Consider the following 72089-nt stretch of genomic DNA (forward strand, 5'->3'; position numbering starts at 1 on the left):
GACCGCCTCACTACCTATATTTGTGATGCGAGTTTGGGCGATATCAACCATCTTCTCGCAAATGTGAGAGTAGAAACACCAGTAAAAATTGAACCTCTTTCAAAACACTCTGAAACTCACCCGAGCCCAAGGGATCTACACCAAATCAAGTACATAAATATCATACGAACTTTCTCGCGCACTCGGACATCAAAATAACATGTAAATTCATGAATTGAACACCAAAACGCATAGAAATCTCCATGAAACTCAAGAACTTCTAAAAACGCAACCAAGCGTCTCATTCCTATCAAACCAACTTGAAATGGCACCAAACTTTGCAGATGAGTTTCAAATGACAAAACGGATGTGTTTCAAATCCTGAAACAAAAATCCGAACCCGATAGCCACAAAGTCAGCTCATGTCAAACTTAGAAATATTTTAAACCTTCGAATTACCAACTTCCGCCAAAAAATGTCAAATCAACCTATGAACCTCCGAATTCAATTTCGGTCATACGCTTAAGTCCCAAATTATTATCCGGGTCTAATGGAACCATCAAAACTCCGATCCGAGATCAAACACGCAAAAAATCAAACTTGATCAACTATTCCAACTTAAAGCTTCTAAATTGAGATTAATTCTTCCAAATCAATCCTAAATTACTTGAAAACTGAAATCGACCATACACACAAGTCATAATATATCATGTTAAGCAACTTACAGCCTCGAATCACCTAACGGAAATGTAAATGATCAAACGACCGGTCGAATCATTACAAAAAACTTTCTCCAATAAAAATAATATGTGTAGATCTTCAAATATTAGACATTATGCACGATGAAATTTGTTGTGCAATTAAATGAAAATATACAAGCATGTCTTTAATAAAGATAAATAAAAATTTTAATTAAGAAACTATGTACTAGTAGAGTATTTTTTTAATTATAAATGATGTAGTAGCATAATATTTCTTATCATAAGTGGTACATCAAAATTTTAAAATATTTGGTCAAATATTTAGACTTATTATTGGTAATCTTAGAGATTCTACATGGTTATTATAGAGAGGTAATTTTACAAAGAGTGCATTGCTATAAACATGGTTGTTGATGTTATAGGTAAAAGGCCGTTATAGAAAGGTAAAATATGGCACAAAAATCGATTCCAAGAAAACTTGACTTTTATAGTGAAATGCTATTATATAGGAGTAATGTTATAGAGAGGTTTCACTGTACACTAAGATATAGAAAAAAGAAAAATAAATTTTTGAATATATTTTGATATACACAAAGAAGGAAAATAAAATGGTGATATGTATTTTGATATACATATTATTTTATGTGTTATATACTGTGATATACAAACAATACAATTATTTTGTATTACGCTTGGATATAGAGACAATAAATAATAGATAACTATATCCATAAATTTATATTTTAGATATACAAAGTAGGAAAATAAAGTTTTGATATACATTTCAATGTACACAATGAAGGAAAATAAAGTTGTAATATACATTTTGATGTCAACAAATAAAAAATTATTAATTCTAGCCAATTAATAGATTGAGTTAATACACACTGCTAAATTCTCAATAGAGTATGGCATTGAGCATTACTTGATGAAAAGCTACTGGAGGTAATCCATTCAGGTGGCCTTGAGTATTTCAATTGATCCTTACTATTCAACTTTGGCTGCACACCGAATTTCCCCTCGGATCTAGTTTGATTTCTTTTTTCTTTTTTCCTCTGGATTAGTCACTATAAAGTAAAAATAATTGACATTTATGCTATTAAATAAAGACTGTAATGTAAAGACAAGTATAGAGAGAAACTGATATATTATACAAATTTCAAACTTATGTATATAATGAACTGAAAACTCCTCTATTTATAAAAGAACGGAAGTTGTTGTGTAAGCTGCTACTGCAAGCTGCTGTGTAAGCTGCTTGTAAGCTGCTACTGCAAGCTGTTATGTAAGCTGCTTGTAAGTTGCTTGTAAGCTGCTACTGTACCAGATATAGATAATCTTCTACCAGGGGTAATGTTTAACCATAATGGAGTATCAAAATGATAAGCTTCTTCAGGAGGCTTATTTCCAATAGAGTACTAAATAGATAAACATATTTACGGCGGAGTCTCATATGGATAAGCTTCTTCAGGAAGCTTATTTACAACGAAGTACTAAAAGAACATCCATAATATAATATATTTATAACACTCCCCCTTGGATGTTCATTAAAAGATAATGTGCCTCATTAAAACCTTACAAGGAAAAACTCCGTGGGAAAAAAATCCTAGTGAAGGAAAAAGAGTACACATATGTAGTAATACGCATAACTAGTTGTCTCATTAAAAACCTTATAAGAAAAACCTTGTGGGAAAAAACTTTAGTAAGGACAAAAAGAGTACATCGCGTATTTTACTCCCCCTGATGAAAATCTTGTTTCAAATATTTGAGTCTCTGCATTCCAACCTTGTATACCATTTTCTCAAAAGTTGAAGTTGGCAAATATTTAGTGAATAAATCTGTCGGATTGTCACTTGAACGGATCTGTTGCTCATCAATGTTACTATTTTTCTGAAGATTATGTGTGTAGAATAATTTTGGTGAAATGTGCTTCGTTCTATCTCCTTTTATAAATCCTCCCTTTAATTGGGCTATGCATGCAACATTGTCTTCGTATAAAATTGTGGATATTTTATCACATTCCAAACCACATTTTTCTTGAATAAAATGAATCATTGATCTCAACCATACGCATTCCCTACTTGCTTCATGAATAGCTATTATCTCAGCATAATTTGAAGAAGTAGCAACAATAGATTACTTTGTAGAGCGCCATGATATGACAGTACCTCCATATGTAAATACGTACCCGGTTTGAGATCGAGCATTATGTGGATCAGATAAATAACTTGCATCTGTATAACCAACAAGATCTGCACTACCTTTGTTAGAATAAAATAAACTCATATCAAGTGTTCCCTTTAAATACCGTAATATATGCTTAATCCCGTTCCAATGTCTCCGTGTAGGAGAAGAGTTATATCTTGCTAGTAAATTAACAGAAAATACTATGTCAGACCTTGTAGCATTAGCAAGATACATAAGTGCACTAATTGCACTAAGATAAGGTATTTCGGGACCAAGAAATTCATCATCCTCTTCTGAAAGTCGGAACAAATCCTTATTCACTTCAAGTGATCGAACAACCATTGGTGTACTCAATGGGTACGCTTTGTCCATGTAAAAGCGTTTTAAGACTCTTTCTGTATAGGCAGATTGATGGATAAAGATCCCGTCTGCTAAATATTCAATTTACAGACCAAGACAAAGTTTTGTCTTTCCAAGATCTTTCATCTCAAATTCTTTCTTAAGATATGCAGTTGCCTTTTGGAGCTCTTCTGGAGTTCCAACAAGATTTATCTCATCAACATAAATAGCAAGTATAACAAATTTTGATGCCATTTTCTTTATAAAAATATATGGACAAATAACATCATTTATGTAACCCTCTTTCAGCAAATATTCACTAAGGCGATTATACTACATACGCCCAGATTGCTTTAAACTGTACAAAGATCTTTGTAATCTGATTGAATACATTTCCCGAGATTTTGAATTTGCTTCAGGCATTTTAAATCCTTCAGGAATTTTCATACAGATAAGTTGTAACTATATTCATTTGTAATGACCCAACCGGTCGTTTTGAGTATTACAACCATGTTTCCTTATTTACTGCTCAAATTGGGCTTTACAGTTGTTGTGTGACTTGTCGGGGCAATTGGTTCGGGTCCGGTGAGGTTTTGGAATGAATTGGAACACTTAGTTCCAAGGTTTAAAGCTTAAGTTAAAATAGTGACCAGATATCGACTTATATGTAAATGACCTCGAAATTTAATTCTGATGATTTCAATAGCTCCGTATGGTGATTTTGGACTTAGGAGCGTGTCCGGAAAATTATTTAGAGGTCTATAGTGGAATTAGGCTTGAAATGCCAAAAGTTAAAATTTAGGGAAGTTTGACCGGGGGGTTGACCTTTTGATATCGAGGTTGGAATCCGATTCTGGAAATTGGAATAGCTTCGTTATGTCATTTATGGCTTGTGTACAAAATTTGAAGTCATTCCGGATTGATTTGATATATTTCGGCACAAGATATAGAATTTGAAATTTTCAAAGTTTATTAGACTTGAATTGGGGTGTAATTCATGGTTTTAGCATTGTTTGAGGTGATTTGAGGGTTCGAATAAGTCCGTATGATGTTTTAGGACTTGTTGGTATATTTGGTTGAGGTCCCGAGGGGCTCGGGTGAGTTTTGGATAGTTAACGGATCTTTTTGGTCTTGGTGAGATTGCTGATATCTGTTGCTGCATTTTTCGGATTTTCTCTTTCGCGTTGGCGAGTGGGCCCTCGCGTTTGCGAAGAGGAATTTCAGGCAGGCAGGATTTACTCTTCGCATTCGCTAGGGGGTCTCGCGTTCGCGAAGAGAAGCTAGGTTGTGCATCGCGTTCGCGTATGGGGTATCGCGTTCGCAAAGGGAAACATAGTAGGCATGGGTTTTTGCCTTCGCGTTCGCGAAGGGGAGCTCGCGTTCGCGAAGAAAGGCTCCGTAAAGCATCGCATTTGCGAACAGTGTCTCTCGTTCGCAAAGAGAAAATGTTGGAAAGCATATTTTGTGCTTCGCGAACGCGAGGGACCTGTCGCGTTCGCGAAGAAGAGGGGTCTGGACAGAAAGTTTAAGTTCAAAAAATGGGACTTCCATTTTTAACGATTTGGAGCTCGGATTGAGGCGATTTTTGGGAGATATTCAGAGAAAATAATGGGGTAAGTGTTCTTAACTCAATATTGGTTAAATTACCCAAATCCATGGTTGTTTTTAATATTTAATTGGTGAATTAAGTTGGAAAACAAATTGTGAAAACCCTCTTGGTTTATTTTGGAGATTTAAGGGTCGAGTTGATGTCGGATTTGAGTAAAATTTATATGGTTGGACTCGTGGTTGACTGGGCATTAATATTTTGTAACTTTCGTCAGATTTCGAGACGTGGGCCCCTCGGGTATTTTTGGGGCGTAATTTCGAATTTTGTGGAAATATTAGTATTTTTATATGGAATTAATTCCTATAACTTTTGTGGGCTGAATCAAATTAATTGTGACTAGATTCGAGCCGTTTGGAAGTTATACGCGCAGAATGGAATTTCTGGAGCATTGCTTAGCTTTCTCCACATTGGATTTGGCTTGTTCGAGGTAAGTAACTCTTCTAATCTTGGAGTTGAGGGTATGAACCCTGAACATATGTATTTTGTGAATTGTTGGGAGGTGACGCACATGCTAGGTGACGGGCGTATGCGCGTGCACAACAGAAATTATGACATAATTATTTCTGTGAAATTTTATAGTTAAATAACCTTGGTATTTTCCATGCGGTTTTATGTGTTAAAGAAATTGAGTTGAAAAGCATATTAAAAATCATAATTGAGGCTATGTGCCAGTATTATTGGGACCTACAGAGGTCATACTGCTGTGATTATTTATTTTAAATTGAAAATTCATACTCAGTCATATTCATGTCATTGCATATCATAACTCAATTTTATGACTCTATTTTGATGCATATAAATGTTTTGGGCCGAATGCCCTATTTTACTGAAATGCCCGAGTGGCTTGAAAGGTTTATGACTGAGTGAGGCCGAGGGCTTGATTTGTGAGGATATTTATGGGATCGGGCTGCACGCCGCAGCATGTTGCATATTTATGGGATCGGGCTGCACGCCGTAGCATGTTGGATATTTATGGGATCGAGCTGCACACCGCAACATGTTTGATATCGGCCGAGGGCCTGATTGTGAGGATGAGTGTGGATCGGGGCTGCCCGCCTGCAGGATACTTTATTATTATAGCACGTGAGTTATCCATGTAGATTATAGTATTTGGGCTGAAGGAGCCCGAGTCTGTACACACCCCCAGTGAGCGGAGGTACCTACTGAGTGCGAGTTCCGAGTGCCGAGTGACTGGGAGGCATGAGTGATTGTGAGGTATGCTCGAGTGGCAAGAGTGATTGTGAGGTATGCTCGAGTGGCAAGAGTGATTGTGAGGTATGCCCGAGTGGCACGAGTGACTGTGAGGTTTGCCCGAGGGGCTGTATATGAGTGATGTTCTGCCCGAGGGGCTATTTATGATTTTATCACTGAGTTGCATCATATTGGCATGCACACATGACATACAGGCATAGAGATGTATTTTTCCTCATGCTGTACAATATCACATCATTCATTATTTCTCACACATTTTGACAGATGGGCATAGTGATGCATTTGTTTTACACGGGTCATCCGGAAGGAAAATGAAACATATTATTTATTATTGAAAAGCTTTTTGGAGAAATTTATTGTTTTCAAACTATTCATATTATTGACAACTTCGGCAAACGATTTGGGTTTTCACTGATGTATTTGAAAGAAAGAACTACTATTTTTGAAATCATTATTTGGATGAGTATTCTATCCCTGAGTTACTTCTGGTATTATTTACTTTATGTTGTTATGGATTTTTGTGGACTATTGGTTTTGGACCCGACCTTGGTGGAAGCGCGTCATTATTTTCAACCTACGGCTAGGTTTGTTACTTACTCAGTACATGGGGTCGGTTGTACTGATACTACACTTCTTCACATTGCGTGCAGATGTTGGCTAATGCTGTTGCCGTGCTCGCTGGTTGCGGGACTTGAAGATATACCTGTGTTCCTATTGTAACTGCCTTTTGTTCAGGGTAGCCTTAGATTTACAAAAGCTCTGTTTATGTATTATTCAAATAGACTATGTATTTATTTCATTTTCGCTTTGTATACTCTATTCTTAGAAGCTCATAATTTGTACTACCAGTTCTTGGGGGATATATAAGATTAAGATGTTTATTCACTTAAATTACTTTAATAATTGTTATTAGAATTGGATAATAGAAAGTTGGATTACCTAGCGGGTTGGGTTAGGTGCCATCACGATTATTTGAATTTTGGGTCGTGACAAGGTGGTATTAGAGCTCTAGGTTCATAGGTTCTACAAGTCATGAGCAAGTGTCTAGTAGAGTCTTGTGGATCGGTATGATGACGTCCATACTTATCTTCGAGAGGCTACAGGGCATTTAGGATATATACTTCCCATCGTGTTTTCCTTATCGTGGAGATTGATTCAGCTTGAAATATAACTCTTTGAATTCCTTCCATGTATTCGTATGCGCACATGAGCGCTCGGTATCGGCTATGTATCGTCGGCTTGTGATTTCAGGGATGATGTGCGAGATGTGTATTCTATGTTTTGGTGATGGACCAATCTGGAGGACTTGAGGCCAGGCTTAGACCGCAGCTTAGGCTCGGTAGCTTCAGTTGTAACCTGTACATTTGGACTCATATGTCAGGTAATATCCCTATGAGTGGAAGTTGTGGCTCGATGAGCGGCGGAATGGCTATGTGATGAGTATGATTTAAATGCAGGATGTGTTAAGACGATTTGAATATGACAAGAAGTGTTTCCTTGAAATGTAAAGGAAAGGCCATTGGGTGCTTGATTTTCGAATTGATGTGGCGTACAGTCTCCAGTATGAATGTTTTGAAGGATCTTTCACATTGTTAAATTTTGGGGTAAAACTAAATTCTCACGTCTGGTTAATGAGTTTGGACTCAGATAGGCTAAGTGATTTCATTGTAATTGTGACTGCGAAAGGGTATAACAAGATACCAGATTGAGGCTAAGCAGGTAGATTATCTCCTGCGGAGTAATCTACGTAGGAGTATTCCTTATGATGTGAGCAGAGAGTTTCTTTCTGCCGACGGGGTATATGGGTGGAGATTTGAATCTGAATCTGGTGGAGAAAGTTGACTTGTGTGTTAAGAGGATGAATACGAGCTTAGCGGATGATTAAGGTATATTTATGGTTGGCGTTGTATGAACTTGGGAAGAAGTTTCGTTGGACTAACTGTGGCATTATGGCAGTAAGAGAGTATTGGTATTGTGAGTTATGGAATGTTTTAACCTATGGCTTTGAGCCAAGTGGGGGAGTCCGCTATTGACCATTTGATTTCATGGTTAGGTGTTAAATTTTAATTTTGGTCTGAGGCATACTTGTGGGTTAGCTATGACTTGCAGAAGTTGAGATCTAGGATGACTCAAATAAGGAAATTCCTGGTTAAGGATTATATTGCACGTATGATTAAATGAAATTCGCGGGATGAGTGAGTTGTTATTGGTGAATGATGTAGTGCGCATGGAGTATGAATTTGATATGTGTGTTAAAGTAGAGTTACTTCTTTGAATATTGTGGTGCTAATGAGGCACGTGTCTTGGAGCCCATTTGGGCGATGCAATTAGATTTGAGCAAAGTGGGTGACTCCTGAGAAAATTCCAGTGGGTTTGAGAATTACATATAGCAATTGAGAATGTTTTCGGACTTGTGTAGGGATAAAATCCAAGATTTGCGTTTGATGGTGCCTGGACTTACGGAAATTCTATATAACTATGGATTCTACATTTTTGTATAAGGAAGGTAAGAAGAACAATTTCAAATTCACATAAGGTATTCTCAGAGTGAGTGTTATAGTTGTGGTATTTTTGAAGGTGCTTAAGAAGAATACAGTTGCTTATGGGTCGTAGGGCATTGTGGTTCTATGTTAAGGTTTGTAGGGTAAGTTATGGTTAAAGATCGTGGTATTTTAGCAAGAAGAAGTATCAATCTGAAGACAAATTCGGAAGGGACTCGGAGAAAATAGGACAACTGGGTAGTAGGTTGGATCAGTATGGTAATGGATATGATCGGTTCTTTGGGTGCTTATGATGTGGGGGTTTTCTACAGGTGCTTTGTGGCAATACACCTGGACTTGGCGACCTGCGTGGCTTGGTCGAGTTAGAGAAATTTAGTTTTAAGGGCTTGATTATGTGCAAATGGATTCCAAAGCATTCTTGATAGTTTCCACCGGTATGGAGAACGTGTTGTGTATTATGATTTCCTCTTGGAAGGAAGCAAGATAAATGTTTCTAACTAACCGGATATGTAATTTGCTGGTGACCAGAGTTGATAATGAGATTCTTGTGCTTTTCACATGATGGAAAGATAGATGTTATATGTTGTGCGGAAGTTAGATTTACATGTACAAGGTGGCAGTTTAGTCTTGAAGGAAGGTAACAAAGTTTGGGCAGAATGGTCATGAATTCTTAGACAACATGGGCAGTTCCAAATGACTAGATGAATATGATTACTACTTGGTATATGAGAAGGGTGCGTATTTCAGAAGGCGCATTGTATTCTGACTTACAAATATTTAATTAGTATTGCAGTACTCACATGGTCGATAGACTGCTGATATTCAAATTTTGTCAAGTGGTACGGAAGAAATTTCAAAGTATTTCTCGTGGGATGATCGTGTATGAGAGAGGTGTTAGGCATTTGGGCGGTGGAGATAGAATCAAATATGGTTATTCGCATGTTCAATGGATTTGGAGATTGGAATTTCCCAGGAGAAGATTGTTTCATGGTTGTGGACTGTGAAGTTGTGGCCGGAGCTAGCCAGATAATAGAATGTATTATGATTCAGTCATTATGGATTTTCGGAAGAATTTTTATCTATTTGTGGGTAACCCGAGTTGATTTTGGGGTCCATAGGTAGGCACAATTAAGATGTGTATTCTACACCGAGCCGGAATGGTTGGCTCCATACTGCTATTGTTGAGGGATGTGTCATTTGGTTGATGTTGAACTTATTTGTGTTCTCAAATGATCTGTGAGTTACTCCTTTATGCTATGAGGAGTTGTGATTCATTGGTTATGTGCACAAATGGTGCGGTTCTATTTGAGCTTTATAGTGGAAGTTGAGCATGATGAATATTTGGGTATTGCATGATCGATTACGTAATGGTTATGTTCTTTCAGGTTTTTGTGTGGCATTTTTTTTTGTCATTTGCCTCTTCGTGGTTATTGATTCGGAGCAGGGTGGCTCGAAGTATATAATATGAACCTCGTGTTAGAATCGGGTGATGGTTCTACGGTGTATGATGAATTTTAAGCATTTTGTTATGGCGGTACTTGTTAATCTGGCGGGGCAGTTCTCTCATTTGAGTCATTTTCCCTGACTGGGTACATTTGAATAGTTGTGTATTGGTGCACGGATGGCACGGGTTGTGGCTCTGAGTTATATTGGTGCGGTATGTCTGTGTAACAGTTATGTTTAGTAATATAAGGTCATTGGACCTGGAATGGGTACTATCAGGTTTAATTTCGGTATATTCGGGAGTATAATATTGAAAGTCGGTTCAGAAAGTGATTATGGTTCCGGTTGGGGCGAGAGACCTCCATGACTGGTTGGTCTGATAAAGGGTTACGAGATTCTGTGTGTTTCTTTTATTATCAACAGTGTACGAAGGTTCTGGGATGAGGTTTGGTTCGATATGGGTTTAATACTAGTATGCGGTTGGTTTTGGAGTAGTCACTGCGATCAGGAATGGTGCTACGAGCATGTGAGTTGTGTAATATACTGGGTGATTATATCCGTGGTTATAGTTATAGCTCGATGCAGCTTATTCGGACTTATACAATGTGTAAATGTAAGATTCGTGTCTTGAAAGAAATTTTAAAGGTTGGAAATTAAACTCCAAGGTTTATGAGTTAAGGTTAAATTAATGATTTTTAGTTGCATTATGTAGTCAAGCCTATGTGGGATAGGGTGACGTGGGTTCACCCCCGGGTAAGTGTGTGGTAAGATGGAACGGTGATTTGATGGCTTGGAAATAACTCTTGCACGTTCGAGGACGAACGTATGTTTAAGTGGGGGAGAATATAACGACCCGACCGGTCATTTTGAGTATTACAACCTCGTTTCCCAATTTACTGCTCAAATTGGAATTTACAGTTGTTGTGTGACTTGCCGGGATAATTGGTACGGGTCCGGTGAGGTTTTGGAATGAATTGGAACACTTAGTTCCAAGGTTTAAAGCTTAAGTTAAAATAATGACCAGATGTCGACTTATATGTAAACGACCTCGAAATTTAATTTTGATGATTCCAATAGCTCCGTATGGTGATTTTGGACTTAGGAGCGTGTCCGAAAAATTATTTGGAGGTCCGTAGTGGAATTAGGCTTGAAATGCCGAAAGTTGAATTTTTGTGAAGTTTGACCGGGGGTTGACCTTTTGATATCGAGGTCGGAATCCGATTCTGGAAATTGAAATAGCTTCGTTATGTCATTTATGACTTGTGTGCAAAATTTGAAGTCATTCTGGATTGATTTGATGTATTTCGGCACAAGATATAGAATTTAAAATTTTCAAAGTTCATTAGGCTTGAATTGGGGTATAATTCATAGTTTTAGCGTTGTTTGAGGTGATTTGAGGGTTCGACTAAGTCCGTATGATATTTTAAGACTTGTTAGTATATTTGGTTGAGGTCCCGAGGGGTTCGGGTGAGTTTTGGATGGTTAACGGATCATTTTTGGCCTTGGTGAGATTGCTAATATCTATTGCTGCATTTTTCGGATTTTCTCTTTCGCGTTCGCGAGTGGGCCCTCGCGTTCGCGAAGAGGAATTTCAGGCAGGCAGGATTTACTCTTTGCGTTCGCGAGGGGGTCTCGCGTTCGCGAAGAGAAGCTGGGTTGTGCATCGCGTTCGCGTATGGGGTATCGCGTTCGCGAAGGGAAACATAGTGGGCATGGGTTTTTGCCTTCGCGTTCGCGAAGGGGAGCTCGCATTCGCAAAGGGAAATATACTGGCATGGGTTTTTGCCTTCGCGTTCGCGAAGAAGGGCTCCATAAAGCATCGCGTTCGCGAAGAGCAAATGTTGGGGAGCACATTTTGTGCTTCGCGAACGCGAGGGACCTGTCGCGTTCGCGAAGAAGAGAGGTCTGGACAGAAAGTTTAAGTTCAGAAACTTCGTCCCATTTTCCATTTTTAACAATTTGGAGCTCGGATTGAGGCGATATTTGGGAGCTTTTCAGAGGAAACAACGAGGTAAGTATTCTTAACTCAATATTGGTTAAATTACCCAAATCCATGGTTGTTTTTAACATTTAATTGATGATTTAAGTTGGAAAACAAATTGTGAAAACCCTCTTGGTTTATTTTGGAGATTTAAGGGTCGAGTTTATGTCGGATTTGAGTAAAATTTATATGGTTGGACTCGTGGTTGAATGGGCATTAATATTTTGTAACTTTTGTCAGATTCCGAGACGTGGGCCCCACGGGTATTTTTGGGGCGTAATTTCGGATTTTGTGGAAATATTAGTATTTTTATATGAAATTAATTCCTATAAATTTTGTGGGCTGAATCAAATTAATTGTGACTAGATTCGAGACGTTTGGAAGTTATACGCGCAGAATGGAATTTCTGGAGCATTGCTTAGCTTGCTCGACATTGGATTTGGCTTGTTCGAGGTAAGTAACTCTTCTAATCTTGGAGTTGAGGGTATGAACCCTGATCATATGTATTTTGTGAATTGTTGGGAGGTGACACACATGCTAGGTGACGGGCGTGTGGGCGTGCACTACAGAAATTATGACATAATTATTTCTGTGGAATTTTATAGTTAAATAACCTTGGTATTTTCCATACGGTTTTATGTGTTAAAGAAATTGAGCTAAAAAGCATATTAAAAATCATGATTGAGGTTATGTGCCAGTATTATTTGGACCCACATAGGACATATTGCTGTGAATTATTTGTTTTAAATTAAAAATTCATACTCAGTCATATTCATTTCATTGCATATCATAACTCAATCTTATGACTCTATTTTGATGCATATAAATGTTTTGGGCCGAATGCCCTGTTTTACTGAAATGCCCGAGTGGCTTGAGAGGTTTATGACTGAGTGAGGCCGAGGGCCTGATTTGTGAGGATATTTATGGGATCGGGCTACACGCCGTAGCATGTTGCATATTTATGGGATCGGACTGCATGCCGCAGCATGTTTGATATCGGCCAAGGGCCTGATTGTGAGGATGAGTGTGGATCGGGGCTGCCCGTCTGCAGCATACTTTATTATTGCACGTGAGTTGTCCGTGCAGCACTTGAGTTGTCCGTACAGATTATAGCGCTTGGGCTGAAGGAGCCCCTCCGGAGTCTGTACACACCCCCCAGTGAGCGTAGGTACCTACTGAGTGCGAGTGCCGAGTGCCGAGTGACTGGGAGGCATGAGTGATTGTGAGGTATGCCCGAGTGGCAAGAGCGATTGTGAGGTATGCCCGAGCGGCAAGAGTGATTGTGAAGTATGCTAGAGTGGTACGAGTGACTGTGAGGTTTGCCCGAGGGGCTGTATATGAGTGATGTTCTGCCCGAGGGGCTATTTATGATTTTATCACTGAGTTGCATTGCATTGGCATGCACATATGACATACAGGCATAGAGATGTATTTTTCCTCATACTGTACAACATCACATCCTTCATGATTTCTCACATATTTTGACAGATGGGCATAGTGATGCATTTGTTTTACACGGGTCATCCGGAAGGAAAATGAAACATATTATTTATTATTGAAAAGATTTTTGGAGAAATTTATTATTTTCAAACTATTCATATTATTGGCAACTTCGGCAAACAATTTAGGTTTTCACTAATGTATTTGAAAGAAAGAACTACTATTTTTGAAATCATTATTTGGATGAGTATTTTATCCCTGAGTTACTTCTGGTATTATTTACTTTATGTTATAATGGATTGTAGTGGACTATTGATTTTGGACCCGACCTTGGTGGAAGCTCGTTACTACTTTCAACCTACGGGTAGGTTTGTTACTTACTCAGTATATGGGGTCGGTTGTATTGATACTATACTTCTACACATTGCGTGTAGATGTTGGCTGTTGTTGTTGCTGTGCTCGATGGTTGCGGGACTTGAAGATGTACCTGCGTTTCTGTTGTAGCTACCTTTTGTTCAGGGTAGCCTTAGATTTATAAAAACTTTGTTTATGTATTATTCAAATAGACTATGTATTTATTTTATTTTCACTTTATATACTCTATTCTTAGAAGCTCATGATTTGTACTACCAGTTCTTGGGGGATGTATAAGATTAAGATGTTTATTCACTTAAATTACTTTAATAATTGTTATTGGAATTGGATAATTGAAAGTTGGCATACCTAGTGGGTTGGGTTAGGTGCCATCACGACTAGTTGGATTTTGGGTCGTGACACCATTAGATGTATTTCAAGCCTTTCACGTAAGGCTAAACTGATGAGATATCGAAATGTTATGACATCCATAAGGGTGAATTTGTTTCTTCATAATCGACTCTAGGTCGTTGTGAGAATCCTTGTGCGACAAGGCGAGCCTTGTATCTTTCAACTTCATTTTTGTCATTCTTTTTTCGCACAAAAACCCATTTATGACCAACTAGTTTTATACCAGCAGGTGTTTGGACTACTGGTCCAAAGACCTCTCTTTTAGCAAGTGCGTTCAATTCTGATTGAATTTCCTCTTGTCATTTTGGCCAATCAGATCTTTGTCGACATTCTTCGACAGATCGGGGTTCAAGATCTTCACTATCTTGTATAATATTAAGTGCAATATTATATGCAAAAATACTATCTACCGCTATTTCAGATCGATTTAAATTAATCCCTTTACCAATAGAACTTATTAAAAGCTTCTCACTCACTTAAGCCTCGGGTTCATTGATTTCTTCAAGAATCTCAGAACTAATCAGATCTTGGGTCTCTTCAGGAGATCCCTTCATAATATCGTTATCATTTGTCGATTTTCTTTTTCAAGGATTTCGATCCTTAGAACCCAAAGGCCTACCACGCTTCAGGCGTGCTTTAGGTTCACTAGCTCTCATGCTAGTAGATGGTCCTGCTGGGATATCAATTCGAAAGGCACATTCTTTGTAGGGATATGTGACTTAGTTATCCTATTCAAATCAGTAAACGCTTCTGGCATTTGATTTGCTATATTTTATAAATGGATGATCTTCTGGACCTCCTGATTACATATAGGGGTACGTGGATCAAAATGAGATAACGATGAAACTTTTTACACAATTTCTCTTTTGATTTTTTTTTTCTCTCCCCCTAATTGTGAGGAATTTATTTCATCAAACCGACAATCTGCAAATCGAGTAGTAAATAAATATCTCGTCAATGGTTCAGGATAGCGAATAATAGAGGGTGATTCAAACCCAATATATATTCCTAACCTTCTATGTGGGCACATCTTACTGCACTGAGGTGGTGCTACTGGCACATATACAGCACATCCAAAAATTCGTAGATGGACAATATCTGGTTCATGACAAAAAACTAATTGTGACGGAGAATATTTATTATAATGTGTCGGGCTGAGACGGATAAGTGATGTTGCATGCAAGATAGTATGACCCCAAACAGTAGTGGGCAATTGTGTTTTCATAAGTAGTGGTCTTTCTATCAATTACGGGTGTTTAATAAATGACTCTGCAAGGCCATTTTGAGTATGAACATAAGTTACAGGATGTTAAACTTTTATTCCAACTGATAGACAATAATCATCAAAAACTTGAGATGAGAATTCTCCAGCATTATCAAGGCGAATAGCCTTTATAGGATAATCTGGAAATTGTGCCCTTAATCGAATTATTTAGGCTAATAGCTTTGTAAACTCCAGGTTGCGAGATGATAGTAGGCACACATGAGACCATCTTGAAGATACATCTATTAAGACCATAAAATATCTAAACAACCCACTTGGTGGGTGAATAGGTTCACATATATCCCCATGTATACGTTCTAAAAAGGCAGGGGATTCAATGCCAACCTTCATTGGTGATGGTCTAGTGATCATTTTGCCTTGATAAGAAGTATCACAAGAAAATTTATTATTTGTAAGAATCTTCAGGTTCTTTAATGGATGCCCACTCGAATTTTCAGTAATTCGTCTCATCATTATTGATCTAGGATGGCCCAAACGGCCATGGCAAAGCACAAAAATATTTGAATCAGTAAACTTCTTGTTTACGATAGAGTGTGCTTCAACTGTACTAATCTTTGAATAGTATAATCCAGAAGATAAAGTTGATAACTTTTCTACAATGCACTTCTGGCCAGAAACATTCTTTGTAATACAAAGATATTCCATATTCATTTCATCTATCGTCTCAACATGATACCCATTTCGGCGGATATCTATAAAACTCAACAAGTTTCTTTGGGACTTGGAGGAGAATAATGCATTGTCTATTATAAGTTTTGTTCCCTTAGACAGAAATATAGTGGCTCTTTCGAAGCCTTCAATCAAACTTATATTACTAGAAATTGTTGAAATATTTGTTTTTTCCTGATGCAAATAAGAAAAGTATTTCTGATTTTTGAATATGGCATGAGTTGTTCCACTATCAATTACACAAATATCTTCATGATTGGTCTTTGATCCAAACATAATTTGAGGATTATCCATATACTCTGGTACTTTCAAAGTATTTACTCGAGATGGCAGAGTCTCGTGCTGATAAAGTGTTATAAAATAAAGACTGTAAAGTAAAGACAAGTATAGAGAGAAACTGATATATTATTCAAACTTCAAACTTATGTACATAATGAATTGAAAACTCCTCTATTTATAGAAAAAAGAAAGTTGTTGTGTAAGCTACTACTGCAAGCTACTGTGTAAGCTGCTTATAAGTTGCTTGTAAGCTGCTACTGTACCAGATATAGATAATCTTCTACCGGGGGTAATGTTTATCCATAATGGAGTACCGAAAGGATAAGCTTTTTCAGGAGGCTTATTTCCAATAGGGTACTAAATAGATAAACTTATTTACGGCGGAGTCTCGTATGGATAAGCTTCTTCAGGAAGCTTATTTACAACGGAGTATTAATGAACATCCATAATATAATATATTTATAACAATTTTCACATTATCTCTGTGCCCCTCCCCTCCAAATCCAATTAGTTTAACTTTAACATTAAAGGCAAAAATATACTATGCATTAATTTATGTATTATATTATTACTATAATAGGGATGAATTGGAGGAACTTCCCGTCAATGTGAATTGTCCAAAAAAAACTAAATATTTCAATTTATTTCCCTTTTTGATTATTTAGCAATGAAGAGCTTTTTTGGTATTTTATGTATTTTATATTTTAAAGAAGTTGTACTTGATTACCTAAAAAGTATACATTTGTTTTACGACAAAGGTCCAAATATACCCCTGTACTTTCGAAAATAATCTAAGAATACCCCTCGTTATACTATTGGGTTATCTATACCCTTACAGTCATACTTTGGGTTCAAATATACCCCTCATTTAAATAGAAGGACTCGTGTCATCGTCCTGTTGGTCAATTCTAAATATCTCCTAATTAATTAAAAAGACCCATTACCCATACCCGGAAAGTAATTTTCTAAAGCAATTTTTTTTTGTAAAAACTGGAAAAACTGAAATTGTTTTTTACTAAAAACTGAAAAAAAAAACAAAAATTATTTTTTTCCAATTATTACAAAAAAACTGCTTTAAAAAAAACTGAAAAATATTTTCTAAAATAATATTTTTGTAGAAACTGAAAAACAAAACTGAAAAGTAATTTTCTAAAGCAATATTTTTGTAAAACCTGGAAAAAACTGAATGTTCTTTTTTTACTAATAACTGAAAAAATCGAAAATATATTTTTCCAGTTTTTAGAAAAATATTGCATTAAAAAAAAACTGAAAAATAATTTCTAAAGCAATCTTTTTTGTGAAAACTAAAAAACAAAAACTGAAAAGCAATTTTCTAAAGCAATGTTTTTGTACAAACTGAAAAAATAAATATTTTCTTTTTTTCAGTTTTTAGTTAAAATTTTTTAGTTTTTTCCAGTTTTTAATTGCTTTAGAAAATTATTTTTTAGTTTTTTTCCAATTTTTACACAAACATTGTTTTAGAAAATATTTTTTAATTTGTTTTAAAGCAGCTTTTTGTAAAAACTGGGAAAAAAAATTCAGTTTTTTCCAGTTTTTACAAAAAAATTATTTTAGAAAATTACTTTTCGGGTATGGGTAATGGGTCTTTTTAATTAATTAGAAGATATTTAGAATTGGCCAATAGGATAATGACACGTGTCCCTCCATTTAAATGAGGGATATATTTAAACCTAAAATAAACTGCAGGGGTATAGATAACTCAATAGTATAACGAGAGTTTTTAGACCATTTTCGAAAGTAGAGGCGTATATTTGGACCTTTGACCTTTTTTTTATTAGACAAAAATAACCACGCCCAGAGGCACGTGTGAACAATTTGTAAAACAGTGGGCCCTCTTTAAGTTTCCATTATTATTGCCAAAAGTGAGCTTTGTTCCTATGATGATCTCTGGTTTAATAACTTGATTTTGTGTTGGATTTAGTGTGCATTTCGACTTCACTTGTTTTTTTTTGTTTTTTGAATACCAACTTCGCAGAAGTTATAATAAAGAACTGTGGGGAAAAAAATCAATAAAATTAAGGAAAAAAAATTTGCTTGAAAGGAAAAGAAAACTTTAGGAGAAAATCACTTTACAATATTTTTCAGTATAGTCAATTAGGAGTACGCCCGCAAAAATTATTTTACGATAATAGGGTGATTTTCTTAATGTAATTTTGTTTTAGTTTTCTTACTGTAATGTTTGTTTCTTTTAAGTTAGGTTAGTATTTAATCAAGTCTTTTTATTATTACCATTTATGATATTTTTGAGCGCAACTTTATGAGGACTATTTAAGTTTCTTCTTTAAGGTGCTATTAATAATGAATTTGATATCAGAAATATTGTAGCTTAAAACCTTTATATTTTTCTTGATACAGAAATGTTATATTTGTGAAAAAATGGTTTAATCAAAGTGTAAATAGTTCTGAAAAAAACTTGATTGTATTAAGCATTAATATACTATAACTCTATTTGATTTCAAGAAAATTGTTGCAGAATATAATAACCTTTTTTTTTTTTTTGTAAAAAAGAGCTTTATTATGCAAATAGTGGCATTTGGATTAGAAAAGTTTTTTAGAGATGCTTTAATCCTCATCAACTGCAACTTTATAATTGCTCCAAATAACTTTAGAGGAGAAAAAAAAAACTTGACAGCTTTAGCTATGCCAATTGGGCACGGGCACACCCTCACTAGTATACCATATACAAGAAGGGAAAAGAGGAGTTTGTCCATTTTCTCCTATTTCTTGTCTCTTTGCCAGGGAAAGAATTTTTAGTCCGTAACAATTGTGCATTCTGCATTGCAACAAAAACAGTGGTTTAACTTATTTGCATCAGTTAATTTACAGAAACAGCAATCCTTCCTACTCCAACTATATGCACATGCTAACCCAGCCAGCTAAAATAAATCAACATCAAACACAAAACTACATGATATAAAAAGAGAACTAACTAATGTAAACAAATGGAGTCCTAACAACCTAAAGGAACTCATCTTGATACATATTTCCAAGAGGAATAACTAGACTAGATTCACTATTTTATTATGCTATCTAAGTAATCCAGGGGATCTCAACTTCAGTAAACTCTGAGAAACATCTATCGATAGCCCAAGCCCTTTAGAAACCAGGATCTCATGATTTGTTTGGCAAGAGTGGCCGAGACGGAAGGATTAAGCTGGCAAGCTCGTCATTTAGCTTTACAGGGAGGGGTGGCATCTGCTTCATTATTTCCGGCATGTCATTCAAACTGCAAGAAATAGTTTATCTTAGCATGCATTGAAATAGCAAAACAAGTAGAATTACAGTAAAGGCTAAAACAGGAAAGCATCATCAAGTATTATTTTCCACAATTTTTAAGTTGACACACATTAAAGCAAACATTTCGGTTGAAGGAGATAAAAATTGTTCATTCAAGATTTCATGTTTAGCATATAGCACAAGCATATACTTTATTAACAGATCTGTAAAAAGATTTCAATGATTAGGGATCTTTCAGGTTAAGTATGAGAGTGGCAAGTTTCTTCCTAATCTCGAAAATCATTTCACATATGTTTTCAATTACAATGCGCAAGTCATGGTTCATAATTTCACAATTTTAGAGAATTTCCATTTTAAACCAAGCTGCAACAAGACATATTAGCCAATATGGACAATCAAGAGCAGTTGAAGACATTCACGATATGCTTATAAAAGTTGAAATTCAAGCCATAGATAATGCAAACAGATTACATAAGTTTGAGCAAAACTAGATGACAATGCATGCAAAAGTACCACTTAATAAAAGCATGTATCACTCACTGCAAATAAGATTCATTTATGCTAAAGAGATAGCATAAGCTTCACGACATATATTCACTGCATAAAAGCATACACACATACATATCCAGTGAGAGGGGGAAGGATGAACCACAACATACTCATTTAAGATGGTGAGGATATTGTTTCGAGCTTGAGTGAAAAGGTTAATGTTTTCTTGGATCTGCACCGAAACAAAAATAAGAAAGATGTCAATACTACCAATAACCAAATGATGCATGAGTAACAATCTATCCACATTACTGTTCAATATCTTTGTTACACTTGATCTAAACCAAATGGTCAGGAAGGGTAAAGTAATGTTCATAGAAAAAACAGAATAGAGGTAAATATTCTCAGTTTTTATGGAAATACTATTCCTTCCATCCCATTTTATATGAAACTTTCTGGTACATCTAGAAATGTTAGACATGACTTAATGCAATTCTCACTTCATTCAGAATTCAAGTTCATTTAAACAATTGAACTCGTAATGATTGATGTTTCCACCATCTTAATAAATTACCAATTATTTTTTTAACATATTTCTTGTTCAGTCAAATTTCCTCTAAACTCCACATCCATTTCAGTTATATCACATATAATAGGTCAAGGGAGTAAAGAAAAAACAGAAAATGACTCGTATGGTTTGTTCACGTATTTGATCCGACATCATTTTTGTCATCTCTCACAAAGAAACGGAGATGAGGCAGTGGAAATGAAATTGTCAAGAACCGTCATCTGACCTTAAAAACAGCAAAATTTGCAGATATTTGATCCAAGGCCTGAGCATTTTGCTCAAGAAGATGGCCGGTGGTACCACCAATGTCTGCAAAAGTTACAAGATTCACACACTCCTCAGAAATTCCCACAAAAAGATATAAGAGAAGGAAAGAAAACTCAGAAGATATACAAAGTCTTTACAGTTTCATATCAAAACAGTAATACTGACTGCTCCTTTTCGCCATTTTTCCATTTTGAATCTATTGATTGTTACGATTATAAGTGCAAAGGGAAAAAGAGCGGTCCTTGATTAATCCATGGAGGACAGTAGATATCTCCATGCTACATGACATCTTTTACATACTACATGACATCTTCTATGCTACATTCCTCTTGACTAGTATATTAATTTCCATAGGAAAAAGTGAAATCATTTTCTTGTTATTCTCCATACTAAATGATATCCTCTGTGCATTCACCGAGGGACTAGCTCTTCCAAAGTGATAAAGAGCATTCCTGATCATATTATTTCCAATATTACAAACTTCAGCTAATCATGAATTATGAAAACAATTGGATCACCTTCGCACAACAGAAGTTAAAATGGATTCCGTTAAGAACTGGAGTTCAAAGTTCTTGATTAGCGTCATTTTTCAGAACTAATAAATTGGCCGGACCATTAGACATGTCAATAGAAAATTAGGAACTTCGCACTTTCATTGGAAAACAGATGAAAATTTGATAATCGAGCTATTGATTTTCACATCTCCACCAGTCTAGCTTTTCAATTTTAAGCAAATCTAAGAAGAGGTATAATCTCGGGATGAAACTTATATACAAAAATACCTTCTGGAAGAAAGAAAAAGATGGCTTCTAAAGTCTAACAACATCAAGCAACACGCACAACTAATGCCAGACACTATAATCTCGGATTATGCATGTAGCAGACAAAAGGTGATGTGCTAATCATCCACTCTATCCATTTCATCTTTCCAATTACGTAAACTTTCCTCTACATTCAATTCCAGGCATGTCTATCTAGACTCTCACACAGAAAAGCAAGACTCTCAAGAACATGGGATTTCACTCAATTTTAAGTGTAAAGCCAGAAGTGTGAATAAGAACCAACCTTTGTAGGAAATTCCATCATCACTGTCCATTGACATAACAGATTGAGCATAGGGAGGACCATTTGCACGATTAGCAACATGGGTAGATTTTTGCATAGAATCTGTTACTTTTTCCTAAAATCAAAAACAAGGGAAGCATGACAAAGAAGTTATTATTGACAAAACTGCACAGGACTGCCTTATTAAAATAATACCAAATAAGAACAATATTTTCCAAGAAGGCGTAGCTCAGTTGCAAGTAAATATTTCTCAGGTGTTTGGAAAAAACTAGTCGATCCACAAGCAATTTGAGCAATGAATCTCAAATTATTCCACCAAGCTGTCAAAGAGAATCTGGAGTTGATGAGAAATCATGGATGCACAACAGTCCAGAGATGCTCATAAGCTCTACGCACTCAAAGAGGATTTAGAATCTGGAATTGAAAAGAAACCGTAGGTCCATAGCAGTCTAAGAAGGCGGATATACCCTTTGCATTTAATGAGGACTTAGCTAAAGGTGCGAGTCATTTCTTCCTCAGAAATTAAGTAAGCAACACTTTAAAAACCCCAGCTTTTGGGCTGTCCTACCTAATGAAAGCTTAGATAAGGGAAATAGCCCTGACAAGCACTGAAGCACCAGCAGATTCGTATATCAAGAAACATGAAATTGGCAACAGCCCTTCCATTTTTCTCAATCATCAACACTTACAAACTGCAAACCAAATTGAAGAGGAAAGGTCATGATATGACTTCAAGAAGAAACTTGTACCGCTATGTAATTTCTTTATGACCAAACATCACATGTCAAAAATGAGCATTGATGGAATATCTACATGTAGATAGTATGGACTAGGGTAATCACACTAATATTTGGAAGTGAAGGCGACTTAAAGCTAGAGGAGCAAATGGAGTAAGAACCCACTAAAACTACAATGCCTTTGCAAGTCAATTGGACATCGACCAGCGATTCCTATTACATTGATGTAATAATGGTTTGAAAGACTCTGAGCATCCACCCCAAACCTTAAGGTCGTGCGTTTTCATACTAAAGGGTTCTCATGTTACTGATAGTTTCTCTCTACGTACCCACCAAATCTACATATAACAAATGCAAGTATATAGTATATAATAGGATTTTCGTGAGAGCAAAAATGTATTTTTTGTCCAGTTGGACATGTGTGCATGCAGAGTATGAATCTCTGTGTGTGTGTGTGTGTGTGTGTGTGTGAGAGAGAGAGAGAGAGAGAGAGTGTATGTGTGTCTATGTGTGTTCTTGTGGGTTTGTACAGTTTTTTGCGCCCCAAGTACCTAGACACATCGAGTTCTTATCTAATGAGATCGATCCAACATCAAAACGAGAAATTTGACCTTAAAAGCTGAAGGATGAAAGGCAAAAAAAGAATCCTTTTAAGGGGGCGGAGAGCCATCAGTAAGATACCGTGGCCTCCTTCCAAAAGGGAGTGGGGAGGATATCAGTGAGATACCAGTATAGAAGAAATAAGGACTGCAGTTGTCACTTTTCACATAATGTGACTCACATCCGTTCCTGTTTTCAAAGGATAGCACAAGCTGGGAGGTGGAGTCCATTATTTCCTCTTTCTTTTTCAAGCTCATTGCACAACTTGAGGAGCTGAATCCTGCTTAGTCAAAAAGGCATAGCAGTGGCTCATATTCTGAAGTCTCAGTATTATGCTCTCAGCAGCACAGACGAGACACCTTTTCATTTGAAAATAATTGGAAAAGTAAAGGACCAAGGAAAGCGTCCCATTTTTGCTTTCGAAGTCCCCTTACAGGTGACAACTTCGGAGAGAGGAAAAGAACTAGTGCTAATTGTATGTTCTGCAAGAAAGCTGCAGAAACAGTGGACCATCACTCCTCCATTATGACTGGTTTATTGAGATATAGAACCTTCTTTTTGTGTTTGTGTGTGGGAATAAGAAAGTTGCCCAAGTCTGGAGGAATTGAGTGACATCTCAGCAGTATTATTTGCTGGCCAAAGAGGTAGATTTCAAGAGCTATTCTTCTGTATTTGGATGGAAAGAGAAAGAAGAACATCACAAATAAAGGGGACGGATGTTAAGAGGCTCAAGTCCAGTGCTATTTACACGTTTCATTTTTGGTACGGGGAGAACCATCCAGCTGGTCATGATATTTGCAGAGATTTCTTTTTGAATCTGACACTGATCCTTTTTTTTTTTTGGATTGTTTCAATCCGACACTGATCTTGAAACATACTTGGCAAACCTAAAACCCATTGCAGAACTAAATGATCCTTCACTCACTAAGCAGCACTTAAGAAGAAAACAATTAGAAGATTCCCCTTTTGACTTTGCATGTTTTCTTGGGTGGGGTCGACTTGAAACAAAAAGTGGGAAGGGACCTAATATCTTTTAGTACTGTTTTCTACAATGCCAAATGGAGCTCCACAATATGATCAAAAAGTAAACATATATTAAGGATATCAATGTCTAATGATGTGAATTTCTCTTTCTTTTTCTCTCCAATACTGATATAGACACAAAATGTTATGATTTTCTCCTTTTTTTCGTTCCACTCCTCTCTTTTTATCTGCACATTCTCCTTCCCTTCCTTCTTTTATCCTTTAACCAAAAACGTACTGTAAGTCCAGCGAAACCTTCTTCTTTTTTCCTGTGCAAAGCAAGCACCATCATACTTTTTCTACTGTGCACAGAGTCAAGGGGGAACTCTTAAATCAAGCTCATCCAACAGTCTATAATTGTGCATTTCCACATTTCAAATAATAAGATCATTCCTTTCACCCTCTACTTATTCATCCACAAAGCCTACCACATACAAGCTAGTAGTACAACTGGCTGCTGCAATCAATTTTCTACTTCTGTCCTCAACTACTAAGGATTTCCGCACCATTTAGGAAATAAAGCTAATTGCTACCTTAGTTCCCACAAAGCCACATTGTAAAGACATGTTTGAAACAAAGAAACAGAGAGACTAGGGCCTCTTCAATTCTCTGTCCCAATTACAATGGCCTACTTTGATAGAGCATAGGTATTTTTATTTTTCTTCTTTTTTGGAATAAAGGGGTGTTCAGGCAGCTTGTGCACACCTTGATTATTCCATCAATAATATGCTACCTCCTATCAACATAGGTACCGAGTAACTCTGCTCACCAAAGTATAAGCAGATGAGAAAATATCACCTAGTGTTTTGTGTCTCTGCTGGGAAGTGAACCATGGCCTCCAAGATTTAAACCCACTTCTGTAGCATCCCGAAAAAATTTCGAAATACTGAAGCGCTATTAAGAAAGTTGATGTGTGTTAATTATATTATTTTGTATGCAGACGAGGACTATTAATATGATAGATATTAATTGGATATGATAATAAGTGTACGAGGTGTATTTGAAGTGATATAAGGCATAAGGAGAGCCTTTGGGACAAATTAAGTTGGAAATTACATGATAAACTAAAGTTCCAAATGAGTACGCACAAGACCTAACTTTGGACGAGCATATCTACATATATATAAGGAGTTATGTGATGTACAACCTATCAAATGAAAGATCTTCGAGTCTAGTTTCTAACACTTCAAACCGTTTGTCATTTGGGCATTCCTATAAGAAGTTATGACCAAATTACCAAAGGCTGGCAGAGGAGTTAACTAGGGATGCGAAGCATCCGGGGCCGCGTCCAAAAGAAAGGCTGGCAATGAAGTACTGCCATAGCATCCGGGTCGGTGTCCGAGCTTCGAAGAGGAGTGAACTGGGGATGCGAAGCATCCGGGGCCGCGTCCGAAACCCAGAAATCTGGGCCTATAAATACAAAATCGGGGGAAGAGAGTATTTTGTATATTGGGGGTTAGGGTTCTTGAGGTGAAGAGGCGATTTTGAGCTCAAATCAAGTCCAATCAACTAAGGTAAGTTGTTAATGATGTTTTGGGTTGATTCTTACTCAATATACATGAGTTCTAACATCATTCTTACATCCAAATACTAAATTTCATCATCAAATCCTCAAGAACACAAAAATCACCAAAGTTGTGATTTTTCAAGATTGATCTACTAGAGGTAATTCCAATGCTTCAAACTCGTTTATTATGAGTAGTTCGAAGTATTTGAAGCATTTGTTACAAGTTTTAATGGTTGAAAGATTAGATTATAAAACTCTAGTTCATGGCATGAATAATACTTTTGAGAAAATAATAGAGAAGATGAATGGTAATTTAGGCGATGAAATTAATGAATATAATAAACCTATGGAATTATTTGTTAGCAAAAGATGGAAGTGATCAACCAAGTAATCAACCGAATTGTATATTTTGCAAGTGTGGATTATGGAAGATGATAAATAGTAACTTGGTGGCATTGGACAATTGATGTAGTATCATTAATGACTTTGAATGGGTATTAAAATATAAGAACAAAGTTGAATGGTTTAGCAATCTATTTGGCGATTTGAGTTGTTGGAGGCTTGTAGCCAGCTTATGAGCCATATATGGATATTGATCAATATCTTAGGTCATATTTTGATGTAATTAGGATATCTAATTGTAGATATCGACTTGTTGGTGATGTTTGAGCATTTTAATCAACATTGGAATGATGGAAGAGGATTGAAAGCTTGTGAATGTTAATAAAGCGAAAGCGAGGTAAGTTGATTAAAACTTACTCTACTTGAGGGACTTTCTCTAAAAGCATGTTTTGAGTTAATACTTAAGTTGTTTGCAAATGTGCTTTCGTGCTTGTGGGGACAAATAAGTACGGATGTCTCCATGTACTAAAATATTATGTTGCATATGTAGTGTCATGATGTTTTATAAAATTTTATTTTAAATCTTGTTGGCAAAATGACACTCAAGGTAAATGTTATAAGTTTTTTAATAAAATTTACGTATTGAAAAGAGTATACATAATTACCTGTAAATATGGTTCCCAGTACAACATATGTACTGACTTTATTAATATATAATAACGTTATCAATTCAAAAAAAAAAGAGTATACATAATTGAGTGCTAAAGATAAGTTTTCATGGAAATTATTTCTTTTAAAATTTGATGAACAGAATAGCACTTGTGGTATCTTTTAAAGATTGATGTTAAATTGCTAAAGGCTTTAGCATGTAAAAGATTGTTTATTTAATTTTGTTCAAATGATTTAGATTTTCTATATATGCTATGATTTGATAAAAATAGATCCTTTGAAGCTACTATGCTATGAATCTATTTTTGAAGTATCAAATGTTTTGAGAGTTACTTGTGTTCACCGAGATTAACTTCTGATATATTGTGTTCGTTGTCATGAAACTACACGTGTCAGTGTAGGCGTAGATGGCCACTTTGTGGTATAGACTACGGCAGAGTGCTCTCCCTCGAGAGAGTACTATTTTGTGTTATTATTAGCATGGCTGAGTCGATTAGTACGGCACTACAATGAGACGACCTGAGCAAGCAGAGTATATGATACTTGCCGCTAGGTACATAACCTAGTTGACCTTCTTATGTCGGTGATAGTATAGTACTCCCAGTGAAAGGTAAGGATTATTTTCTTATGTTTAGGCTTAAGGAGCCGAAAGTGATTTCGATGACTTAAAGCAAATGGAATAATTTTGTATTATTTTATCCAAAATCTTGAGTTGATATAAATGTTTTAAAAGTATATATTGTGGGTTACGTTTTACTTGTCTTTCATTTAAAATGACAAGGATCATGAATTCATAAAATTTCTTATCGTTTTATATCAAATATTGATGCATTATTTTTATAAAGTTTGTCCCAAGAACTTAAGTAAGAGAGAGTCTATGACACTTATTGAGTACGGCCGTGGTGTACTCAGCCCTTAGGGGCTTCCTCCAGGGTCCCGCTTACTTTACATGTTCCAGGATGATGTATGATACGTGGCATGCGGTCAGGGCTAGGATGACTCTCTTTCCGAGGTATTATGAAGCACAACTTTTATTTCGTGGTAGCTATCATGTTCTTTCTTATTTATTTTGTTGGAATTGCTCCAAGTGTTGGTTCTATTCTTTGATATAGAGGCTCCATAGATAGTTACAATCCTATTTTGTTGGAATTACTCCAAGTGTTGGTTTTATTCTTTGGTATAGAGGCTCCATAGATAGTTGTGGGATTGTAAAAAATAGGATTGTGGACGTCATGCATAAAGGAATAATCATTTAATTGATTATATCATTTTTATGAAAGGTTTCATGTATGATTTTGGAAATGAAAAAAATTGTTGTGACTTGATTTGAAAATGTACAAGATTTTCAATTGGCTTCCGCAAATTATACTTGGTCTTGACATATGGGTTGGTTCACTCGGGTCGGGTAGTGTGCCGGGTGCCGGTCACGTGAATTTGGGTCGTGACAACTTCAATGACCACTAAGTCAAACCCTTGGTTGTTAGAGCATAGGTAATAAGGTAACAGTTTTATTGTGTTTAAATAGAAGTGGGTCACATGTGGAGATAAAGATGACTTTTGAACTTACTTTAAGATTAAACGGTGAACCAATAAACCTTTCTTGACAGAATATTGAAAGGTACTGAAGAGCCTTGCGACGAACTTCCCCCATGAAAAAGCTGACATGACTGAGACAATACAAATAGAATATAGGAATTCATTGGACGTAGGGCAAATATATTAGTCCACAAAGAGAGAATCGCAGTAAGGAATGACCAGGACAGCTAAGTTGAAGGGAATTGCAGATTGCATACCAGAAGAGCGGCACAAATATCAGGAAGCGATACTGAGATAGCTTTTAAAAATGTAATTCAGCTTAACCAAAAATGCCAGTAATCCATTTGCTTGTGGACATCTAAGTTTCATACTATACAAATAAAGATCCCAGTTTTTGCCCATTCAAGGGAGGCGATGAATTTAATATTCTGTCATCAACATTATACTTAAATAGTTTTTTATGAAGCATAATACTTCAACAGTTAAATGAAAAAATGATATCAATGACCTCTTCACAGTGATAATGGGCATGGCAACATGTGGGTCTATACTGTAACGTACAACAGTCAGTCTACAGTCGACAAAGACACACTTAATACTTGCAGGTAAATGACAAAAATGAAACCAATGACCTCTCCACGTTGATATGGACATGGCTGCATATGGGTCTATATTGTAGCACACAAAAGTCGGTAGAAAGTTCAACAGAGACACAATGACAGAAAACACCCTCATATTTTAGTAGGCTTAGGAAAAAAAACTGACAACTATGCAACCCAGAAAACTGCAATACCTTTTTGTCTTTATTTTTCCTTGAGTTATGATCATCTTTTCTGCGCTTTCCAATCTCCTTTTTCTGCCACAAGGAAAAAGTAAAAGAAGAATGAACAGCTAAATGTTATTAAAGCAAACCAAAATAGCTGGATTTAGTTGCAAAAGAAGGGAATGTAATGCCTTCCAGCTTCAGAAGAAAGGCTGTTCTAACAAAACCACTAGCTGCACTTGTCCGCACACAGTATTATAATATTATTCTTTATGGAGAAGTTAAAATAGCAATACCATTTTTACAAACATTGAGGAACCCTGTTCAGGCCTCAGGGAAGGCAGGACCCTTTAAAACCAAAAGGGGGAAACCTTTCACTTTCTCATTTAAATCCTTTCTAAAATTTTGTGATTTCACCAAAAGGGAACTTCTTCAACTACAGTTTTATCAAAGATGAAAAGCATAGAAATTGTTAAAGTCTTGGGCTTTAAGGGTAAATGAAATTGAAGGACGGACTTAGCGAATAATGGAGCAAACAAGGGGGGGTTAACACACACAATAAATATGTGGATAGAGAATCCAAAAACAAAATACAAATATGTGGAATACAAGAAGCAAAAAACATATAAATCACATTCACGAATCATTCAGAATTTCTGATCCATAGCAAAAGTTCAGTTTTACGTTTTAAATTGAGGTTTATAGACATTTTCTTTTATAACTTCCTTTTTTATAATCGTAATAAAATCATCATAATGTACAATTTATATATCACTTTGCTAGCTTCATTTATTATTAGAGTCATCCTCCTCAAGATAGAGCCCAGAGGATACGAGGCACACACCTTCGCGGTTTGGCCTGTACTACAACACTGCGAAAGCGTGGCGAATCTACTAATATGTGGTATAGCTTTAATAACACTGCAGCTATGAACTTTAAATTTGAGTCAAGAATGATGTGTGCCCCCTCCCTCCCCCCCACACGCACATATTATTCAACCATGGTCGTGGACTCAACTAACGAAACTTGATATTTAAGGAAAGATTTTCGCGGCTCTTGAAAATTCTTTAATTTTACCCGCATTTCATCTATCTTCTGCAGGTTGTTTATGGACAATCAGAAAATAAACTAACTGCCACAATGTACAGACCCTGTTAGTAGAAATATAAATCCCTCCCAACCGACTACTTTCTGTAAGTATCATGTCCAAGAGAGAAGGCTTGAAAGGCACCCAATCCAACCAATCCGAAAATTTATATTATTCAGCTGTTTAAAAGTACGAGTATACGAAGCTCAAGATAGCCTCTCCACTTTTAAGTTGTACTGGGGAAACACAATTTGTAGAAAGTTAGCTTTCAACATCATGGACACAATTAAGTAGCTATGCAAATAAATTAGTGTACTTCTTCTTCATCTCTTCTTTGGCCTGTACTACAACATTTATCTATAACATCTATATTACTCCGCTAACTATGTTATGTGGATAAATTGGTTAAAAAAGAATAAGAGAACTTACAGTCATCCATCTACATCTCAGTGCTACATCTCGAACAGTCTTGTCTTTTAACTGCATTGCAATTTTAGCATACCTAGATATGTTGCTTTCTGTTGCATATCTGCAAAAGTAAAATTCCTATTCATCATTTAACAGTTCATTTCAATAGGAAGCAAATCAGAAGTTAACCATGACACAGATATTAAGAATGCACAATTGGCGTAAGTGATGCTGCTTGACAATGCATGCAGCAAATTGAAACAAATACTGATCAACCAACAGAAAGAATTGTCGTACTGGGCTAAAATGCATGGTTCAGTTAACCATATCTAGGACATAGAGTGTAGTTTGTATTGAACTCTAATAACAAGAAAAACAAAGTACCAGATGATATTTGCTCATCTACATAGAGTGTAGTTTGTATTGAACTCTAATCACGCAACACACATTGTAATGGAGCAACTAAATTATATTGAATTGCAGAATCAAACACACGGAGCAGTAAGGAAGTTGCAATTAGAACAGTAACAAGGAAAGAAGAGGGGAAGAGAGGGACAGATAGAGAGAAAGGGGAAGAAGCACAGAGACTACTCAATATAATTGCCTAACATGCTCCTAACCAGGGTCCCATACATCATTTGCTAACTTTCAATGGGTCCTTCATCATGGCCTCTTGGCCAATTTCATTACCCCGCCTCCTCAAAAAGAACCTTACCCTCAAGGTTCGAATAGAGCAATATTAACCAGGAAAGAGGAACACTCTCATAAAATATTTCTGTCACTTTCCGCTCCATCACTTGCTTCCTCTTGTCTCTCCTTCAAGAAGTGGAACATACCCCTTCAGATGTAAGAAAAAATCAAGATCATTAAATTCTGACCGGGAATCAACAAATAAAAATGCTTTTTTAGCACTTACTGCAATTAAGAACTTCCATCATTCAGCAACTTAGTTGACACTTCTATGCTATAAGGCATGGGAGATATAGGAATTCCATTTGGAAGATAAATTCAGCAGCGCTTTGCTCTCCACTCTGCTTGATTCTTGTGGACTATCACGAGAGAAAAGAAAGCCGGACACAAGCATCCAGTTGACTGAAGTTCAAGCATATGTCAATGTTTTTAGCATCTATCTCACCCATAAGGTAAAGAAACATAAGTCTTCCCAACACTTGACTTCTCTTCTTCCACGAAATGCCAGTCTTAAGTGTAAACCATCAGACATGGAGGAAGATTGTGGCTCCAACTCAAGTAGGATTTCCTTAATACAAAAGTGCACTGACCTTATATTTCCATTCTCAAAAATTAGACTCACAGGCAATCATCAGAGAGAATCATCCACAGCCCACAGGAATGAGCTCATGGGGAACAACCAATTCGTCGAAGGTCCTGAATTCCAGGCTTCCCTCAATATAGGGTCACATGTATCCCTATTGATATTTACTTTTGCTCCAGAAAGGGATTCACACAAAGAATAAAGGTATGAATCAAAGAATTACAACTCATAAAAACAATCGGCTTCCTATTGGATCATCATTTTCTATGCCTTGATGGATCACCGAATTTTTTTCAAGTTTAATAATATGCATATCAAATCCATTTCAAAACTGAAATTCAAGCACAAACCTTAACATTTGTGAAAGACTCCAGAGTTCTGTCTAGGTTGTCAACAGTCAACACCCACAATCTCCAAACTCAAGTCAAGTAGCATCGTGCAAGTCTCGGAACAATGCCCATGATTGCAATACCACAGTTCATTAACAAAATGACCTCCAAAAGCTTGCTTCACAATGTTGTCTGCCTCTTTACGCTTGCTAACAAAACTTGGGAATAACCATTAGGGACTTTACTTTACACATGTCCCACCAAGCTCAACACGAAAATCATCAATGTATGGTTTCAACCACTATTAAGGCTCAATTCAACTCTGGTAAGCCAAATATGAATCCTCTAGCCTTCATCTCATTTATTATAAAGGAAATGTACTCCTCCATCTGATCTCGACATGCAGTACCAGCAACGTCAACTTCTTTTACCAGCTTAGCTGTCAACTCGGCTAGAGTCTGTTTTTTGATAAAGTTTAAATTTGGTAAGATTCCGGATGTGTCTGGTAAGAGATAAATCCCGAAGGCCGTTCCCGTCCCTATCGGGGGAGATGCCAACAATCTCTCCTTTCTATGAACACAACTCGGCTAGAGTCTGTTGATTAACAAACTCCTTTCCAATAAATAAGGGCTAGTAAAGAATACAATGCCAGACATAGCAGTTGCACATATGGAAATCTGTTGTCCTTGAAATTCTTCCCTATCTGAATGAGTGTCAAATGATCTTGATACTGTGCAGACATTCCTGACATGTAAATTCACCTCCTGTTAGGTTCCAATTTAGCAGATGAGGTGCATCCTCCTATAAGTGAACCTTCTTCCGTTCTATCCTAGAATCATTCAAGCAGCCATTCATAGTTGCCCAGTTCCTCTTTGCCTATGTTAAGAACCCAAATGGATTCATGTCCCGAAGCTTCAATTCCCAGAGCAAATTCTCGCATTTGTGATGTAATGAAAATTGCTAAACTTCCAAAACAAATGTAAACAATGAACTTAATTTTTTTTAATCAAGCCAATTTATGCACTTGTGTTTATCAATGGAGGATTTATTTCCTCTTTCAGCTTTAACTTCAATGTCCTTGTTGCACCGCTAAATGGATTGTAGGAAGGAACGAACCCTGTTTTTTCTCTCTTGGGAAATGAGCCAACTTTCAAACAACAACTTTTCTGATTAGTTCTTGGTCCTTTCCGGGGAGTTCCCATCCTCCATGATGGAGGGGAGGACCTTTTTTTTCAGCAGGAGACAAGTCTTTCGAACTAATCGACATCAGTGAAGATCGGGTTAGATGGTTTTTACTCTATGAACGCAGCAGGAGGTTCATCGGCAAGATCAGAATCGATGAAAACAATCTAAGATGGGTATGCGCTGCTTTGAAAGATGCCTCACGGGGAGAGGGGAACTTGTGCAGGAGATGGGGAAGGAAAATTGAGGCTTATATTTACAGAGTATACCAGAATTTCAACAGTTATGGCAGATTTGTTCGTATTGAGGCATGGTTGGGTGACAGGAAATCATCGGTGATTATCCCAGAAATTATCGAAAACGGAGGATGGTGCGACATTGCTGACAAAATCTTGAGATTTCTTTGGAGGCCAGAAAAACCGGCGTCGAACTGGAACTATCAAATTCAGTTAAGATCTTATTTTGAAGCTGCTAGTCATGAGCTCTGGCCTTCAATGGAGACGAATGGTGCAGTAGCAGATCAGAACAAAATCAAAATTAGTGCAAAGGCTGAAGCAAATAGCTCTCATTTTCTTGCTAAATGTCTAGTTGGGAGATTTAATGACCCATTCAACATGTCTCCAAACCATGAAGTTGTTCAAAAATGGTTTACTAACAGATGGAAAGTGACAGCAGGCTTGAAGGTTACGCCAATTGCGCACAATCTCTTCCTCTTTGAGATGCCTTCTCGCCAAGAAGCAGTTAGAGTCAAGGCAGGTGATTGGTACTGGAATGGAAGAAGGTTGTCATTGGAGTGGTGGTCAGCGGTCACAGGATTGGCAATGGCGGAACCAAACTCCGAACGTAGATGGATAAAAGCTTTTGGAATTCCTCTCCATGCTCGGTTGGAAAGCTCTTTCAGAGTTATTGGAGAATTGTGTGGCGGCTTCGTTGACACCGACGAAGACACCAAGAAAAGGACTCACCTGCACTGGGCTACGATTTGTGTCAACAAATCAATTGAAGAAATTCCTAGTAAACTTGAATTGAAAGTGGGAGAACTAAGCTATGAAATTTCTATAATTTCAGATGCTCACACCAAATTATGGGTCGCCGGAGATGGGGTGGATTGCAGCAGCAAGGGTTTCATTGAAGAAGAAGGGGTTAGGGTTTCGAGGTCTGCAGCTGTCAAATCAGTAGATAGGCCACAGGGACAGCACATGCCTTTAGCCTTTAATTCAAAATTGTCATATGCCAATGAGGTGGGGCCCTATATTAGGTTTAATAATCCAGCAAAAGGGGCCAGTATTATTAAGGATGTTGGGCCTAAAACAATTATTATTAAGAAACCAGACAAAGGGGCATGCATTATTAATGAAGTTGGGCCTTCAAACACAAAGAAAACAGATCAGGCTTACTACAACCAGGCCCAAAAAGAAGAAATAAGATATTACAGATCTGGAAGGCTAGAACCCAAGACCCATGCCTTCTTAAAACACACTCTTCACCTCCACCACATAATCTTGATCCCCTTTCCATAGAACTCCATGCTCTGGAAATTAAGCGTATGATGTCTGATTCAGAAGGGAGTGTTTGCCCGAGCCTCTGCGATGCTGATGATGAAGGAAAATTGCCCCAGGATATAGAACTTCCTTCTATTCCTCCACGGATCAGGGAATTAGCACCAGTGTTTGGCTCAGAATCTGATTACTCTTCTCAATCTCACAGTGATACTCTATCCCTTCCTTGGTACAGTGATAACTCTTCTAATCAACAAATTGCTCATACTCCTTCTGTTATATCCACTTCGAAATGGACAAAGCTGGTTATGGTGAAGGCATGCAAAGCATTTGGGGTTAATGCAACTGGTTTTGAACACGAATTATTGAATATGATTCTAAGAATGGACCAGAGAAGACAATCTAAATTGCAGCAAAGGGAGTCAGAAGGGGGTTGTTCAAAGACAAAAAAGAAGAAAGGGGTGACAAAATTGAAAAAATTAGTTTCGAATTTAAGCAAGGGTAAAGGGGAAGGTAGGGTAAGGGGCAGGATTCACAAAGCTCATTTGGGATGAAAGTAAAAATCCTTAGTTGGAACGTTAGAGGGTTGAATGAGAGTAAGAAGAGGGGGATCATCAAATCTTTGTTGATGAAGTGGAAGGCAGATATAGTATGTTTGCAGGAGACAAAAATTGAAGAGTTGTCACAACAATTAGTAGGTTCTTTATGGGGAAATAGATGGGCTAGCTGGGCAGATTTGCAAGCAAATGGCACAAGAGGTGGGGTTATCATTTTGTGGGACAGGAGGTTGTGGAAAAGCATTAACATTCAGCAAGGTATACTCGGTTTCTGTCATTCTAGAAAGTCTCCAAGAACAATTCAGGTGGTGTTACACTGGGGTATATGGGCGACATTCAAATGCAGCAAGAAAGGATCTTTGGCATGAATTGGCAGCAATAAAGGGTATTTGGGATGAGCATTGGGTGATAGGGGGAGATTTTAATGTATGCAGATATGAGCATGAAAAATTCAACTGTCTTAGAAGGTCCAGAGCAATGAAATCTTTCTCTGATATTATATTGGAATTGAAACTGTTGGACTTACCCCTACATGGAGCTCAATATACATGGTCTAGAGGTGAAGAACAACTTCAGGCTACAAGAATTGATAGATTCTTAATCTCATCTGAGTGGAATGACAGCTTCAATGCAATAAAGTAGGTGGCTTTACCCAGAGTAGAGTCTGATCATAAGCCATTAATGCTTGAATGTGGGGATTGGGACTCCAATTCGTCTTATTTTAAATTTGAGAATATGTGGTTGCTAGCAGAGGGATTCATGGACTCAATTAAAGGATGGTGGTCCAGTTATCAGGTAGTGGGCAGTTCAGACTTCATCTTGACTCAAAAACTGAGAAACCTGAAGAAAGACATCTCATGCTGGAACAAGGAGGTATTTGGAAAATTAGAAACTCAAAAAAGTAAGGCACTTAATGAACTAACTATACTAGAACAATCATCTGAAGGCAGAGTTCAAACACAAGTTGAGAAGGCTCAAATGATCAACCTGCAATCACAAATTCAGCAGTTAGCAAAGATTGAGGAGGTTTCATGGAGACAAAAATCAAGATGCTTATGGCTTAAGGATGTAGGTGGAAATACAAAATACTTCCAAAAGATGGCTAATGCTCATAGGAGAAACAATTGCATTGATAGGCTACAGATGGGGGAAGTCATCATTGAAGATAAGGAGGAAATCAAAAGTGAAATCCTGAACTTCTACCAGCAATTGTACACAGAGAATGAATCTTGGAGGCCGACAGCTAGATTTGACAATCTAGCTAGGATTTCAGAAGCTGAGAGAAACTGGTTGGAAAGGGAGTTTGAGGAACAGGAGATTCTTTCAACTATTAGAAAATGTGCTCCGGATAAGGCTCCAGGACCTGATGGTTTTACTATGGCATTCTTTCAACATGCTAGGGAGATTATCAAAAAGGAAGTTATTGATGCAATGAATCATTTTCACCACAACTGCCACATGGTTAAATCTATTAATGCCTCTTTTATTGCTCTGATTCCTAAAAAGAAAGGCGCAACCGAGCTCAAGGATTATAGACCAATCAGTCTTATAAGCAGTGTTTATAAGATTGCTTCTAAACTTTTGGCTGAAAGGCTTAAAACAGTCATTGGGAAGTTGGTATCGGGGAGTCAGAATGCTTTTGTAAAAGGGAGACAAATCACAGATGCTGCTCTCATTGCAAATGAGGCACTAGATTGGAGACTTAAGAGTGGAGAGCTAGGGTTGTTATTTAAACTGGACATTGAGAAAGCTTTTGACAAAGTGAGCTGGTCATACTTGCTCACAATTCTGAGGCACATGGGCTTTGGGGAAAGATGGATAAGATGGATCAAGTTCAGCATCACTACTGTTAAGTATTCGATCTTAGTGAACAGGGGTCCAGTGGGTTTCTTTTCTCCACAAAGAGGTATCCGACAGGGCGATCCTATCTCACAGTTCCTCTTTATCTTGGCCATGGAAGGGCTTAGTAAAATGGTGCAGAAAGCCAGTCAGTTATAGTGGATAGAAGCTTTTAAAATTGGGAGGAATGTTGGGACTCAAACTGTTGTATCTCATCTACTTTATGCAGATGATACACTGATTTTTTGTGGAGCTGAGAGGTCTCAAGTGATCCAACTAAACCTAACTTTGTTCATTTTTTAAGCTATTTCAGATTTGCACATGAACATGTCGAAGAGTACCATTTATCCTGTTAATGAAGTCCTAAATCTGGCTAAGTTGGCTGGTATTATGGGATGTAAAATTGGTTCATTTCCATCTACTTATCTTGGTTTACCTTTGGGAGTAAAATTTAGATCCACTGAAATTTGGAACGGGATCATAGAAAAGTTTGAGAAGAAACTTGCATCATGGCAAATGCAATATCTTTCATTTGGAGGCAGATTAACACTTATCAACAGTGTATTGGATAGCATACCAACTTACTACATGTCTCTATTTCCCATCCCAGCAAAGGTTTTGAAGCAACTTGATAAGCTAAGAAGAAACTTTCTCTGGGAGGGCAATAATGAACGACATAAATTCCACTTGATCAAGTGGAAAAAGGTTACACAACCAAAAACTCAAGGGGGGTTGGGAATCAAAGATCTAGCAGCACACAATAAAAACATGATGATGAAGTGGCTGTGGAGATACAATATAGAGTATTCTGGGTTCTGGAAAGTTGTCATCAAAGCCAAACATGGAGAGCTAAATCACTGGTGTTCAAAAGTCTCAAATGCCCCATACGGTGTGGGATTATGGAAAGGCATCAGCAAATTATGGAGTACTTTTGCTCAGAACATCCACTTTGAAGCTGGGAATGGTACATACATCAGATTCTGGAAGGATAAATGGCTTGGAAACTCTACCCTCCAAGCCGCATTCCCTAACTTGTTCACCATAGCCCAAAATCCTAATGCGGTTATTGCTACATATAGGGAAGGGGTCAATTGGAACTTGAAGTTCATAAGGGACATGCATGATTGGGAAATAAACGAGTTGCTAGACCTTTATGCAAGACTACAACAAAGCAATGTTAACTCCCAAGTAGCGGATAGACTTAAATGGGGGAATCATGGTGGAGGCATCTACACAGTCAAGGTGGGATATCAACAGATGTGTTCTAGTAATCCCATGATAGATAACTGGCCTTGGAAAGTTATTTGGAGAACCAAGCTGCCACCAAAGGTTATCTGTTACACCTGGACAACATTATATGAGGCATGCCTCACACAAGATAACCTGATGAAAAGGAACTTCCAGTTACCTAACAGATGCTACATGTGTCAAAAGAAAGCTGAAAGTATCTGCCACTTGCTCCTACACTGTGAGGTGGCCTCAGACATATGGTACATGTTTTTTTGCCTTTTTGGTCTCAAATGGGTCATCCCTTACACAGTCAAGGACGCTTATAAGAACTGGAGTTTATGGAGAGTTGATGAAGCCATCATGAAAATCTGGTCAATGGTCCCTGCTTGTATTTTCTGGTGCATTTGGACAGAGAGAAACAAGAGATGTTTTGATGGAAACTCAACTTCTATAGGTTCTTTAAAGGCTATGTGTATTGCAAATTTGTACTGTTGGCCTAGACTCTACCCTATCAATAATATCGATCATCTTTTGGATTTCATTAGTTCCTTAGCTCTGGCTTAGCCAATTAAGTATAGAAGCCGAAATATTTTTTGTAAGCTCAAATGCCAAATCATGTACTTCTTGCATCTTCTGGATGCCATCTATTGAAATCACTTATTTTATCAAAAAAAAAAAAAAAAAAAAAAGGTGTACGCGTTTCTATCCAAAAATGGTGTAAAGTGTAACATAATCTGGTTCAAAATCATAGAATCTCTAGAAGATAACTCCATATCTCGTCAACCCTGATTCTCTTTTTGCTTTAAATATTTGGAACATAGTGTTCCCTTCCTCAATTTGATGAAATGGAGACAAATATGTACCAAGGCAGCTTGATGTGGTGCGGCAATTTCATTAAAACAAAAGTATCAAAATCTGAAAATTTTAATGCCTTCTCGATCTCACCCATACAAGCACAACAAACACTCTGGGAAAGCATATATCTACTGGGCATTTCGTCAAACAATTTCCTAGCAGTCCCAGCCTCTCCTCATTTGTGGTAATGAATTGGTTTTCCAAGATGATGGGCTAAACGCATCACACCCTTCCAGAAGGTTAGTAGTAAAAGTAGCAGCCGTCTTACCGGTATTTTTACCCTCTAACATTAGTTTTGGGATAATGGAAGCAATGACCTCATTCCGTGCGGGTTCCGTAGGTTCAACAGCCAAAATCTCAGTAGCAGCAGAGCGCTTGAACTCTAATGTGCTGTACATATAGTTGATTCGTAGAGATCTTTCATCGAATACCTTGTCCTCATATGATTCTATATCAACTAAATCAGATTCCATCACAGAGGTAAAAGATAGTTGCATCTCATTGTGCATCAGTGAACGGCTTGGAGCAGGCGAACACCACATTATCAAGTTGAGAAGCACAGGACAAACGTTGCCAAATTGGAGGAGCAGGCGATAGATATTCTCTTGCATCGCCATCATTAATTCAAAGATGGTCTTGAGTTGAGTGTTTATCATGGTAGAAAAGTACAGAGTCATGGAGTATGAGCAATGAAAGTACCAATATGTTGAACTCTAATCACTCTAAACACATTGTAAAGGAGCAACTAAGTTATATTGAAGCTGCAGGATCACTTCATCAAATATATATATGTGTGTGTGTATTGAAGCTGCAGGATCAAATACACGGAACAACAGTAAGGAAGTTGCAAATACACGGAACAACAGTAAGGAAGTTGCAATAAAAACAGTAACAAGGAAATAAGAGGGTTGAGTGAGAGAGATACAGAGGAAGGAGGAGAAGCCAGAGAAGAAGGGAGACGAGGGAATTACAAGACCACTCAATACAATTGCCTCACATGCTCCTAAATATAGGTCCCACTCAAAATTTGCTAACGTTCACAATGTGTCCCCCACCGTGGCCTCTTGGCCATTTTCATTCATAACACAGTTATTAACTGATACAAGGATTTCTATAGCCATCAGGTTATTCTCTTCCCTCCTTTAAACATAATATAGCAAGCTCTGTCGGGTAAATTTCCAAGTTGGTTGCAAGAAGTGCTCATTGTCATTATAGCTATTTCTTTATGAAGTAAATAAACTTTTATATTAATATTGGCATCCAGAAGATGCATCATCAGAGAAGTGTTAATGACTCCTATGCAAAGCTCAGGAGCCAATGAAGCACAAAACAGATGTTATTAATGTACTTTTAAGATAGTGAAGTGAATTACAACATGCAGAACACAATCCACCAGGGTGAAGAATTAACTAATCATTAGATTACCTTTAAGCAGTTTACATCTTGTCTAAATTATTCAAAAAGATACATCCACTATATAAAGTTTCACGAAGGTACCCTAAAACTTGTAGGGTTCCGCATTCCTCGCCCATCCTCCCAAACAAAAAGGAAACAGAAGTACAAGACCGTTGCGAGTGTCATGTACCATTGCCAGTTGAGAGCATTTTTGGCGCAACAGGGATCTAATTAACCCCCTCAGATGCAGACATATTAAACTGACATCTTTATATCTTCAAATTACAGATGAACATGAGCTTCATCAAGAATTGGATTTGGTAGAATTAGATTTAGTTTGTTAAATTCAGAACTCAAAACAAGATTCTAAAGTTTCTTCACTTTTTCACAACAAGATTGAAGGACACATGGGGTGTTATATTCACAAACCAATTGACACCGAACATTAGCAAACTTAAATATACTAAAACTCCAAAGAAGACTACAAAAGTAAGAGAATGATTTATACATAGTGAAGGAACAAAACTAATAAAAAAAGAGGAAGGAATTATACGGACTTGGCGAGCAATTCTTCGAGGAGAGACTGTTCGTCGGGAGTCCAATCAACGGCAAGACCTGGATTGTGTCGTAGAGCCGCCTGTGTGGGGCCAACCACAGAATTTTCCGGAACGGAGAGACCATTACTGGTGGCGCCATTCGCATTGCTAGTGCCTTCTTGACCACCACTATTATTACCCGCCGAGGGGTTCGCGCTCGCAGCCATCAATATTCTACACCGCAAATCCAATAAACCCTCTGCCTTCAAAATTCGAAACAATTGCAAAATTCGAAGTGAATATAGCTAAATCTGCAGGGAGTTTGAAATCGGGGAGCTGGAAGAAACGAGAGAGAGAGAGAGAGAGAGAGAGAGAGAGAGAGAGAGAGAGAGAGAGAGAGAAAAATGGAGGAGAAAATCTGTACGGAACAGTGTTAAGAGGATTTGGGTACTAATGGAGTTTGGATGATATGGGGAATCTTTTGTGATTAGATAGTTATTTATTGTCTGATGAGAAAAATAGTAAAGGATAGTTATTTAGTCTAAATTATATTTTACGCTTTTAATCCGGGTTTGCTCACGACGGCTACGATATTTTAGTAAGTATGTTCCTTCTGGGACTTTTGCACATGTGGTCCTTTGTTTATTAGTAAATAATGATAGTAGTCCTTCCAATTTTCAAGAAATCCTATTTGAAATTAATTCTAATGTGTACTTTTGGTCTATGCTGCAAATGAAGCTTCCTCAAAGTTTTTGGAGTTATACTTTAGTCCTGAAAATAATAATAATCTTACTCTGACACCTCTAGTTAGCTTTTTGTACATTATCTGTTTTCCATTTTTTCATGTAATGCACTTTCGAGAAGGATATATTGAATGAAAATTGAGCCTTTCCTTTCTTTGCGTTTTCTCTTTATTTAGTTCTTGTTTTCTATTTTCACGGTGATTTCAGCGTCAACACAAATCCTTACTAGTTATCCAACTGCATATTCAATCACTAGTTATTATTACTCTGTATATTAGTAGATATTACTCTAAAGAAATGATCTTCCGACACTTTTGAATCGAAAATTAAATTTTAAAGTTAAAATCTTTTTAAAGTGAAACTTTGTTTTGATATTTTTTCTTACTAAGTTTACTTTTCAGTTTTTAAATTTTATTTATTTATTTCTTAATCGTTAATATAATGCATATAAGTTTAATTAATACTTTATAGACTTCATATTTGGTTCAAAAGAGGGAGTATCTATTTTAATATTAATCAATGATGAAAAGAATAACAAATTTATACTTATATAGTGTAATTATAAAATCTATTTCACCTCCCCTTCAACCACTAATATATTATGGAGAAGAAGAAAAAAAGGCACAAGAAGTGTCTCAATATATGACATCTTTTAACATTTTTTTAATAAATTTGTATATTAATTAGAATTGTGTGTTACAGATGAAACAAGTAACAAGTTTTAAAGTATTAATTAAAGAAGTAAACTTGATGAAAACAACCACACTGTAATTTGATTTTTATTAGTTAAGCGAACTACAATTCTAAAAATTTATGAAAGTATTTTAAAGGATGTCGTTGGGGACAATATGCTGAAAATTTGCGATACGAGTCCAACTGAAGTAGAAAGAAGTTTCGTTCCTTAACAAAAAGATGTTATACAAATCTAAATTAATGTACAACATGATGGCTTAAATACGTGGGATATATGGTAATTCCTATAAGTGATATATGAAATTAATGTGTTTAAATACCTCGTGTAATTAATGTATCAAATCATGTATTGTTAGGCATAGATAAATGAATATATTAAACTAATTAAGTACCAATTAGTTCCTTATGCCACATAGACATTAGATATTGCTGATGCATCAATTAGGTATTTTCCTTTCCTACTTTTTTATAAATAGTTCATGAATTTGTACGTTGCATGTGTGTTGCACCTGTATCTCATGACTTTTGAGGATTTTCAAGTAAGTTTTTTCATGTTTTTGTAAATCATAGAACTGGAAGAAGTGAGAGAGAGGGGAGAAGAGAAAGTTTATACAAAATTATTTCAAAGGAATTTGGGTACTATTGACTTGGATAAAAAGGTAATCTTTTGTGATTAGATAGTTATTTATTGTCGGATGAATAAGAAAGAATATAGTTATGTAATCCAAATTATAATTTAAGCTTTTTACTCTTCATTTGCTAACGAGGCCTGCCTTTTGCATATATGGTCCTTTATTTATTAGTAAAAATATTGATAGTAATTCTCACAATTCGCAAAAACATTATTCAAAATTAATTCAAATGTGTTCTTTTGATCTACTCAATCACAAATCTTTACAAACATGATTAGTTATCATCGTCAGTAAAAATTTATACGCATCAAGTAATTACACTTAATATAGTTAATATATATGGGATAAACTAAGGTCGATTATGAGTCTTATTTTAATTAAATGAAAAAAATCAAAAAAGGAAGTAAGTCATACTAATGTAATACTAGAAAGACTTCGGATTACTTTCAGTTGCTCCTTTTTTTTTTTTTTTTTTAATTTCTGATCTTCATCTAGTGCCTGACATTGTTGGTCCTGAAGATCCAGTTATTGTTGTCTTGCCAGAATTTCGTGGTATCAATTGAAGTTTAGAATTTTAGAGAAATGTCGCAAATAAGTCCCAACTTATCGACCTTTAGCCATTAATCATAGACTTATCAAAATTAGTCATGCACATATAAAAATTGAAAACCCAAATAAATAAGGTTATTTCTCTCCAAGAATCACACGCAAAGATCTCCTTCCATATTTTTAAGCATGATTAGCCTAATGCAAGACGGAAAGAAAATTGCATGGATGAGGTAACAAATAAGGTAATGAAATACAAAATAAAAAATATATATATATATATATATATATATATATATATATATATATATATATATATATATATATATATATACACACACACACACAAAATCTAAGCAAAAAAGGATCTTTTTCAATGGATATGGTTGAAATTCATTGAAAACATATAAATGAGTCAATATACAAAATTTGAGGAATATAGGAGGTTATTTGGAATGATTTGGTATCAAAATTCTTAGTTAAAATCGAGTTCAAAAAATTCTTTTACGACACAAGTATCAAACATGTATCACACATGTATCTCACATACAAGTATACATGGATATACATGTGATATACATTTGATACAAATATGATACATATGTGATACACAAATGATACACAGTTTGATACACATATTATTTTTTTATGGTCATCTTCTACTTCGAATTTTCAATTCAAATCACCTTAAAACTCCACCAAATCATCCAAAACTGAGATTCAAGCTTCGATGTACCCAATCTATTCTAATAACACCCACTTAAAAGAAAGCAAAAAATTGACTTTGTTTGGCAACAAATAACTAATTGGCTAATATTAGTAATATTTTATGAATTGGCTAATTTTTGTAATAAGCTACTGTCACGACCCCAATTTTCCTCCGTAGGATATCGTTATTACACCTATTCTCTAAGACTAGATAAGCCTAACATACATGCAGAATATAACTGAAATAACGATAAAACTCTCAAATACTCAGCAACTATTATAAAGAAAACTTCGCAACTCAACATAAACAGCTTCCCAAAATCTGGTGATAACAAGTCACAAGCTATACGAGTAAGTACTAGTCATCCCTATACAACAGTGTCAAAAAAGGGAAAGAAAAATGAATTAGACTAGATCGAGGGGGACTCCGAGGCCTGCGTACGCCGGCAGGTATACCTTGAAGTCTGGATTAGTAAGAGATACATGGATCTGTACAAAACGATGTGCAGAAGCGTAGCATGAGTACACTACAACGGTACCCAATAAGTGTCAAGCCTAACCTCGGTAGAGTAGTGGCGAGGTCAGGTCAAGGCCCTACTGGAATAAATAAGAGACAGAACAAGTATATAACAGTATAATAATGATAACAATGAAAATAAAATAATAAAGAAATATACCAAGATTGGTTACACCGAACTAAGGCAAATAATGCATCACGGAAGAAAACAAGGAATGATATGCCAAGGAAATAAGCAACCAAAACACAAGTGAAGTAATAGAAAAGTATCAACAAGAATCACTACCAAGGTACCGCATCGTAGTCTCAAATCACAATATAATTCATAATCTTTTCTTATATCACCGCGGGGGCCTTGCATTTAGTTTTGAAAATCATTTTTCCCGAAATAGCTTCCCGCGTTTTAGTCTACCTTATCACACTGCGTGGCTTCAAGTAGTTTCCCTACTAGCAACACGCGTATCAAGCCCACCTTATCTCACCGCATGCGTTATAACCCCAAACCTTATATCACCGCATGCGTATCAATATTACAACGTATCACAAATCGCACTTCAAGTGCCCAATAACACAACTTGCCAAAGAAGTCAACAATAATGGTGTTTCCACAATAAGTAGATATGGCTCAACCATAATATGCACAAGAGTCTCACAATAACAACTGAAAGTGAATAACTCAACAAGAATGGCATTTCACAACCTTACAACTTTTTCTCAATGTGAATCACGGCCTTTATAACTCAATACTAATTTCAACAACAGGATATTCCAAGAATAACAACTTCAAGTAAGGAACTCAACGATTAAACAATGAATAAGGAATAGAGGAAACAATAACTTCAACTAAATACGTAAAGGCAATTAACAAGTAAGAGATAAGACAAGAAAAGCATGTGAAGATAGACTAAAGATGGTGAATACAGCATATTATGGTAACTCAATTAAAGGCATGAAAAGGATCTACATAGCTAGAACCGGTCAATTACCATATTTAGCCCGTGTACACATTCGTCACCTTGCGTACCCAGCTTTTACACATCACAATTAACACAAAAGAACACTAATTCTAAGGGGTAATTCCCCCACACAAAGTTAGGCAAGACACTTACCTCAAAACACGCTAACTCAATCCACTAGTAAGCCTTTCCCTCGATTATTCAACTCTGAACGTCTCAAATCTAGCCAAAATAACTTCATGCCATAAATATAAACTATAGGAAGCTATTCCGAACAATAAAGTTGAAATCTTTAAAGAAAAATAAAAAGTCAACTCAAAAAGTCAACCCTGGGCTTGTGTCTTGGAACCCCGACCAAAATTACAAAATCCGAACACCCATTCGATAACGAATCCAACCATACAAGAATTACTCAAATCCGACCTCAATTCTCCTTTCAAATCCCCAAAATTTAGTCTAAGAAGTTTTTACAATTTCCCCCCAAATTTCTAACTCAAATCACTAATTAAATGATAAAAATAACAATTGACTCATGTAATATAGCCAAAACCGAGTTAGAATCACTTACCCCAATGATTTTCTTGAAGAAACCTCAAAAAATCACCACAAACCGAGCTATCTAGGTCCAAAAATGAAAAATTAGAATAAACCCTCGAAGCCATCTATTTCTGCCTAGAAAATTCGCGCATGCGGGCATAGGGTCGCATCTGCGACGCCGCACCTGCAAAAAATCCATCACAGGTGCGGTTCCAGCTTAAGCCATGACTTTTCGCTTCTTGCAGACCCAAGTAGCGCACCTGCGCTCATGCACCTGCGGAGGGGCCTCCGCTTCTGCGACCCCAAGCCTGGCCAGCCTTTTCGCTTATGCGCTTCCTCACTCACACCAACGATTTTGCTTCTACGGAACACTGACCATACCTGCAGTCCCAACTGGGCAGTCCAAATTCGCTTCTGCAGCTCGAAGGCCGCTTCTGCGGTGCCGCACCTGTGGCCCAAAATGCGTAGGTACGATTACACCAGACACAACAGAGATTCAGTAATGCATAAAGTCCAAAATTGTTCCGGATTCAATCCGAATCACATCCGTGGGCCCCCGGACCCCGTCCGAATATATCAACAAGTTCCAAAACACATAACACTCGAGGCCAAAAATCACATCAAATAACAAAATCCGAACACCCATTCGATAACGAATCCAACCATACACGAATTACTCAAATCCGACCTCAAATCGCCTTTCAAATCCCCAAAATTTAGTCTAAGAAGTTTTCACAATTTTTCCATAAATTTCCAACTCAAATCACTAATTAAATGATGAAAATAACAATGGACTCATGTAATATAACCAAAACCGAGTTAGAATCACTTACCCCAATGATTTTCTTGAAGAACCCTCAAAACTCGCCACAAACCGAGATATCCAGGTCCAAAAATAAATAATTAGAATAAACCCTCGAAGCCCTCTATTTTTGTCCAGAAAATTCGCATTTGCGGGCACAGGGTCGCACCTGCGGAAAATCCATCACAGGTGCGGTTCCATCTTAAGCCATGACTTTCCGCTTCTTGCGGACCCAAGTAGCGCACCTGCGACCCCAAGCCTGGCCAGCCTTTCCGCTTTTGCGCTTCCTCACTCACACTAGCGATTCCGCTTCTGCGGAATACTGACCGCACCTGCGGTCCCAGCTGGCCAGTCCAAATTCACTTCTGCAGCTCGAAGGCCGCTTCTACGGTGCCACACCTGCGGCCCAAAATGCGCAGGTGCGATCGCACCAGACACAATAGAGATTAAGCAATGCATAAAGTCCAAAATTGTTCCGGATTCAATCCGAATCACACCTGGGGCCCCCGGTACCCCATCCGAATATATCAACAAGTTCCAAAACACATAACAGACCTACTCGAGGCCAAAAATCACATCAAATAATATCTATTCAACGAATCGCAACCCAATTCAAGCCTATTGAAACTATAAACTTCCGAATTCCAAAACTAATGTCGATTCATACCAAAATAACTCTGATTGACTTCAAATTTTGCACACAAGTCATAAATAACATGACAGACCTATTCCAACTTTCGAAATCGGAATCCGACCCCATTATCAATAAAGTTAACTCCTGGTCAAACTTTTCAACCTTCCAAACCTTCAACTTCCTAACTTTCGCCAATTCAAGTTGAAAAACCTACGGACCTCCAAATCAACATCCGTTCACGCTCCTAAGTCCAAAATTACCATACGGAGCTATTGGAACTGTCAAAACTCTATTTCGAAGTCGTCTACACAAAATTTAACCTATGGTTAACTCTTTCAACTTAAGCCTCCAACTTAGGGACTATGTGTCCCATTTCACTCAGAAACTCACTCGAAATCGGAACCAAAAACCCCGGCAAGTCACATAACCATAATACAACATAGAAGAGGCAATAATAGGGGATCGGGGCTAAAATACTCAAAATGACCGGCCGGTCATTACATCCTCCCCCTCTTAAATCAAACGTTCATCCTCGAACGAGTATAGAGACATTACTGAAGTAGTGAAAAGATGAGGATAATGGTTACGTATATCATGCTCGGCCTCCCAAGTCGCCTCCTCGACTGGTTGACCTCTCCACTGAACCTTCACTAAAGCAATGCTCTTCGACCTCAACTTTTGGATATGTCTGTCCAAAATGGTCACCGACTCCTCAACATAAGACAAATCATTGTCCAACTGGACTGAGTTGAAATCCAACACATGAGACTGATCACCGTGATTCTTCTGGAGTATAAAGACATGGAATACTGGATGAATTGCAGCTAGACTAGGTGGTAGTGCAAGCTTGTAGGCCACCTCACCAATCCTCTCAAGAATCTCAAAAGGTCCGATATACCTAGGGCTTAACTTGCCCTTCTTCCCGAACATCATAACACCCTTCATGGGCAAAACCCGGAGCAAGACATGCTCCCCAACCATGAATACAACATCGCGAACCTTCCGATCTGCATAACTCTTCTGTCTAGATTGGGCTGTACGAAGCCGATCTTGAATCAATTTAACCTTTTCCAAAGCATCCTGAACCAAGTAAGTACCCAATAACCTAGCCTCACCCGACTCAAACTAACCTACCGCAGACCGATACTGCCTCTCATACAAGGCCTCATGCCGAGCCATCTGAATGCTCGATTGGTAACTGTTGTTGTAGGCAAACTCTGCAAGCGACAATAACTGATCCCAAGAACCCCCAAACTCCATAACACATGCACGAAGCATATCCTCCAATATCTAAATAGTACGCTCGGACTGTCCGTCCGTCTGATGGTGGAATGCTATCTCAACTTGACCCGCGTGCCCAACTCACGATGTACAGCCTTCCAGAACCGCGATGTAAAATGCATACCCCGGTCAGAGATGATGGATACCGGCATGCCATGAAGTCTAACAATCTCGCGAATATAGACATGAGCCAGCTGCTCTGAAGAATAAGTAGTCCCCACTGTAATGAAATGAGTCGACTTGGTCAACCTATCCATAATCACCCACACTACATCAAACTTCTTCCGAGTCTGTGGGAGCCTAACAACAAAATCTATGGTAACTCGCTCCCATTTCTACTCGGGAATCTCAAGCATCGAAAGTAACCCACCTGGCCGCTGATGCTCATACTTCACTTGGTGACAATTTAGGCACCGAGCTACGTACTCCACTATGTCTTTCTTCATCCTCTTCTACCAATAGTGCTGCCTCAAGTCCTGATATATCTTAGCGGCGCCTGGATGAATGGAGTACCGCGAACTATGGGCCTCCTGAAGAATCAACTCATGTAAACCATCTACATTGGGCACGCATAGCCGACCCTGCATCCGCAACCACTGTCATCCCCAATAGTAACCTCCTTGGCATCGTCGAGATGAATTGTGTCTTGAGGATAAGCAAATAGGGGTTGTCATATTGACGCTCTCTGATACGATCATATAGAGAAGACTGAGAAACCACACAGGCAAAAACTCGACTCGGCTCCGAAACATCCAATCTAACAAACTAGTTGGCCAAGGCATGAACATCCAATGCTAATGGCCTCTCCGTTGCCGGTAGATGTGCTAAACTGCCCAAGCTCTCCGCCTTTCGGCTCAAGGTATCGGCCACTGCATTGGCCTTCCCGAGATGATATAGAATGGTGATATCATAGTCCTTAAGCAACTATAACCATCTCCACTTCCGCAAGTTAAGATCCTTCTGTTTGAACAGATGTTATAGACTCCGGTGGTCGGTATAGACCTCACAAGGGACACCGTACAAATAGTGTCGCCAAATCTTCAAGGCATGAACAATAGCTGCTAACTCGAGGTCGTGGACATGATCATTCTTTTCATGTATCTTCAGTTGTATAGATGTGTAGGCAATTACCCTACCGTCTTGCATCAACACCGCGCCGAGGCCAACATGTGATGCGTCATAGTACACAGTGTAAGACCCCGAACCCGTAGGCAACACCAATACTGGGGATGTATTCAAGGCAGTCTTGAGCTTTTGAAAGCTCTACTCACACTCCTCGGTCCATCTGAACGGAGCACCCTTCTGGGTCAATCTGGTCATAGGTGCGGCAATAGATGAGAAACCCTCTACGAATCGATGGTAATACCCCGCCAAACTAAGTAAACTCCGGATCTCAGTAGTTGAAGACGGTCTGGGCCAACTCTGCACTGCTTCAATCTTTTTCGAATCTACCTTGATCCCCTCACTCGACGCCACTTGACCCAAAAACGCCACCGAATCAAGCTAAAATTCACACTTTTAAAATTTTGCATACAACTTCTTTTCTCTCAAGGTCTGAAGCACAATCCTCAAGTGCTGCTCATGATCCTCCCGGCTCCGGGAGTACACCAAGATGTCGTCAATAAACACAATGATGAATGAGTCAAGATAGGGATGGAATACACTATTCATCAAGTGCATGAATGTTGCTGGGGTGTTGGTCATCCCAAATGATATCATAAGGAACTCGTAATGACCATACCGAGTCCTGAAGGCAGTCTTCGGAATATCTGGATCCCGAATCTTCAGCTGATGATAGCCTGACCGCGAATCAATCTTTGAGAACACTCTAGCACCCTGTAGCTGATCAAATAGTTCATCAATGCGTGGAAACGGATACATGTTCTTCATTATAACCTTGTTCAACTGCCGATAATCAATACACATGCGCATAGAACCATTCTTCTTCTTCACAAACAAGACCGGAGCACCCCAAGGTGACACACTGGGCCGAATGGAGCCCTTATCAAGCAACACTTGCAATTGCTATTTTAACTCCTTCAAATCCGCTAGGGCCATACGATATGGTGGAATATAAATAGGCTGAGTGCCCGATAATAAATCAATACCAAAATCGATATCCTTATCGGGTGGCATGCCCGGAAGATCCGCCGGAAATACATCTGGATAGTCCCTCACTACCAGAATTGACTTAACGGTAGGAGTATAAACGCTGACATCCCTCACAAAGGCTAGATATGTATCACACCCCTTCCCAACCATCTGTGTGCCTTAAGGAAAGACACCACCTTGCAAGAAACATAATCCAAAGTACCCCTCCACTCCAGCCATGATAAACCTGGCATAGCCAACGTCACCATCTTGGCGTGACAATCAAGAATATCATGATAGGGCGATAACCAGTTGTTACGAACCAAAATTTCCACTTTCGAGACCGTGATGATACCTAATATTTCACTTGCTAGGCAAGCTAGTGTTAGAGGATTCTTTAAACCAATTTTAGTCAATTTCAATAACAGAATCAATTAAACTAAATAGAAGCTAAAACTGAAATGCGGAATAACATAAAGCCCATAATATATGATAAAATTTGGATATGGAGTCACAACTCACGAGCTTCTAAGATTTTCTACAAATAGAGTCTGAAAAAAATACAACTGTTCTGAATGAAAAGAAACAGTAAAATAGGGGAGATAGAAGGGGACTCCAAGGTCTGCGGAAGCCGGCAGATCTACCTTGAGTCTCCAATAAGCAAGTCCAAGCTGCTAAGCCTCACGATTAGCTAGGACCGGTACCAAAATCTGCACAAGAAGTGCAGAGTGTAGTATGAGTACAACCGACCCCATGTACTCATAAGTGTCGAGCCTAACCTTGACGAAGTAGTGACGAGGCTATGACAAGACACCTACACAATAAGCCTGTGCAGATAATAATATATGTACAAGAAAACAACAATAACAGCTAAACATGTACTATTGGGAGGCGGACATGCTAAAGGGGTACAAAATATAAGGGATACAACAGAAATGATAACCAGAACCTTTAACATGCTTTTAACTAGTGAAAACAACTAACACAATGAAGAAAGTTTGCACAGCATCACCCTTCGTGCAGTGAAAACAACTAACACAATGAAGAAAATTGTACGGCATCACCCTTCGTGCTTTTACTCTCAGCCTCACAATATAAATCAATAGATACGGCACATCATCACCCTTCGTGCATTAACTCTCATAACGTGGCACGGCATCAACCTTCATGCATTAACACTCACAATATGGCACAACATCACCCATCGTACATTAACACTCACAATATGACACGACATCACCCTTCGTGCATTAACACTCACAATATGGCACGACATCACCCTTCGTGCATTAACACTCACAATATGGCACGACATCACCCTTCGTGCTTTAACACTCTCCCTTACCACATAACAATGAACAAGTAATAGCAGGGAGATAGAATCAACAAGAACAAGCCTTACTTCAACAATGGTTCCACAATACCAATCTCAACTTTAGAATCAATACTCAATTATCACAAAAGCCCGTAAACACGATAAGAACGATCAACTTAGTAAGTAACTAGTCTAAGCATGGATAACAAGATCAAAGTAAGCAATAAACTACAAGGAACAAGTCCCCACCCGCATGCTTTAACCCGAAAACAGCGCATAAGTACTCGTCATCTCACATATACGTTGTACCCAACATCTAAACATGTAGCAAATAGACAAACAAGTCCTAATCCCTCAAGTCAAGGTTAACCACGGCACTTACCTCACTCCAAAGGTCCACTCAAAGCTCAATCATAGATTTGCCTTTCAAACAAGCCTCCGAACCAATAGAATCTAGCAAATTACCAACCGAACGATTCAAATTAAATCTTAGCAACTACCCACAATTGCAAAGGATTCAATTTAGGTCATTATTGAAAAAGTCAACAAAAGTCAACTCCCGAACCCGCTTGGTCCAATCCCGAAATTCGGACCAAAACCCGATTACCCATTCACCCTCAAGCCCGGTTATGTAATTTGTTTTGGAATCCGACCTCAATTTGAGGTCTAAATCCCCATTTTACAAAAATCTCTAATTCTACCCAAATCCCCAATTTCCACCATGAAAACACAAGATTTTAGGTTGAAATCTTAGTAAATGTAGTGAAAGATTGAAAAACACTAGTTTAGAATCACTTACCAATGATTTGGGGAAGAAAGGTTCTTTGAAAAATCGTTTCTAGGGTTTCTTGTTTTGAAAATTTGAGAGAATGAACCAAAATCCCGTCTAAGTCTCATTTTGATTAGTTGCAGATATCGCATTTGCAACCTGGGGTTCGCGAATGTGAGCCCCGCAAATGCGAAGAAACAATCACAAAAGCAAAGTCCATCCCATCTCTGCTTTCATTGCATTTGCGATGAATGGTTCGCAAATGCGAACTCTGATCTTCCGCAAATGCGACCATTTGTTCACAATTGCGATCCTGTACCCCCCCAACCCACTTTGCAAATGCGAAGTTTTGTTCGCAAATGTGAACTTGAGGTGCTCCAGCTACTCTTCGCAAATGCGATGAGTTGCTCGCAAATGCGAACCCATCAGAGGTCGCAAATGCGAAGCCTGACCTTCGCAAATGCGAGATCAGAGGCCTGCACCAGAACTAAAACACACCAGTAATATCTCTAATTCCAATTTCACTCTGTAGCCTATCCGAACCTCACCCGAGCCCTCAGGGCTCTAGACCAAATATGCACACAAGTCAGAAAATATTATACGAACTTGCTCGCGGGATCAAATCGCCAAAATAACACCTAGAACAATGAATCGGACACCAAAATCAAATGAAATTTTCAAGAAACTTTAGAATTGCCATATTAACAACCGGACATCCGAATCACATCAAACCAACTCCGTTTCTCCCCAAATTTGACACACAAGTCATAAATATATATTGGACCTATACCGGGTTCCGAAACCAAAATACGGACCAAATATCCAAAAAGTCAAACATTGGTCAAACATTTCAAAGTCATTAAGTTTTTTACTTTTAAATTCCAACAAAGTGCGATAACTCGGGTTAGGGACTTCCGAATTCGATTCCGGACATACACCGAAGTCTCAAATCACGATACGGACCCACCGGAACTGTCAAAATATGAATCCGGGTCCGTTTCCTCAAAACATTGACCGAAGTCAACTCAAGTGGATTTTAAGGCAAAAATTTCATATTTTCTCAGTTTTTAACATAAAATCTTTATGGAAAAACACCCGGACTGTGCACGCAAATCGAGAAAAGCTAAAATGAGGTATTTAAGGCTTTAAAGAGCAGAATTAGGTTCTAAAACATAAGATGACTTATCGGGTCATCATATTCTCCACCTCTAAAACAACCATTCGTCCTCGAACAGACATAGAAAAGTACCTAGGCTGGTGAAAAGGTGGGGATATCTACTCCGCATGTCCGACTCGGACTCCCAAGTAGCTCACTCGACGGGCTGACCTCTCCACTACACTCGAACTGAAGGATAACTCTTCGACCTCAACTGACGAACCTGTCGGGCTAGAATAGCCACCGGCTCCTCCTCGTAAGTCAAATCCTTGTCTAACTGGACAGAGTTGAAATCTAACATATGGGACGGGTCACCGTGATACTTTCGGAGCATGGACATATGGAACATCGGATGAACTGCTGAATAAACCCGGTGGCTACGCAAGCCTGTAAGCCACATCTCCCACTCTCTCAAGAATCTCAAAAGGCCTGATATACCTAGGGCTTAACTTGCCCTTCTTTCCGAACCTCATCACACCCTTCATAGGTGATACCTGGAGCAACAATCTCTCTCCGACCATGAATGCAACATCACAAACTCTACGGCCGGCATAACTCATCTGCCTGGACTGAGCTGTGCGAAGTCAATCCTGAATAATATTGACCTTATCCAAGGCATCCTGTACCAAATCTTTACCCAATAACCGAGCCTCCCCCGGCTCGAACCATCCAACTAGCGATCGACACCGCCTACTATATAATGCCTCATAGGGAGCCATCTGAATGCTCGACTAGTAGTTGTTGTTGTAGGCAAACTCTGCAAGTGGCAAAAACTGATCCTAATAACCTCCGAAGTCTATAACGCAAGCGCGAAGCATATCCTCCAATATCTGAATAGTGCGCTCGGACTGTCCTTCCCTTTGAGGATGAAATGTTATGCTCAACTCAACCTGCATGCCCAACTCACGCTGTACTGCTCTCCAAAAGTGCGAGGTAAACTGCGTACCTTGATCAGAAATGATAGACACAGGCATACCGTGAAGACGGACGATCTCGCGGATGTAAATCTCTGCCAACCGCTCTGAAGAATAGGTAACTGCCATGGGAATGCAGTGCGCTGACTTGGTCAGCCTGTCCACAATGACCCAAACTGCATCGAACTTCCTCTGAGTCTGTGGGAGTCCAACAACGAAATCCATAGTGATACGCTCCCACTTCCACTCAGGAATCTCTAACTTCTGAAGCAAACCACCAGGTCTCTGATGCGCATACTTTACCTGCTGACAATTTAGACATCGAGCTACATATGCAACTATATCTTTCTTCATCCTCCTCGACCAATAAAGCGGCCGCAAGTCCTGATACATCTTGGTGGCACCTGGATGAATAGAATACCGGGAACTGCGAGCCTCCTCAAGAATCAACTCACGAAGTCCATCCACATTGGGCACACAAACACGACCCTACATCCTCAAAACACCATCATCTCCAATAGTAACTTGCTTGGCACCACCGTGCCGCACTGTGTCCCTAAGGACAAGCAAATGAGGGTCATCATACTGTCGCTCCCTGATGCGCTCAAATAAGGAAGAGCGAGCGACTGTACAAACTAGAACACGACTGGGCTCAGAAATATCCAATCTCACGAACTGATTGGCCAAGGCCTGAACATGTAATGCAAGAGGTCTCTCACCGACTGGAATGAATGCAAGGCTACCCATACTCGCTGCCTTTCTACTCAAAGCGTCGGCCACCACATTGGCCTTCCCGAGATGATACAAGATGGTGATATCATAGTCTTTTAATAGCTCCAACCACCTCATCTGCCTCAAATTGAGATCTTTTTGCTTGAACAAATACTGTAAGCTCTGATGATCCGTGAAAACCTCACACGACACGCCGTAAAAATAGTGCCTCCAAATCTTCAGCGCATGAACAATGGCTGCCAATTCTAAGTCATGGACATGGTAATTATTCTCATAAACCTTCAACTGCCGCGACGCATATGCAATCACCCTTCCATCCTGCATCAATACTGCACCGAGTCCAACACGGGATGCATCATAATATACCATATAAGATCCTGAACCTATGGGCAACACTAACATCGGCGCCGTAGTCAAAGCAGTCTTGAGCTTCTGAAAGCTCGCCTCACACTCGTCTGACCATCTGAACGGGGCACCCTTCTGGGTTAACCTGGTCAATGGGGCTGCTATAGTTGAGAACCCCTCCATAAACCGACGGTAATAACCCGCCAATCCCAAGAAACTCCGGATCTCTATGGCTGAAGTGGGTCTAGGCCAGTTCTGAACTGCCTCAATCTTCTTAGAGTCTACCTGAATGCCCTCTGTTGATATAACGTGCCCCAAGAAAGCAACGGAATTCACCCAAAACTCACACTTTGAAAACTTAGCATATAACTGGTTGTCTCTCAGAGTCTGAAGTATAATCCGAAGATGCTGCTCGTGCTCCTCTCGACTGCAGGAGTAGATCAAGATATCATCAATAAACAAAATCACAAAGGAGTCCAAATAAGGCTTGAACACTCGGTTCATCAGATCCATAAATGTTGCTGGGGCATTTGTCAACCCAAAGGACATCACTAGAAACTCATAATGCCCGTACCGAGTCTGAAAAGCTGTCTTAGGGACATCGGATACCCTAATCCTCAACTGATGGTAGCCCGACCTCAAATCAATCTTCGAAAACACCTTGGCATCCTGAAGCTGATCAAATAAGTCATCAATCCTCGGCAATGGATACTTGTTCTTGATGATGACTTTGTTCAACTACCGATAATCTATGCACATCCTCATCGATCCATCTTTCTTCTTCACGAACAACATAGGCACACCCCGGGGCGAGACACTAGGTCTAATGAAGCCCTTATCAAGCAAGTCCTGCAACTGCTCCTTCAATTCTTTCAACTCTGGCGGGGCCATACGGTATGGCGGAATAGAAATGGGCTGAGTGCCAGGAACCAAGTCAATACAAAAGTTGATATCCCTGTCGGGTGGCATCCCTGGCAGGTCTGCAGGAAACACCTCTGGAAACTCACGGACAACCGGTACTAAATCCATGGAAGGAACCTCCATGCTAGAATCACGGATATAAGCCAGATAAGCTAGACATCCCTTCTCGACCACACGCTGATCCTTCATATAAGAGATAACCCTGTTGGTAGAATGGCCAGAAGTCCCTCTCCACTCTAATCGAGGCAACCCCAGCAAGGCTAAGGTTACTGTCTTGGCGTGACAATCCAATATAGCGTGATAGGGTGACAACCAATCCATACCCAAGATAATATCAAAATCTACCATATCGAGAAGTAGAAGGTCCACACTAGTCTCAAGACTCCCAATGGTAACCACAAACGAACGATAAACGCGGTCTACAACAATAGCATCTCCCACAGGTGTGGACACATACACAGGAGCACTCAAAGAATCACCAGGCACAACCAAGTATGAAGCAAAATAGGATGACACATAGGAATAAGTATAACCCGGATCAAATGGAACTGAAGCGTCTTTACTGCAAACTGAAATAGTACCTGTGATAACAGCGTCAGATGACTCAGCCTCAGGCCTGGCTAGAAAAGCATAGTATCGGGGCTGGGCCCCACCACTCTGAACTACATCTCTAGGACGGGCCCTAACTGGCTGGCCTCCACCCCTAGCAGCCTGACCTCCACCTCTAATGGCCTGACCCCTACTTCTAGTTGTTTGACCCCTACCTCTAGCTGGCTGGGCAGGTGGTGAAGCACCCAGTGCCGGGACCATGGCACGAGAACCCTGATACTGTGAACTGCTCGATGTACGAGGACAAAATCTAGCAATGTGCCTCAGATCACCACAAGTATAACAAGACCTCGGCTGCTGTGACTGCTGACCCTGAAAATGACCCTATCGACCTGAGTAACCACCTTGAAAACTCTGGAGTGGATGTGCACTAATAGGAGTTGGTGGTGCATTGTAGGCTAGCTGGTCGGAATAAGGCATATGAGGGCCACATCCACCTGAAGCACCGTGGGATGCCTGGAGTGCTGAATGAAACAGCCTAGGAGGATGGCCTCTACCAAAATTACCACTGCCTCCAAACGAGGCACCACATAACCTACCAAACTGACGAGGCCTCTTATCAAACCCCTGCCCTCTCTCTTGTGCAAGAACCATATCGATCCTCCTCACAACATTAGCAGTCACCTGAAAGAAAATCTCACTTCCGGTCTCCTTGGCCATATATAGCCTGATAGGGTGAGCGAGTCCCTCAATAAACCTCCTCACCCTCTCTCTCTCTCTCTCTCTCTCTCTCTCTCTCTCTCTCTCTCTCTCTCTCTCTCTCTCTCTCTCTCTCTCTTCTCTCTCTCTCGGTAGGAAGCAGAAGAATAGCATGACGGGCCAAATCCATAAAACGGGTCTCATACTGAGTAACAGTTATACTGCCCTGCTGGAGACGCTCGAACTGCCGATGATATTCCTCTCTCATTGCGACAGGAAGGAACTTCTTAAGAAATATCTGAGAAAACTGGTACCAAGTAAGAGCAGGCGACCCCGCTGTTCTGATCAATACAAAATCCTTCCACTATCTCTTGGCGGAACCCGCCATCTGAAACACAGCAAAATCGACCCCATTGGTCTCAACTATCCCCATGTTCCGCAGAACCTCATGGCAGCGGTCAATATAATCCTATGGGTCCTAATAAGGTGCACCACTGAAGTGAACTGGAAAGAGCTTGGTGAACTTGTCCAATCTCAATAAGCCCTTAGAATACATAGCTGGTCCATCGTCGGCTTGTGCCGCAACAACCAGCTGAACTACTCCAACTGGCTGAGCTGCTGGAGTTGAGCCATCTGCTCCGGAGTGTGAGTAGCAGGAGTCTGTGCTCCTCATCCAGCCTGAGAGACGGCTGGTGCCATGGGAAATGTGCCAGTCCGGGCCACACTCTCCACAAGGCCTACCAAATAGACCAAAGCGTCCTGAAGTACTGGGGTAGCGATGAACCCCTCCGAGACCTGAGCTGGTCCAACAGGAACAGTCTGGGGTGGAACCTCTTCGTCAAACTCTACCTGAGGCTCTACTGCTGGTGTTGCTGCTCGAGCTCTGGGATGAGCTCTGCCCCTGCCTCGGCCTCTGACACGGCCTCGGCCTCTACCCCTCATAGGAGCTACCACTAGGGGATCTGGCTACTGCTCTACTGAAGATGCGATATGTGTTCTCACCATCTGCGAGAGAATAAGAGTAGAAGAGTTCAATTAGCAATGAGAAAACAAAATCGCACGACAAAGAAGAATAAAAGTGAAATATGTTCCTAAACTTCATAGACTCTGGAATATAAGTACAGACGTCTCCGTACCGATCCTCCAGACTCTACTAAGCTTGCTCGTGAATTGTGAGACCTAGGCAACCTAGTGCTCTGATACTAACTTGTCACTACCCGAAATTCCCACCTTTGGGACCGTGATGGCGCCTAACATTTCACTTGCCAATGTTAGAGGATTCTTTAAACCAATTTTAGTCAATTTCATTAACATAATCAATTAAACTAAATAGAAGCTAAAACTGAAATGCGGAATGACATAAAGCCCATAATATCTGATATAATTGAGATATGGAGTCACAACTCACGAGCTTTTAAGATTTTCTACAAACAGAGTCTGAAAGAAATACAACTGTTCTGAATGAAAAGAAATAGTAAAATAGGGGAGATAGAAGGGGACTCCAAGGTCTGCGGATGCCAGCAGATCTACTTTGACTCTCCAATAAGTAAGTCCAAGCTGCTAAGCCTCACGATCAGCTAGGACCGGTACCAAAATCTATACAAGAAGTGCAGAGTGTAGTATGAGTACAACCGACCCCATATACTCGTAAGTGTCGCGCCTAACCTCGACAAAGTAGTGACGAGGCTATGACAAGACACCCACATAACAAACCTGTGCAGATAACAATATATGTACAAGAAAACAAGAATAATAGCTAAACATGTACTATTGGGAGGGGGAGATGCTAAAGAGGCACAAGATATAAAAGATACAGCGGAAAAGATATCCAGAACCGTCAACATGCTTTTAACCAGTGAAAAAAACTAAACACAATGAAGAAAGTTTGCACGACATCATCCTTCGTGCTTTTACTCTCAACCTCACAATGAAACAATAATACTGCATGGCATCACCCTTCGTACTTTTACTCTCAGCCTCACAATATAAATCAATAGATACGGCATGGCATCACCCTTAGTGCATTAACTCTCATAACATGGCACGACATCACCCTTCGTGCATTAACACTCGCAATATGGCACGGCATCACCCTTCGTGCATTAACACTCACAATATGACACAGCATCACCCTTCGTGCATTAACACTTACAATATGGTACAACATCACCCTTCGTGTATTAACACTCACAATATGGCATGACATCACCCTTCGTGCTTTAACACTCTCCCTTACCACATAACAATGAACAAGTAATAGCAGGGAGATAGAATCAACAAGAACAAGCCTTACTTCAACAATGGTTCCACAATACCAATCTCAACTTTAGAATCAATACTCAATTATCACAAAAGCCCGTAAACACGATAAGAATGATCAACTTAGTAAGTAACTAGTCTAAGCATGGATAACAAGATCAAAGTAAGCAATAAACTACAAGGAACAAGTCCCCACCCGCATGCATTCACCCGACAACAATGCATAAGTACTCGTCACCTTACATATACGTTGTACCCAACATCTAAACATATAGCAAATAGACAAACAAGTCCTAATCCCTCAAGTCAAAGTAAACCACGACGCTTACCTCGCTCCAAAGGTCCACTCAAAGCTCAATCACAGCTTTGCCTTTCAAACAGGCCTCCGAACCAATAGAATCTAGCAAATTACCAACCAAACGATTCAAATTAAGTCTTAGGAACTACCCACAATTGTAAAGGATTCAATTTAGGTCATTATTGAAAAAGTCAATAAAAGTCAACTCCTGAGCCCGCTTGGTCCAATCCCGAAATTCAAACCAAAACCCGATTACCCATTCACCCCGAGCCCGGTTATGTAATTTGCTTTGGAATTCGACCTCAATTTAAGGTATAAATCCCCATTTTATAAAAATCTCTAATTCTAGCCAAACCCCCAATTTCCACCATGAAAACACCAGATTTTAGGTTGAAATCTTAGGAAATGTAGTGAAAGATTGAAAGAAACTAGTTTAGAATCCCTTACCAATGATTTGGGTAAGAAAGGTTCTTTGAAAAATCGCCTGTAGGGTTTCTTGTTTTGAAAATTTGAGAGAATGAACCAAAATCCTGTCTATGTCCCATTTTGATCAGTTGGAGATGTCACATTTGCGACCTGGTGTTCGCAAATACGAGCCCCGCAAATGCGAAGAAATAGTCGCAAAAGTGAAGTCCATCCCATCTCTGCTTTCATCGCATTTGCGATGAATGGTTCGCAAATGCGAACTCCGATCTTCCGCAAATGCGACCGTTTGATCGCAATTGCGATCATGTACCCCCCTAACCAACTTCGCAAATGCGAACTTGAGGTGCTCCAGCTACTCTTTGCAAATGCGATAGTTTGCTCGCAAATGCGAACCCATCAGAGGTCGCAAATACGAAGCCTAACCTCGCAAATGCGAGATCAGAGGCCTGTACCAGAACTGAAACACACCAGCAATATTTCTAAGTCCAATTTCACTCTGTAGCCTACCCGAAACTCACCCGAGGCCTCGGGGCTCTAAACCAAATATGCACACAAGTTTTAAAATATCATACAAACTTGGTCACATGATCAAATCGCCAAAATAACACCTAGAACTATGAATCAGACACCAAAATCAAATGAAATTTTTAAGAAACTTTAGAATTGTCATATTAATAACTGGACGTCCGAATCACGTCAAACCAACTCCGTTTCTCCCCAAATCTGACAGACAAGTCATAAATATATATTGGACCTATACCGGATTTCGGAACTAAAATACGGACCAGATATCCAAAAAGTCAAACATTGGTCAAACATTTCAAAGTCATTAAGCTTTTAACTTTCAAATTCCAACAAAGTGTGATAACTCGGGCTAGGGACTTTCGAATTCAATTTCGGGCATACGCCCAAGTCCCAAATCACGATGCGGACCCACCAAACCGTTAAAACACGAATCCGGGTCTGTTTGCTCACAATGTTGACCGAAGTCAACTCAAGTGCATTTTAAGGCAAATATTTCATATTTTCTCAGTTTTTAACATAAACGCTTTCCGGGAAAACACCCGGACTGTGCACACAAATCGAGGAAGGCTAAAATGAGGTATTTAAGACTTCAAAGCACAAAATTAGGTTCTAAAACATAAGATGACCTATCGGGTCATCACACCAGTCCATGCCCAAAATAACATCAAATTCTACCATATTAAATAACAACATATCAACTCTAGTCTCAAAACCACCAAGAACAACTAAACACGACCGATACACATGGTCAACAACAATGGAATCTCCCACAGGTGTAGACACATAAACATGAGAACTCAAGGAATTATGGGATATACCTAAATATGGAGCAAATTAAGATGATACATAGGAATAAGTGGAGCCTGGATCAAATAAGACTGATGCACCTCTATGACAGACCAGAACAATACCTGTGATGACTGAGTATAACATTTGGCCTGGCCTCCCCCTCTAGGGCAACCCCTACATGCCCGACCTCCACCTCTAGCTGGTTGTGCAGGTGGAGTGGAAACTGGTGCGGTAACCACAACCTGAGAAGTCTGGGGCCCCTGTGGAATACGTGGAGCCTGAGTAGTCTATGGAGGTGCACCACTCCTGAGTCTGGGGCAGTCCCTCACCATATGACAAGTGTTAGCACACTCAAAATAAGCTCTTGGAGGACATGGCTGCTGAAACTAGCTCGGGCCTGGTCGGCTGGACTGACCACTGAAAGCACCCCGTACAGGATGTGTACTAGACAGTGGCGGTGCATAATGGGCAGCCTGAGACCTGGGAGTTGCCGGAATACTGCTGGAAGCTGGGAGTGTTGAATGGACATGGCGGCTCATATAGCCTCTACCATGACGGGTTGCAATTGGGGCACGAGCACCACTATATGTGCCAGAATCTTGAGGCCTCTTGGCCTCCATCTCCTCTCTCTCCCCGACCCCATATACCCTCCAATATCCAAGCGATCTCCACCACCTGCTGGTATGGGGTATCTGTCTCCAACTCTCGAGCCATGATGAATCTAATACCATGGTTGAGCCCCTCGATATATTGACAGACCACTCCCTGACTGTGGAGACTAAGGCTTGTGCATGTTTGGACAACTCGTTGAACCTGACAGCATACTCGGACACGGTTATATAACCCTAGCACAACTGCTCAAACTTTGTGCGCCATGCATCCCGAAGGCTCTAGGGAAGAAACTTTCTCATGAACATCTCTGAAAACTGAGCCTATGTGAGTGAAGCTGCCTCGGCTGGGCTACCCAACTCGTACGCTCGCCACCACTGATAAGCCGCTCCCTTAAGCTGGAATGTAGTGAAAGCAACCCCACTCGTCTCCATAATACCCATAGTACGGAGGATACAGTGGCACTCCTCAATAAAACCATGTGCATCCTCTGAAGCTAAGCCGCTAAAAGTAGGGGGTGGTATTTCCGGTACCTCTCGAGCCTGAGTTGCTCCCCCTTAGATGCTGCTTCCCTAACCTCGGACTGAGCTGGATAACTAGCTGCACTGGTATGACCTCTGAGACCTGGTCAACCTAGACCCGCTACTCTGGGGTACGGGCGACGTGAGTCTGTGCTCCATCCCCGGCCTGAGATGTGGCAGGAGCAAGTAGAATCAACCCCACCTCAGCTAGAGTGCCAAATATGCTAAAAAAACTGGGCGAGGGTCTCCTGAAGTAAAGGGGTAGTAACAGGCGTCTCAGGTGCCTACCCTCCAACTAGAGCTACTGGTGGCTCCTCTGTAGCAACTCGAGCAGGTGCTTTGGCTGCACCACATGCCCGTCCTCGGCCTCTGCCCCGGCCTCTCGCGGCTCTAATAGGGGGTGTGGGTGTCTGATCATCAGATCCAACTGTGCGTATCCTCACCATCTGTGAGAGAATAGAAAGATAGAGATTTAGAATTTCGAAGTCAACAAATTGGCATAATAAGGAAGAAAAGAAGTGAAGCTTTTCCAAACAGTTCCATAGCCTCTCGAAGATAAGTGCAGACGTCTCCGTACCGATCCGTGAGACTCTACTAAACCTGCTTGTGACTCATAACACCTATGAACCTAGAGCTCTGATACCAACTTGTCATGACCCCAATTTTCCTCCGTAGGATATCGTGATAGAACCTAGTCTCTAAGACTAGGTAAGCCTAATATACATGCAGAATATAACTGAAATAACGATAAAACTCTCAAATACTTAGCAACTATTATAAAGAAAATTTTGCAACTCAACATAAACAACTTCCCAAAATCTGGTGATAACAAGTTACAAGCTTTACGAGTAAGTATTGGTCATCCCTATACAACAGTATCTAAAAAGGGAAATAAAAAAGAAGTAGACTAAATAGAGGGGGACTCCGAGGCCTGCGGACGCCGATAGATGTACCTTGAAGTCTCCGAAGCTGAGCTCGTTTCACTAGTGCCTCGACTGGTAAGATGTACCTGGATCTGCATAAAACGATGTGCAGAAGCGTAGCATGAGTACACCATAGCGGTACCCAGTAAGTGCCAAGCCTAACCTTGGTAGAGTAGTGACGAGGTAAGGTCAAGGCCCTACTGGAATAAATAAGAAACTAAAAAGGTATATAACAGTGTAATAATGATAACAATGGAAATAAAACAATAAAGAAATATACCAAGATTGGCTACACAGAACTAAGGCAAATAATGCATCACAGAAGAAAACAAGGACTGATATGCTAAGGAAACAAGCAACCAATACACAAGTGAAGTAATAGAAAAGTATCAACAAGAATCACTAGCGAGGTACCACCTTGTAGTCTCAAATCACAAAATAATTCACAATCTTTCCTTATATCACCGCGGGAGCCTTGCATTTAGTTTTGAAAATCATTTTTCCCGAAATAGCTTCTAGCGTTTTAGCCTACCTTATCATACCGCATGGCTTCAAGTAGTTCCCTTACTAGCAACACGCGTATCAAGCCCACCTTATCTCACCGTATGCGTTTCAACCCAAAACCTTATACTACCACATGCGTATCAATACCATAATGTATTACAAATCGCACTTCAAGTGCCAAATAACACAATTTGACTAAAAAGTTAATAATAATGGTGTTTCCACAATAAATAGCCCATGGCTCAACCACAATATGCACAAGAGTCTCACAATAACCAATCGAAAGTGAATAACTCAACAAGAATGGTATTTCACAACTTTACAACTTTGCCTCAATGTGAATCACGACCTTTATAATTCAATACCAATTTCAACAATAAGATATCCCAAGAATAAAAACTTCAAGTAAGGAACTCAACAGTAAAATAATGAATAAGAGAGGAAACAATAACTTCAACTAAACATGTAAAGGCAATTAACAAGTAAGAGATAAGAAAGTAAAGCATGTAATGATAGACTAAAGATGATGAATATAACATGTTATGGTAACTCAATTAAAGACATGAAAATGATCTACATAGCTAGAACCGGTCAATTACCACATTTAGCCAGTGTACACACTCATCACCTTGCGTACCCGGCATCCACACATCACAATTAACACAAAAGAACACTAATCCTAAGGGGTAATTCCCCCACACAAAGTTAGCAAGACACTTACCTCAAAACACGCTAACTCAATCCACTAGTAAGCCTTTCCCTCGATTATCCAACTCCAAACGGCTCGAATCTAGCCAAAACAACTTCATTCCATAAATATAAACTATAGAAAGCTAGTCCGAATAATAAAGTTGTAATCTTTAAAGAGAAATAAAAAGTCAACTCAAAAGGTCAATCACGGGCCCGCATCTCGAAACCCGACCAAAATTACAAAATCTGAATACCTATTTGATAACGAGTCCAACCATACAAGAATTACTCAAATCCGACCTCAAATCGCCTTTTAAATCCCCAAACTTTAGTGTAAGAAGTTTTCACAAATTTTCTCCAAATTTCTAACTCAAATCACTAATTAATGATGAAAATAACAATGGACTCGTGTAATATAGTCAAAAACCAATTTAGAATCACTTACCCCAATGATTTCCTTGATGAACCCTCGAAAAATCGCCACAAACTGAGCTCTCTAGGTCCAAAAATAAAAAATAAGAATAAACCCTCGAAGCCCTCTATTTCTGCCCAGAAAATTCGCATCTACGGGCATAGGGTCTCTGTGATGCCACACCTGCAGAAAATCCATCGCAGGTGCGGTTCCAGCTTAAGCCATGACTTTCTGCTTCTGCAGACCCAAGTAGCGCACATGCGCTGATGCACCTGCGGAGGGACCTCCCCTTTTGCGACCTCAGGCCTAGCCAGCCTTTCCGCTTCTGCGCTTCCTCACTCGCACTAGCGATTTCGCTTCTGCCGAACAATGACCACACCTTTGGTCCCAGCTGGGCAGTCCAAATTCTCTTCTGCGACTCGAAGGCCGCTTCTGCGGCCCAAAATGCACAGGTGCAATCGCACCTGACACAACAAAGATTCAGCAATGCATATAGTCCAAAATTGTTCCGGAATAAATTCGAATCATACCCGGGGTCACTGTGAATATATCAACAAGTTTTAAAACACATAATGGACATACTTGAGGCCAAAAATCACATCAAACAACATCGATTCAACGAATCGCAACCCAATTCATGCCTATTGAAACTATGAACTTTCGAATTCCAAAACTAATGCCGATTCATACCAAAATAATTTCGATTGACTTTAAATTTTGTACACAAGTTATAAATGACATGATAGACATATTCTAAATTTTGAAATCGGAATACGACCCCGATATCTATAAAGTCAACTCCCGGTCAAACTTCTCAACCTTCAACTTCCTAACTTTCGCCAATTTAAGCCGAAACGACCTACGAACCTCCAAATCAACATCCGGTCACGCTTCTAAGTTCAAAATTACCATACGGAGCTATTAGAACCGTCAAAACTCTATTCCGGAGTCATCTACATAAAAGTCAACATACGGTCAACTCTTTGAACTTAAGCCTCCAATTAGGGACTATGTGTCCCATTTCACTCCGAAACTCACCCAAAATCAGAACCAAATACTCTGGCAAGTCACATAACCATAATACAATATAGAAGAAGCAATAAATAGGGGATCAGGGCTAAAATACTCAAAACGACCGGCTCGGTCGTTATCACTACTTATAAATGGACATAGCTGGTAGTTTCCCTTGAAGTTTTTTTCAAATAGTTTTTGAGTTCCTCTAGAAGTATGAAAGTTCATGTATTTTTCCTAGCATTTGCTCAATTTGCCTTGCACACTCAAACTTGGGAGACATATAGCATGCTTGGCCAATATGCAAAAATTAGTTTATTTTGGGAAGTATTCTTTTTTCAAAAGTGTCTTTCTCAAAAGTACTTTTAGTGATAAACAATTTGTGTTTGGCTAATTAATTTGAAAAATACTTCTGAGCAGCAATTAGTATTTGACCAAACTTTTAAAAACTGCTTCTAAGTGTATTTTTCTCAAAAGTGCTTTTCAAAAAAGTGCTTTTGGAGAGAAACTATTTTTTTCTGTTTTTCCAAAACTGCTTCTGTTTCTACTCAAAAGCATTTTTTTTTCTTTTAAAAGCTTGGCCAAACACTTCAACTTTGAAACAAAATACATTTTTTTTTTAAAAAAGAAGTGTTTTTGACTTTGGAGAAGTTTGGCCAAACAGGCTAATAAGTTATGATAGTAATTAAGTTGTTCTTCTTATTGCAAGTTCAATTCACTGCAGAATAATAAATGATCTTCAATGGTGATTAAAGACTTATTTGATTTAATTGTGTGACATTATATAATTATAAATCTCTTTTCCAAAGATGACGTTGTCAAAGAAGTACCGTAGAAGGAGTTCAAGAGGATAAAGTGGTTTGCATAATTTTGGTAAAATTCAGGAATAATTTATTGGCAACGGCCAGTGATAGCCTTTGGATGGCATAAAAAGTGCTCAAGAAAGTAACACCAATTTTTACTGTTAAGAGCATAACGGAGCTTCGCAAGACTATTAAAGTAATTTAGTATTACTACTTAAGACCATGTATTAACTATAATTAAATACTAATAATTACAATTAAATAAAGTGACATGTACCATTTATTTACTAGTTGGATTTAGACACTCGGACCGATCACTTACGTTGTATATTAGACTAGTTTTCGGACATGTGCTTTGCACGTGTACCACATCTTAATAATTGTATAATTATAAGAACTTAAATAAATATTATGATTGAGCTATTAAAAAAATATAAATTTCTGAAAATGATAAATATTGATCTTACTAAAATAGCTCAATGGAATGGATATACTTGATTTGCTATTAAACATTTTGGTATCTTCAACTTTTTTATCTTAGATCACCCTTGATAGGAAGGTATGGAGGTCGAAAATTAGGGTAGTAGATTAGGTAGTCTAGAGTGTTCATAATAGTAGTATTGGCACGCAGTTTTGCTTTCTGCTGGTAGTAGGTTTTATGACTAACTGTTATTTTCTTTCATTATGACTAACCCTTTATATAACTTTTTTGGTGCTGTCCCTTCTTGTCTATATTTTCATTAATGCGGTGCTTATACTTTCCTGAGCCGAGGGTCTATTGGAAATAACCTCTCTATCTTCACAGGATAGGGGTAAGGTCTGCGTACACACTACCATCCCCAGACCCCACGGCGTGGGATATATTGTTGGTGGATGAATTCAGTTTGATTGCTATGTCTTAGAGTTATGTGTATTTTCAGATTATTTTTTCTGGACAAAAACAAATAAAGCAATAAGTTTCAAAATTTAAATGATAATGCAATGCATTAGCAACATCTTCACAATGCACTGTTCTCTTTTTTGTTTCTTCTTCTTCTTCTTCCTCAACGCCTCGTCCTTCTCTTCACGGATATTTATTTACAAATCACGCCATGATTTGATTGCATATAAGTAGAAGACTGTTTTAAAGTAAATATATTTAGGATAACGAAGAGGGAAATTAAAAAAAAACACATATTAACTGAAACACATAATAATTTTTGTAGATTAAACAATGGGATGAACCTTTGCCAACATGTGTACCTATCTAGACTCTAGTTACTTAGAGGGTAGAGGTACTCAGAGAAGAGTAGGGTACTGAGCACATAGAGATGTATATCAGGCTCCTCTAAAAAGGAATGATACATCAAGCATGCAAAGACAGACTAATTAATTAAATGTCACTAATAAAAATTATGATATACTCACGGTTATTCAATCTTTATAATATGATTAAATGTTATTATAAAGGACCATTATCTTGATACTTGTGTTTTTTTTTTAAAATTTGAATGTTGAAATTAAAATCGTTCTCTCTTCTTTATTTGAAGTGAAACTTTTATCTTATATTTCATACTAAGCTAATTTTTCAATTGTTGTTTTGATAATTTTCGTGAGCCGATGATCTATCGGAAACGACCTCTTTACCTCAAGGTGAAGATAAGGTCTGCGTACACACTATCCTCCCCAAACCCCACTTGTGGGATTATAGTGAGTTTGTTGTTATTCTTATTGTTTTGATAATTTATTTATTACTAATATAGTGTATATAAATTTAATTTATATTTTAAAAACTCTCTATTCAATTAATATCAACGTATAAAATGAAACGACATAGTTTATTTTTAAATTAATCAATGATAGAGAAATAATAATTTATAAGCAAGCACTTACATATTTCAATCAATAACATGAATATGAAGAAAAAAAGTGTCACGACCCAAAATCCCAACCCACGGGATCATGATGGCACCTAACACCGCTTACTAGGCAAGCCAATACATAACGATAAATACGAAAAGAATTAAACTAACGGTTAACAACAAAATGATAATATAGAGTAAAAATAACTCAGAATCATACATAATAAGTCTAAAGATCAACACTGATGATCAACTATCCCAAAACGTAGAGTCACGAGTACATAAGCTACTAGAGTTTACTAAATACATTATCTTGAAAGAAATTATACCGTCCGGCGAAAAGAAACGATACAGAAGAAATAGAAAGATGAGAAAGATGACTCTAAGGCCTGCGAACACTATGCAACTCTAGCTTGAGTCACCTATCTAATATCCGCTAAGCACCTCTCGGGACTCCGCTGGTACCAATGTCCGAATCTGCACAAGAGGTGCAAGAATGATTACAATAGATCCAGCGTACTACGTAATTGTCAAACCTAACCCCGACAAGGTAGTGATGAGACTAAAACAAGACACCTACATATAAATCTGTGTAGTTAAGTAACGAGGAATAACGATGTGACAAATGAAATAGCAAGTAAAATAACAAGATAACAACATGTGAGGGAGTTAACAAGAATATAATTAAAGAGATATAGAACGAGAAAATAAAAGAAGGTGCTACTAAGTAACCACAACTTATACTTCTATAACAACTCCGAACACACCTTTCAAAGGTAATTACGACACAACATAGCCAAGTTCTCAATCCGTATAGTAAAAACAAGACAAACAATACCAACAATCGGCACGACATCACCCTTCGTGCTTTTACTTTCAACCTCACCAATAAAGGATAATAGCAAGCACGAAAACATCATTCATGCATATTTTTTCTCCTTCTTAAGCACGGTAATACCCTTATTGCAATAATATTGCTATATATAAGGAAGACACCGAAATACCTTTCGTGCTCAATCACTCTTCCTCACAAGCACGATAACACCCTTCGTGTAATTCACTCTTTCTCACCAAGCATCACATATAACATAGTACCGAGTAAGGTGGGAAGCATAAAAAACGTCAAGAAAAGTAATTGAATATAACTCGCCATATGAGGATTTACCAATACTTTTGCACAATAGCCAAATAAATAATTCAATAATCATAATGCCTAATATTTCAATAAGATCAACATAGGTAATATCATGGATAAGAGAAATTAAAGAGAGTTTCACAAAATATTTAGAGCGTGGAAGAACATAATACATAAAGTAATATGGTGCAAATAAACTTAACTCTACCCGCATGCTTATCCCATATCCAACACATATATACTTGTCACCTTGCATATACGCCCCCCCATCACATACATCACATAGCAAATAGACTCAATTACAATCTAATTCGCTCAAATCAAAATTAACCAAGACACTTACCTCATTCCGGAACAAGATCAACAATCAAAACGGCTTTCCCTTTAAGGATTGTAACGACC

General features: G+C 38.6%; 1 protein-coding gene and 1 pseudogene across 1 annotated transcript; both read right to left on the reverse strand.

Moving 5' to 3' along the window:
• Window positions 1-19186: 19186 nt before the first annotated feature.
• LOC107791984 (uncharacterized) lies at window positions 19187-41867 on the reverse strand. Its single transcript, XM_075233527.1, has 7 exons — window positions 41423-41867; window positions 30728-30827; window positions 29242-29304; window positions 22035-22149; window positions 20929-21011; window positions 20305-20366; window positions 19187-19634 (listed from the first exon to the last, which is right to left on the reverse strand). Exons 1-7 carry the CDS (start codon window positions 41626-41628, stop codon window positions 19520-19522), a joined length of 744 nt encoding a protein of 247 aa, XP_075089628.1. The 5' UTR covers window positions 41629-41867; the 3' UTR covers window positions 19187-19519.
• LOC142174160 (U6atac minor spliceosomal RNA) lies at window positions 32777-32888 on the reverse strand (annotated as a pseudogene).
• Window positions 41868-72089: the final 30222 nt, after the last annotated feature.

This window comes from Nicotiana tabacum, chromosome 2, assembly GCF_000715075.1.
Source record: "Nicotiana tabacum cultivar K326 chromosome 2, ASM71507v2, whole genome shotgun sequence".
Lineage (NCBI taxonomy): Eukaryota > Viridiplantae > Streptophyta > Magnoliopsida > Solanales > Solanaceae > Nicotiana > Nicotiana tabacum.

Excerpts from the sequence above, each read along its gene's own strand:
- LOC107791984 (XM_075233527.1), bottom strand. The coding sequence starts at position 41,628 with ATGGCTGCGAGCGCGAACCCCTCGGCGGGTAATAATAGTGGTGGTCAA. Across the intron at positions 22,150-29,241 it reads GGAAAAATAAAGACAAAAAG|GAAAAAGTAACAGATTCTAT; the intron begins GTATTGCAGTTT and ends TTTTGATTTTAG. Across the intron at positions 19,635-20,304 it reads ATCCTCACCATCTTAAATGA|TTTGAATGACATGCCGGAAA; the intron begins GTATGTTGTGGT and ends TATTTCTTGCAG.